The 72089-nt window shown below is 32.9% G+C and overlaps 1 protein-coding gene across 1 annotated transcript; it reads left to right on the top strand.

The window, feature by feature from the left end:
* The first annotated feature begins 19300 nt into the window (after positions 1-19300).
* Positions 19301-67387, top strand: LOC120766308 (elongation of very long chain fatty acids protein 7). Its single transcript, XM_040091724.1, has 6 exons — positions 19301-19445; positions 29573-29763; positions 31385-31465; positions 42160-42322; positions 44220-44356; positions 66991-67387. Exons 1-6 carry the CDS (start codon positions 19301-19303, stop codon positions 67294-67296), a joined length of 1023 nt encoding a protein of 340 aa, XP_039947658.1. The 3' UTR covers positions 67297-67387.
* Positions 67388-72089: the final 4702 nt, after the last annotated feature.

Raw genomic sequence — 72089 nt, 5'->3', positions numbered from 1 at the left:
AAAATATGTCGCGTTTTCTTGTAGAAAAGGAGATTTTTAGAGTCCATTGTAAAAAGTATAGTGTAAGAATAAGTAAAGAAAAGAAATTGAATCTGAAATAAAAGATGGCTATTTTTTTAATAAAATATTTATATGTAACATTTGTATGTATTTTTATTGAATTGTAATTTTCAATATTTTATACACAAACTCAAATCCAGAACTTTTTTTCATTATTATTTTTATTTTGCGGTATAAGGACACCAAAAATAAGATATGTATAACCCGTACACAAAATGCTCTTGACTGGTGTAATAATTGTGTGACCTTAGGAGTGTTGCAGAGTTACTCGACTGAAGCACTATCGACCTCTGATGCCGCCAGCTTTGGCTCTCAAATTGCCAAGACACATATATACTAAGCAGTCAGTATAAATAGACTTTCAAAAACAGTCTCTAAGGGTTATCTTTAACCTTCTTAGGAAGAACTCCTTTGAAGTCAAGTCTAGAGAATACAGTTGATGGGACAACAGTTCGCAGTTTATACGTAGTTTCACAAATTTTTATACCCAAGAGATTAAGAATATTAAGTTTGCCACGAAATTTATAAAACCCAGGAGTTACGGATGTCCTATAAAAAATATGCATAAGTGACCAGCGTGACAAGCTGAGTTGGTTAAGCCATGTCTTTCGCACCATCCGTCTGTATATACGCAAACTAGAAGTTTCCTGGGGGAGAAAAATACGTGTGCAAAATTTCAGATTGATATGTCAAAAACTGAGAGACTAGTTCACGTGGATATAGACGGACAAACGATTACGCAGATGGATAGACAGGAATATAAGGCTATTTTGACGAACTATGCTGATCTTTTATATGCTATAAATACATACTTATCATGATCTCCGAAGAAAAGTAATCTACAATCAAAATCTATATTGAATGAGAGATCTGTTTGCGAATCGGTTTTGTTTCTCAAGCTTTTTAAGACCACGTTTTTTAGTGTTTTTTTCTAGTTAGCTGAAATAAAATTTCTAAATCATCCGAGTTAGAACCATATAGAACGTACAAACGCTTAAATTCAAAAGAGTTAGAATGACACAGGCTCAACGTCATACCGACATATACATACAATATAAATATAGATTTGGTAATTTAAGCAAGTTTAAACATTATTGCTATTAAAAAGCGCTAATTTTTATTTCGAAAGCAAGCCGGTTTGCTTGCAAAAAAATGGCAACTGTTGTTGCAGTCATATTAGAATTTATGGAGGGAATGTGATTTTTTCAAAAGTCATCATGATGATATAGAACAAAACGTGCTTGCACATGTTATTAAATTGTTTGCCGAAAAAAAAACAAGTTTTAAATATTTACAAAAACCAGTATGTATTATCGATATGAACTTTTAATGTTTTTGGTTCGTCCGAGCACTTTTTTCGATAATTTATGTAATTAGCTAGTTTAAATTAGATTGGAAAGTGAGCTATGCGCCGCGACCTAAGGTCTATTGTACCCTTAGCTATGTCTTATATCTTTCTCATATACGGAGATAGATTTTTGCATTTGTCTGTTTACAATAATGAATAAATAAGAGTGTCTATTTACAATACTGATTGTTATCTTATCGCGGTTCTTATCCAACAATAATGTCAACACAAGCTCGTTAATCAAAGCTAGTAGTGTTTGATACCGTTGTACAAATGCGCTCCTTAACATAACATACCACAGTTCGTAACTGTCTTTCAACATTGAAGCTATGTTCTTGCTGTTATTCAACTTGTTTTTTATCCCCTCGCGCGCATATATTTATTTTTTTTACTTCCGGAATTAGCGAATTTTATGCAAAATAGTATCACAAGCAACTTAACATTTCTGACGTGCCGTATAGTTGCAAAAAGTCAAAAATTATTTTACTCTAACATTGGACACACACTAACATAGACCTACATAGATCATGACTTAAGGAATTTCATATTGAGAATACTGCATATTTAATGCCTAAAGGTTAATCGAAAATATACTTCTCAAGAGACAAATAAGCTTGCAGTTTATCGGAGCCGCACCACAATGCTCGTGTCGCTAATAACAGAGCGACAATTCGCACAGCGGAGTTTGGTAATGAGTAAGACTTTAGACGAAAACTTGCTTTTTATATAACTTTGAAACAAATACATATTATTAACTAAAAAAGAATTGACAAAAGCTTGGGTTAAACGTGCCACTCGCAAATACTCGGTGTTTCTTCTTATAAAAAATAATTTGCGTGCTTTTTGGTTGAATGCAAGAGAATGACACAAAAGACTTAAGTAACAAACTCGTTTTTGTGTATCGGATGTTTCATCAATACACATGCTAGATAGAATCTATAAATATATATATGAGGTTCAGAAACTAATACTTGAATATTTGCTTAAAGGTACATAACATAAAAGCAAAAAATGTATTAATTTACCCTTCTTTCAAAATTAGCAATATTTTCTTTTATTTTTTTTAAGAAACTCGAAGAGGTTAAATTTTAGTTATTTTGATTTCGAATCATATATTATATGCAATTAGCAGCTACTGTGTATACTTATTACTGATTAACCATTGAGTTCAAGGGGTTAAAAAGTGTGTTTTAAATACTTTTTTTTTGTTTGAAGGAAAAAGATGCCTCGATGGTGCGGGGATATACTGACCAGTGTTATGCAGCCTGCAGTATACTTCAAGCCGAGGTCTTTGCTATTGCGAAAGCCGCGAAACTGGCCTTTAATGCACCTGCAGGCAATTCCGAAGTCAACATCTACGCCAGCCAAGCAGGAATCAAGGCAGTAACCTCGTATCATATATCGGCCAGAAGAGACTTGGGAAGCAGGGTAGCAGGGTAGCAGGGTAGCAGAGGAAAGTGTCTCCAGAAGTAAGCAACTCCACTTATACTGGGAGCCATGTTACAAAAGCATCGAGGGCAATGAAATAGTGGACGAGGTTGCCAAGAATGGTGTACGACTAACAACCCAAAACATGATCAACATTGAGAAACCCATGCATTGTCTGTACGACGATCTTGAAAGAAGGATGGTAAAGAAATTCGAAATCCGATGGAACGAGCTATCTGGGGGTAAGACTGCAAAAGTCATGTGCAAAACTGTAGATCGGAAGTACACAAAATACGTATTGGCATCCTAAATGAGAGACTGTGGAAATATGATCGGAATACTAACTGATCACTGGTGGGGCTGACAGATCGTAAGACTGCAGTAAATGTCTAGAGCACGACATCAAAGCAACAATGGAGCATCTATTGTGTATTTTTGCCGCATTGGCAAGACTAAGCTGTAAGCATCTGCGATATCTACGGTATGATACACTGGAAGCGGTTTCGACAGTGAGGTCATAGAGTCTGAAAAAAATCTTGTCAAGCTCAGACACTCTAGAGAATGACTACTCCTCATAGAGTAACCCAACCTAACTTAACGTAACCTAACTTTAAATGTTGCTAGTTGATATATCGATTTAAAATTCAGTCAAATAGAATAAGAAATATTTATAATTATTTTGTCGGCATAATTCTCTATTGTATTGAGCTTCGTGTACACTAAGAAAATAATATCAAAACAGTATTTTTTTACATTAAAACTTTTTCATAAAAATATTTAAATTACATCAACAAACGTAATCAGAAAAAGCTCCTTTAATAATTTGAAAATAATATTTATTATTCAATAAATTTTGATGTATAATTTTTTTCACGTAATATTTACAAATTCTATATGTCAGCAATTATTGGATACCATTTACATCATTTGAAAAGCTTTTATTACTACAAAAACTTCGAATTGCCTACTTGAGAGCTACCAAGAAAAAATATAAATATCGCAAAAAAAATTACAGATTTTTCAAGCGATCGTATTGCCAAAATTTGCATATTCTTCAATCTCTCATCTCATCACGTGCGTAAAATACTTCCGATAGCCATTTATTTCATTAGCAGCAACTATGATACTCAATGAATAATTAATTCAAATTGGCGATGTTAAGATACTAATGATATGCAAAAGACACCATTAAAGCAGAAAAAGAATGGAACCAATAAGATGAAGTGTTAGCGAGAAGTATTTGTTGTGCAGGGCAGTGATGGCAGAGACCTTGAATTACGGTCAAATATTGGGTATTTCCCTTTGGTAAAAAAATCGATGATATGACGAGAAGGCAATATGATTCTTGAAGTTGCGAAAAAAACAATATAAAGCATAACTGTGACGCGTAAATGAAATATTTCATATTAGTTAAATAAATTATTAATCTACGCTTTTAATTCTATATGAATAAAATGCTATTCAAAAACATTAGGCATGCTATCTTAGATAATATTTACTTAAAATGTTTTTTGAACATTTAATATAATTTTTTATTATTGAAACAAGAAAAAGCGTAAACTTTGGTTATACCTAACCTATAATACCCTTAACAAATAACGAAGTTTCAAAACAATAACTTTATTTTGATTGTTCAGTTTGGATAGTACTTATGTACTTATGCGCCATAGTGGTCCGATAGCGGCGGTTCCGACTAGTGAGCTGCTCTTTTTGGAGAAAAGGACGTGTAAAAATGATCATGCTGATCCTTTATATAAACATTTTATGGTAGTCCTCGACGTTTCCTCTTGGTTGTTACGTACATCGTGACACATTTGATGGATCCGTGCGATTTTCGAAAATCGTTAATGAATTACGGTACGATATAATGCCCTTCTAAGTATTTTCAGGTATCAAGTATCTATAATAGAGATCCAAAAAATAATAAGCTTCCAATAACTCGCCAATTGCTTTAAAATTTTGATGTAAAATCGCAAAATATATACTTTCAAACTACATTATGCCTGTAGAACACAGTTTGACTTTCTAATAAGGTATTGAACTATATTTAATTCACCAATCTCATTTAGCAGTTAATATGCAGTTAATATATGCTTGCGCTTCGACATCGATTTTTATTGGAATATAAACATTATCAGGTTGTTTTAAGTGACTCCGTTTGAAATAAGTAGGGTAACAGAAAACTTTTAAAATGTAACTACATATTATTAACTGCACCAGATATCTTTGCACATATATGACAAGCCCGGAGAATTTTAGATTTATTTTTTAAATTTTTTAGCAAATTTGAAATAAATAAAGATTTTTTACTTATTAAGTTTTGGTCTTCTTTCCACAATTTTTTCCCGCCCAGCATTTTTTTCAGGTCTGAGGATAAGAAATAGTCATTGGGGGCCAGGTCAGGATAATATGGTGGAAGTGAAAGCAATTCGATGCCCACTTAATCGATTTTTTCCATCTGGATTTATTTGTAATAGCGCCATCTATGTGTCAGGCCGGTGACTTTTCAACTGGCCTATTATATCCCCGCACCAACTTTATCCTCCAGTTTCGAACCATCCGTATAAAACGCGAACCTAGCACACATTTATGTCAACCATTCTTTTCTAGGTTTACTCTAAGCTTTATTACTATTATTGAACAGTGGAAGCATGTAATTTGGGCTTTGCCAAACTGCCACTACCAACAGAGCTATACCCGAAGATTCCGAAAATTCTCCAATAATCTCCCGCCGATTTTGCCGCGCAGTTTTCAGCGAAGAGTTTTGTAGGTGGTAGGCTTAGCATTACTTCAAGAGTCACCGTTAAAGTGGTTCTTAGAGCTTCCATTATTTGCAGTGCAGCCAGCCATTCATCGGCTACCGGTAGATAGATTTTCGTAATTCTATGTTCCACACTACTAGCGCGTAGAGCATAATTGGTCTTTCAGTGGCCGATCTGCTTACACGCATGTAATTCTTTGCTTGATTTTCTTACTCTTTCATCTATATTGTGCTTTCACTGCAGTTTGCTGTCGGATATAGCACTTTCTGTTGCTGAATGCCTCTACAGCCTTTCCTGACAATTTTAATGACTACTCTTTCCAGAGGCCCAGACCCAACCTTGGATAGCGGATACAACGGTCTTGACTCAAACCTATTGAAAATAAATTTCGTAGAAACGGGAGCCCCAGAAATACAGGAACACCTAAAAAAAGCGTATTCTTTATATTATAGAGCCTTTTCGAATAATATTGTATGGGGTCAGGTTTTCCTAATGTTTTCAGTGGAAAAGCAGTAGGCTTAAGTTCTTTAGAATAGTTTGGGTTTTTTCCTTTATTTTAGCCTTTCTGTATGAGTGTGCCTGAACATCGGGAATCTCTGAAAAATCAGTTTGCAATATGGAATGATTCTCTTATACCGAAAGATTTGAACGAGCGGATTGCCTATTCTCTCTTATTTTCCGTGTTGATGTATTCGGGAATGTTGGCAGCACTAGTCTGTTCATAGGTGTGACTAATCACTCACCACATCTCTTACGAAGTAGAATAGGTTCCTTGCCATTGCATCTCTACTGATATACATATGTAGAGAGAGCTTTTTGTCTAGGACGTTGCTTGAAATGTGTTTCCATTTGGTACCGCTAATTTCTAAGATAAAATTAAATGAAGGCGAGAGCATCTCTGTTCATTGCCGGAGCTGCCCCAAATCATATGTGGGCGTTGGTATCAGCCCGGCCACCGCAATAAATAGGTTTCCAATACATTGAGAGAAATCGAGAGCTAAGAGGTCATTGATGATTTACTATGAACCAAAAACCCACAAATTATAATTTTCAGTAATATAATTACGAATACTTAAGAGTTTTTAAAAAATTATACATACATACCGTTATATTAATACTATTATTATTATATCACTTGTTTAGCTTGCATTTTGTCATCACCATTCTTCTAAAACAAAGTAGCTTTAATGAATATTCATTGCTAAATGTAGATAAAATGCGATAATATTTATTGACGTCGGCGCGGTCAAAGCAATTTTCACGTAACAGATGCAAAATTAAAAAAAATAAGGAAACATTCATAACACCTTAATTTCGGAGCATGGTTCTTCCTTTAATTTTGCATAGAATATTTAGTATTATTAATAACTTTTAGTAAAATCGCGGAATTTAGTTTCCGTTATGAAAATGATGTAATTACATGCAAAAAGAGATGTTTTAATGTCGTAATAGTCTGCCTCTTCTTCTACTTCCCGCGGCGGGTACTGCGTCATCTATTCGGACCACACTCTTAATTCGCTGAACTATGTCAATGTCGTGGTATATTTCATACAGCTCATCATTCCATCGATTACGGTATTCGCCGTTGCCAATGCGCAAAGGACAGCAAATCCTCCACAGAACCTTTGTCTCGAAAACTCGATGTTGCCATCATTCACGCTTCTGCACCATATAGTAGGACGGGGATGAAGAATAACTTGTAGAAATTGGCTTTTGTTCATCGAGAGAAGACTTTACTTCCCTTGTTATCCCTCTAGTTCAATTTAATAGTTAATTTATTCAATATTGATCCAAAGGTTTAAAGTTATTTGTTTCAACAATTTATTTAATATAAGAAAACTTTAATGTTTTAAGTAATTTCCTTAAGTTGCTAATAGTTCATACACTTGCTAACGTGAACATCATATTTACCGTTTTTATATATGTATTTATGTATATGAGTAGTATATAAATGAAGTTTTTTCATGTGTTAATGAGTAACCATTAATTAATGACCCGTTGAAAAGTTTCTTATATTTATTTTCAACAAAGACCTTATCATTTCATATTTCATGTTGCCCCCCACCAATGTCAAAATAATTAAAATTAAGGTTAATAGAATACAACCGAACAAACCGATGTGTATCACTTGAGTATTCTTTTAGTCAATATGCACGGTCATTTGCACTTATACACACATATCTAACTACTTGCTGCACTACTTCTTCTGTTGCCCTGCGTATATGTGTGTGTATATCTATTTTTTAGCAGAAATAATGTTAACGGTCCAACAGAAGCCGAAAAATTATAACAATTACGCATTAAATGCTGTATGATTACTCACGATGCCTTGTAATCGTACAGGCAAACAAAAACAATGCAGCAGCAAGCCCAGACAAGGTAAATAGAAGAGGCATTAAGCAATTTCGCGGTCAAGATGCACATATTAAATGCTCACATAAATGTTCTTTGCTGCAAAGAAACTATTATGTCACGAATTCCAGTTAACATGAGCATACTAGTTACGACACAACCTGGTTTTAATTGAATGTGTTGACATAATGTGAGCATTGCTTGTTAATTGTTGAACAGGTACACGCTTATAGTGTTGTGCAGAATTTAAGAAGTTTAATTCAACATGAAAAATATGCAGCATTATAATGCTCAAGATTTCTAAACTATGTATTTTCCAAATAATTACTTTTTTCTTAATGGGGGAAGTAAAAGTCATCATACAGATCTCTGGTTGAAAATTCAAAACGCAGCAAGTAATGACCGAAAATCCAAAACATAGAAAACATTAATATGGAAACTAACACGCATACACCCTGCAACTTAAATTTATACGTGGAAATGTGATGAGTAATGGTAAGGTAATTTTGCCAAGTCAACTATCAAAAATTTATAGAAATTTTAACAAAAGTCTCTGGTAGCGCTCTGTGTTATGTCAGGTTGGCTGTCACGCCATACATAGAACTACAGGTCCTTTGTAATGCCAGATGGAGGTTTATTACTACGAGATAAAGCTTACGTCCTGCAGAACGCCGGCGCTTTTAGCGAAGTTTAAGAGGCAATTTATATCGTATGCTGATACTTTATGCAATCCCTTTGAATTGCGAAGCTCCTAATCTAAACATAAATAAATCAATTTAATAAAATATCAAAAAAAAACTGATTTTTACATACGGCCGCACAGAATCAGAGCGCCTACTCCTGCCTACTTCCCTGCTTTTTCTACCTTTGTCAATGCTCATGCGGCTGGCAAGCAAGTTGTGACCTGTGACTAGGCCAACAACCGTCTGCAATCTTTTCGAGACCGTTCGAGTAGAAAGCTTACGTGTTTTTCTTCCGCTCACTTGCACATGATTATAGCAATCCTGCATGCTCTTAAAGCATTCAAGCTCATCCTGATCCGTCTGTTAGCGCTTTCGGAAATTTCGTTGTGCATTATTTTTGACGATTTGCATATTTCTTGAACTGGCTCGGCAGTCAAGCTGAACGAACTTGCGTTATGAATCCCAGTGTATATACAGCTGCATTCCGGCAGTCACTATATCTACCGCCTCCTTGCTCCTAAGGACATTCCCTGATGCAATTCGATGTGAGATTATTGCTCTGTGGTAATTAACGTATAATTTAACCTATAGCTGACTTCCAGAGAAAACTCTCATGTTATTAAAAATATTTACTTTCAAATTATGCCCATCTCTTTTCAAACTTGGAATAGTAGAATACACTCATCAACTGGCTCATTGATCGTTCACTTAGTTTTCTTTTCGGCGATATTTTGAGGATTATTTGACAGCAGCTTTTTTTATATGGAAAATTTTTGGAGCCGAAACCGGGTCTAATTATTTACAGGGTTTATTAAGTCTGCGAAAAGTTTTGTAAGATACGGAAGAAAGGAAAGAAAATATATATATATATTATATATATTTCGTCAGCATGACGAAATGAGTCGATTTAGCCATGTCCGTCTGTCGGTCCTTCTCTCTGTATATTCGCGAAGTAGTCCCGCAGTTTTGAGATATCGATCTGAAAATTTTCCAAGAAATGGCTCCTTATCGAAACCGCTGATATCAGACGACTGTAACATATAGCTGCCACATAAACTGAACGATCAAACCCTAGTCCATGTATGGACAACTTTTTTATTTGACAAGATATCTTTACACGATTTGAGAGAGTTAATTGCCCAAGGCAATTGTGTAATTTCCAAAAAATATATATTGCTGAGCTGCTATACAAGCTTTTCGATTCAAATCCAGTAATTGCATGGAAAAGTTTTATAACTAACAAGATGTCTTCTAAAAAATGAAAAAAAAAAAATTTCCTTTACTACAATATCCACAGAAATTATTCAGATCGGACTACTAGAACAACTTGCTGTCGTACAAACAGCGCAATCAAAATCAAGATGAAGGTCTTTTTATACCCTTTTATGGTTTAAGGTGTTACGTGGGTTTTCTCGGGTAAAAAACAGTATTTTACAACAATTTTTTCTCAGAAAATTAAATTTTTTTAGAACTTTTTACTGTTACAAACATACAATATTACCAAAGAAGTTCTGAAATTTTCGGAAAAAAAAATTTTAAACTCGAACATTGCGACGCCATTTCCGGTGGCCCTCGTAAAAAAGATGCGCCAGAGCTGGCAGAATAAATACTTGCAGGATCGTCTAACGTGAAAAAATACGTATTTTAGTTAAATGCTTAACTTAGAACTTGGACGAAGGAAAAAAACTCAAAATTGGATTTTTGGCAGACATTTTCACAAAAAAATTAAAAATTCAGTGAAAATTTCGCGAGTTTTTTTCATATAGTTGTAAACAAAAAAATCCTTCCTACAAGTCTTTAAAAGTTGTATCTCAGAGACCTGTTCAAAATTTCATGGAGATTGGTAGAGTAGTTCTTGAGAAATCTTGCCAACCGACTTCAAAACACAGTTTCGAGAAAAACGAGTTTAAAGACGGCGCATTTAACGTAGCAGGCCTTTAGCGCACAACTCGGATCACCTTGAAAATTTAGGACAATATTGTACAAGAGCTGTAGTATTTAATAAGTAAATAAAAAAAATCGATTTTTTGCAAGCCCGTAAACCCCTGTAACCCCTTAAAGAAATATTGAATTGAAATTTCTCACTTCTATCTTATTATCTTTTCAATGCCGTTATTATAGAAGTAGAGAATTAAATTCAGTTCATTTTACAAGTAATGAGGCAGATTTTCGCCATAAACTAAAAAACGAAACATAAGCTATGCCAACACATCGTTCAATACTGTGCACAATAAGTACGTGAAGTAAATGAACAGAACTTGCTGCAAATGGATAAACAACGTCAAAACAATTATGACAACAATGAACAAGTTGCTAGCCAAAGTACGCTGACACAACGCATCGGCAATGATATTAATAAATTTAATAGCAATAAAGAAAAGACGTTGCTGATAATAGTAATTGAACTAAGCAGCGAAACGTTGACGGCTAACCGACTCGAGCGGTGCTGCTCACTTACATTAAGCCATTATATCTTAGTCTTAACTAAACTGAATGTAAGCAAATATGATTGTGAATATGTGCATATGTGTGCGCTAATTTGTTGTTCTTTTGTTATTTACGACTAAACAATGGCATTGATATGAAATTATTATACTTAATATACATTCATTTGGCTCAAACAACATTTGCAGTTACATATTTGTAAGAAACTCAGACTCAGCATAAGTACGCACATATTTACGATAGTAAGTATGTATATGCTCTGTCATTGGCCATTTAATGTCATTATGTGTCGTCGATGAATTCTTCTCTGTCACATGAAACTGATTTTTATCTCGAAGCAATTTATGAAAATACTAGGGTAAAAAAAATCATACAAGAGTTCATATAAGAAGTAGCACGTGATGATATCAAATAAGTTGTTAATAACGCAAGAGAGGTTGATTAATTAAAATAATTAAAACGTATAAATATTTTATAGATCATCTCAAGCATCAAAAATTATATGTTTGATGATCACAACAGTTAAAAAATTACTAATTATTAATTGCTAACATCTGAAATTACGCTGAAAATAAATCTTTATATGTGACCTGGTCTACGAAAAGGGAAAAGGTAGCTAACGTGCGAAAAATAGTTTTCTGGGAAACAGCTGTTAAAAATCTCATCTTCCATCAGAATCAACTAAAAAGTGAAAATTGATTTTTTGACACCTAAGCCCCCTTTCCGTAGACCAGGTCACATATATAAAAAATACCTGTCACGTTGTTTCTCCACGATGGACTCCTAAACTACTGAACCGATTTTAGATATCGTTTTGTTCCGCTGTACATCAGTTTGTCCATGGAAGGGACAACTAGTAATAATTGAGATATTTTGGTACATATACCATATACTTTGGCGCTCTGAGGATGTAAGAGCAAAATCGGACCTTTGCTAAGACCATAAAATGGCGGTAAGCTACATATTTCAGTAAATGTTGTCACAGGGGAATAAAATATGTAGTAAACAAGTTTTAGAAAAGTGAACATGGTTTGAGATTATACATACCTCAGAGTCTACTAAATGCAAGAACAAATTCGTTACGGAGTGTTCTGCAACTCCCCCCCCCAAAAGTTCAAAGTTATACATTATTTCCATCATAAGTGGCACTCTGCGAAGAATAAGACTTTGAGTTGCAAGTAAAAAATTATATAGTTTCCCCCCAAAATTCCACCCTGGATCCGGCCCTGTCTACAGTTAATATATTGTTATATGCGATTTGGTCAAAGATGGCATAATTTGTTTATTATTACATTGTTCCGACATTCCGAACATGCGTTGGAAAAATACTGCACATGTGCTTCCTTTCCAGTATACACTAGAAATATTCTACAAATCATTCTATGGATCATTCTGAACAGCTTTAGGAAACTTTAGTTCTGGACGAATTTGGTAGGTCATATTCTCCTCACATTCCTTTATAATAGTGCGAAAATTAACGAAAGGGGCTGCAACCATGTTTACTTCCCATATAACACTATTTTAAATTCCATCTGATTCTTTCCTTTCCATACATCCAGAGGCAATCAATAGAACGGGATAAAATTTTTCACAAATAATGCCTTTAGTGTATGCCGAAAGTCCTCTATTTTGATGAATATTTCTTGTGAGCATGCTCTAGCTGAGCGTACGTGCCACTTTAGTGTTGAGTTGTTTAGTCGAAGAGACCGAAACCCATGTCGTCGTCAAAAAACTTTGAAGATGAGAAACTATATTTATTACCTCATGAAGATTGTTGCCAAACATCGTTGAGAGTTATTCAACCAGCCATCTCAAAACGTTTCAAAGCAGATATATTAAAAAGCAAGGAAATTGGGAGCCATATCAATTGAAATGAAGAGGCGTTGAAAGACGATTCTGCATTTCAGACATACTGTTCAAACATTACACAAACAAGCGTTTTCTCATCGGTTTGTGGCTAGTTATGAATAATGATTCCATTACGCCAACCCTAAGCGCAAAACGGTATATGTGAGACCTGGCCAACTAGCCAAATCAATCAAAACCCAATATTCTTGACGACAACGTCATGCTAAAAAAGTTGAAATTTTGAAAAACAACCGCATGGATAAGTTATGGATCCAGTAACAATGGTCCATATGTGAGATATCCTATTAAGGGTGTATTCTTGTCTAGGATTCTGAAAAAATCGATTTTTTTGCATATATTGAAAGTTTAGACTTTCAAAAATATGGGCTTGGAAGGATTTTTCAAAATTCGACTTATTTTCGGAGATACGGCCGATTTTGTGACGTGGCGTCCGTGTTCACTAGAATTGTCTCCTAAACTTTAAACGCGTTTTTCTCAAAACTGACTTTTTCGGAACGATACCCACGATTTCTCAAGTTCTACTGGACCGATTTACTTGAAATTTTTATGAAGTCTTCTTTATAGGCTTGTCAATCCCCAAATTTTTATTTTTATTATTTTTTAAAAATTCGAAATAGTCAGAAAAAGTGATCCAAAAAAACTTTTTTTTTCAGGCAGTCGCCATTTTGTGATACAAATTTTTTCCCACTTTTCCGTAGTTCCGACCATTGCGACATTATTCTAGATTAACAATCTGTTTTCTTTTTGGTTTCAGATAACTAGGAGGGTTGAAATCATGGGTATGGTCTCGTGGAAATTTTTAGAGACCCCCCATTTCGTCAGCTCATAATTTTTGAAACCTTTTAGTTTTTTTAGTTGTTAATTTTTGTGTACTCTTCTAAATCTAACAAATAACTAATAAAAAAATGGATGGTGAAAATATTAATTGCCTTTTTTTATGACACTTTAAAAATTACCTGAAATTCATGCTTCTAGACCAGAATATCCCCTTAAATTGCAGTGCGGTTCAGAGTCAAGAATAAAACCGATCACGACTATCCAAAACTATTTTCGCTCTACTGTTTTACTTTATGTCTCGATATTTTAATATACAATAACTAGAAATTTTTTTGTGCAACTACATTTTGCTAAGACAAAACATCGCTCCTAAAACTTCTCCCGTATACCACTATAAAGATAGACTGCTCCTTGTTTGACTTTGTAGTGTATATGCATATAGTTTATCTCGGAAGATATGCCAATAAAAACAAGTTTGCAACATCCTACATTGATATTTATTACATTATATAATGGCTTAACTATTAAAGTGCAAATCTTCCGATGATTATGCAATTACTTGACTTAATATGTGTCCCCTTAACAGTGGCTTTAAAGTAAGCAATAAAATGAAAGCTTGTACTACTTTGTAAGATCCGCTGCGTAACAAAGTAATACTATTCGTTAATACTACGCTTGCTAAATTATAGCGAAATTGTTACCTAGCCTGAACTTTCACATCATTGACTCAATTTCCAATATGGATATATGTACATATGTTTACCTCTATAATCCACTTTACTTAACGGTATTTAAGTAATAGTTATTGCACATAATAGCTCGAAGTATTTTTAATTGCTGTTAGACTGGAAACTGAAAAATATTACGATATCAAATTATATCCAAGTATATAATTCAAAAGTTATTAAATTGAGGGGTCAGTAGGGTTATCTGGCCTGTTTTGACATTTTTTGTCATAGAAATTTTTATTCTATAATAGAACTTTTTTCACATATCATGAGGTATATCGTGGAGTATATAAACAAATTTTTTCGGAATTTTTTGATGACATCTGTCGGAGAAATGGCTGGGTGAATGAGATGTGTAAATCGGTTGAGTAATTCGAACAGAATCATGTCCGCCAGCTCAAAAAAGTGTGTTTTGAGAAAAAGCGTTTAAAGATTGAGGTGTGCCCTCCGAGCGCTCCGAACGTCGAGCGGTATTATTATTTTTGCGCTTTTTTCGAAAACTTCCAATGGTAAGGTTGGTTTCTACATTAATTCTAAGGGTATAAGGGACATAAAAAGGCAAAAAAAATAAAATTTAAATATATTAATAGTTTGCACGCGCGCTTTTGCTTGCTAAAGAACCATAAGTAAAGGTGGTGACTTCATAATTAGTCTTTATTAGTTTCAGAACGATACAAAGGTATGTCTGCTTTTCCAAGAGGGTTGTCATAATGTATTGGAGAATACTCTCAGCTTAGTGCTACTGGAGATTTATGACCGTGCAGCTGTACAAGCAACAATTTTTCCTATTTCCTGAAGAGTTCTTGAATAATTTTTTCCAGAATTTTGCTGATATAAATTTGCGCAAAGTAACAAGAGCAAATCCATTAAGGTTGACCATGCCGAACCTTGTTTTTTCAGCCCTTAATTTTAACCCATATCTATTATCTAAGTCATATCAGTAACTTTTCTACGAAGGAATGCTAAAATACAACAACCAAAGGCAGCGCATAGTTTGCTTTTACTTACAAAAAAATTTCAAAGAGTTAATCGGAAATATCGTTGCCTCGCCTGTAAATGGGCAAATGAAAATGAAAACATTTGCTCGATAACAACAATATATATCTATATATATAGTATGTGCCCAAATATACACTAATTGGCCAAACAAATACCAAGTCAAATAACAACAGTAAACATATAAATTCGAAGTGTAAATAATGTAATCAGTGTGTGAATTGGTGAGGTCTAACCACGACTTCGTTCAAAGCTGTTGGCACATTAACCTCAACATGCCGGGGTATATATATTTAGCATTGAACAAAAAGAAGAAAAACAGAAACTTATTAAAATCTAAAAATACTACAATTGGATATGTGATATAGTTATTAAAAGGAAAATTGAAAGGGCGAACTCTTGCAGTTTCTGGCCATTTAAGTTTATTGGCATTTTTGTAATATTTTTTCTTTGATCTGTACACCGAAATTTGTTTGCACCAATTAAGGGCAGCAACTGAAGTGGTTTTTACAAATTAGAGCTTCAACAAAGTATTATTTGCTTTTCATTAAAAACTTTATAAAGACCGATACCAATTTTTTTTATGGAACGCATATTTATAAGCATTTTTGTTGTTTACTCGATAAAAGAAATTCAAGTTTGAAGCTCGCTTAAACCATTTCTGTTGATCAATTTAGTAAGTTTACCTAAATCAATGTTCAAATATCTATTAATTGTAAGTAATTTTAGTATGCGACTAATTAAGTTTTTTCTACTATATAGTAGGGGGAGCCTTACAAGTTGACCGCATCTACAAAGCTCTTAATTGATTGGCTAAGCTTATGCACTGAAGAAGACAGAATGCTGAGAATACCCAACGAGCTCAGTGATGCAACTTTACCATTGATAGCTTATGTAGATACGTTCTAGGAGGTAAACGTCCTGTAATGACCCCTACAATGATACTAAGCTCATACTTATTAAAAAGAAGAAAAAACGTCAACTTCGCCTGCACCGAAGCTATAATACCCTATACATTTACAGAATGTTCCTTAAAATAACTTGATTCCTATAGTTCAGTTGTATGGCAGCTATATGGTATAGTGTTCTGATCTGAACAACGCCTTCGGACATTACAATATTGAAACAAATTCAGATCAAACATCCATAACATATAGCTGACACACAAACTGAACGATCGGAATCAAGTGCTTATATTGAAATTTTTTTCTTTTGACTAGATATATTCAAGATTTGATTAGATTATTAGTTCGGATTACTATACTGTCATACAACTGACCGATCCAACTAACGTCCTTCTACGAAAAGTCTTTTATTTGTGGAGCTATCTGCATGAAATTTGGCTCTGTTCAAATCAGATTAATTAGCTTATACATCTCTTAATCGTATTTAGAGGCTTAGGACTAGTAAAAATATTTATTTGGAAATGAACTACAGTTGAGATCCGGGAGCTCATCTCAAAAAAGTCCTTCGTTTCAAGCGTAAACAACAATACCTTTTTTCCTACAATTAGTCTAGTTAGTTCTGATGCATTACTTTAATATGAAGCAAACCAGCTCTAACTGTGCGAATGTGCCAATTATTTTATGAAGATTGTTGCCAAACACTTTTGATCGTTTAAAAGTAGTGGATATATTGAAGAGCAAGGAAATTGGGTGTCATATAAATTGAAGCCAATAGACGTTGAAAGACTGTTGCACGTCAGAAATGCTGCTAGAGAAGTGTTATATCTACAGATGGCCAAGATTTTGAATAACATTACTGTACAAATTTTCTTGAAATAAACTCTCAAATTTTGATAAAAAAAAGGCCAAACGAATATACTTAGTTTTATAGCAGATATTATTTTTTAAATGAAAATTATACAATTTCTTTACATTTTTACTATGTCAACATCGCTTTCACCAATGAATAAAGGAAAAGAAGAACTTTCATGACTAGACTGACTGAAATACAAAAGCTTCAGACATTTGTTAAGAGTTGACTTACCAAAAGCGAAGAAGAAGTAAAAATATATTAAACAGGCTTGAGGACAATTACTTACTATATCCTCCTTATTTTCAGGCATTAACAAGAAATGTGAGAAAATACATATATGTATATTAGAAATAACTTTCGTAGTTAGCTTGAATATTTGATCAAAAGAATGTTTTGCTTAAGACATATTTTAATAAAATACTACAACTAGGTAGCTAAAAAATTTTATGAAATTTGTCTCCATTTTCCAATTACAACTCGTGTTTCGTTGTGAAAAATAGTTATTTGGTGAATTCGTGAATAGTTCATACATTTTAAGTTATAAAAACATTTTTATTTATTACCAGACATTTTTTCACTCCACCTGTCACCCTATTCTCTGCTTCTGTATTGTCGAAGAAACGATTTTTAATTTTTGTTATTTTTTGCAGTAACAAACAAATATGACCAAACAACAGCAATAATAAATTAATGTGTACAAATTCACTTGCTTCTACACACACATATACACAGAAGTGGAAGTATGTTTTCGGCACAACAACAGCAAAAGCAAAAGCAAAAGCTGGCTGCTCAAGAACAACGCTGGAAGTGGACAAACAGCGAACAGCGTTCACTTCCAAACGATCGGACACGAACTCAATTAAAGTTATAACAGTGTTTTCGCCTAAGTATGAGTGTATTGGTGAAGCCTGACACCTCGGCAACCAAAGATCGCAAAAGCAAATACAAACACAAACACAAACAAAAGCAGCAACACAAACACCCTTAACTTTGCTTACAAAAACAAAACCGACTGCGCCGCTTATTGCGCTGCCGGCATCGCTGCGCCTGCAGAGCTGCTTGACTGCTTCGTCGCTTTGATTATCTTTCGCATTGAAGGCGATCGCCTACCGACTACCGGTGCTGATTTTGCCGCCACAGCTGCTTTGGCAACAACTACATTTGACTTTTGACTTTGCCTGCTTTGCTTTGGCTTTGATTTTTCGACTATTGTGATATTTTGGTGTCGTTGTGTGCGACTGCGCTCCCTTTCCGTATTAAGTTAATTCGTTTTTTGTTTTCCGACAGCCAACCGCAAAGTTTTGCGAATTATTGCCGACTTTGTTGTTGTATTGGCTCGTATAAGCGATCGTTAAGCTATGCGTCTGCTCCTAGCGCTGCGTTCTCTGCGTTGCCGCGTCGCTGGCTTCTAGTCGCTGTGCGCGTTTTGTGCTTTTGTATTGCAATTCGACGGCGTCTTTGCGCGTTTGGCAAAAAACATTTATTTTATCTTGTGATTGTCGAGAAGTTTTGCAGTCAGTTGAGCATAAACATTCATACGGTGCGGTTTGGTGAAACAATATTAACAAAAGCGACTACAAGCGACTACATATTATACAATACAAAGTAATACTCGTTGGATTCTAGAACTTAGTGAATTGAACGCGGTGGCGTATACGCAACATTTAGTATTTAGAATATGCTAAATAGAATGTGCTTTCTAGCCATGCAGACAAAGCGCTAAAGAAGTTTATAATAATTAAGTAACAAAATAATAACAATTTTCCAATGCTAGTGCTCACCAGTAACGATTTCAGTTAAATTTTGTGCTATTTTGTTCTCAAAAAAAATAAATAAATTCTCAAAAAAATATTTTTTGAATTAATAGCCGTGAAAAGTGCATAGAATGGACTATTTCATAGCATTGCTAGTGTGCGTGTGAGTGTGCAGAACCAAAAATACAATTAAATATCGCTTAAAAGTGCATATATATCCTTATATAGTGAGCAGTTTTAACGTGGAATTCCGTCTCAAATTATTTACAACAAAAAAATAAATAAACTAAGTTACAGTATATTTGCGTGTGTTAAGTAATTCACCAAAAACAGAGTCAAAATGAACAGCAACATAACTTCGCGCTTCGATATGGCCGCTGAGATTGCGTCCATAGCATTGGACGAATTCAAATCGCACCATGTTGATTGGAATTATACGGGACTGATACAGCGCTATTACCATTTGGTCGAGCGAGACTTCGGCGGTATGTATTGGTGACATTCAAATATGCGAATGCAAAATATTTTAATATATTATGCGTGTTATTTCCAAATAATTAGGCGCGTAAAGGCAAAGGGTTAATAAATATTGTGCTTAGAAAAAGTGTGAATAAAATGTTATAGGTAAAGAGAGGAAATTTATACAGACGTACAAAGAGAAAAAGTTAAAGATATACAAATTTTAGCCTTGGTGACAAATAAAATGCAAATTATGAAACTTATTAATGTAAATAATATATATTTGTCCAGATAAATGCCAAAAAATTGTAATAAGTTGTTTTGGATGTTATGTATACCAAAAAAAAATTTTTTTTTTTTTTAATAAAATACAAATTTTTCTTCAACATATTGTTTTATGAGAAATATGAAAAATAAGAAAAAAACATACTCTTGTAACAAATTCAGGAAACAAAAATGTTTAAAGAATTTGTAAGTTACTGGCAAATCAAAATAGACTTATAAAATGCATTGTCTTAAATATATAAGAGTAATAACCTGCAGTATTAAATTGCACATTAATAGCATCTATGAAATTCATGTTGTCATATAATTGAAAAAAGTTTTGGTTATTTCATTTATAACTTTCATCTTCAAAATATAACGATATTTTGAAAAATTTGTCGATTAATATTTATTTGGATTTTAAAAGATTTATCGATTACTATTTATTGGGATTTTGAAAGATTTATCGATTACTAATTCGAAATAATTTTTTTTGAATTAATTTTCTTCATATATATAAAGTACAGCAATAACAATCGAGTAATACCGTCACACTCACACTAAAGCTTTTGTTGTTTACCAACAGTAGAAAAATTATTAAAAATTGTTCCAGAAATTCGTAGAAAATAATTATATAAGTTAGAACCTTAGACCGTTAATTTTCGAACAATTATTTCGTTCTACATGAACTTAGCTTCTAAACATTCCATGCAAAATAAATCAATTAAACGTACGCTCCCTAATATATGCTCGTTTATACTAAATAATTGGACTTATAGTGTACATGTGCAACAACAAATCGCGCAATTAATTGTTAAGAAGTGCGAAAAATCCCCTCTAAACTAGTCCGTAGGCTACGCGAAATGCAGATAATTTCCACAAAGCGTAAAATTGTGCATTGCTAATTTAGTTGTAGTGGAAAGCTTAAACACCACAACACAGGCAAAAAAGTCTTACCAGCCGATACGAGTAATGAGTTGAGTAACGCGTACACATAAACAAATGTGTGGCGATTGAAAGGCGCAACTAATGCATGAGTGGCCGCAACAAAAAATCGCTTGACTAAAACGCATATTTTTGCAAGATGTCACAAGTTATTTAGCTGTGTAAGTTTATCTCTATGCAAATTGTGTTGTAAACGTCAATTACAAGTATGCTATACTACACTATGCCGGCTAAAAAGAGAATTTACTGTGAAAATGGCAACAACACAAAGCATTTGTGACGGTAAAACAAAGTTCATAAATGAGTTGCGTTGACATAGAACTGCAATTAAGAAGCATTACGGCGCACTTAAATGCTCGCGCGTCTAACTAAGCTTGCCCATGTGCGAGGGTCAGTGACGCGCGCAAAGGGTTAAGAAGGCAACTAAAATGTTTGAGTGTAGTTAAACTAATATTTCACAGGCTAATGGTGATGTATTGCAAATATGGTTGTTGCTTCTATTTCAAACAATTTTTTTGAGAGTGCAAAGCTATTTTGTATTTTTGTGCTGTAAATATAAAAGTAAACTTTTTAGTTTTGATTTCGTACTGTGCAAGAGGTGATTTTTTTTTTTATTTTTGTAAATAATTGTATTTATCTCTACAACTCTGTATATAATGTTGGCTATTTCAAAGAGATTTACCTCAAAAAATGCACTTAAGTGAACTCCTCAAAGCTACGAATACTCATTTATACAAAGATAATACAAACTTACATATTTAACAAGAACAGTGTCAATGACTCTAATGATACCAGCTCAAGTCAAAATCTTAGAAAGGGCTTATTTAATAAGCATTACATGGACTTTTTAAATTCGCTACCAAAGCACTATCTGTCGACTGTGGACTTTCACCAGCTAACAACCATTCAGCACACAGCCGGCAGGTCTCAGGTGTATATCTATGCTCCATCCATTGTCAAAAATTGGCAGCAAAAAACTTCGTATCTATTCTCAGTGTCAGATTTTCCTTTGAATCGCTATATATTTGAACGATGTTCAGAAAACGCGGCAGCCTTTGCTCGCAAAGCTTTCTCAATCAAATTTTATGAATTGTCGCGATGTTTTCTGAGATCATTGCTTCTTATAGCTTTCCTGACTAGAAATTATACACATTTGGTTACGATTCGCCGCAGCACAAATCCAAAACTGCAGAGGTAATATGTATTACTTGAAACATAATTTTTTATTAATTAATTTTTAGTAATAAATTTTAACGAAAATTTTGAATTAGTTGTAGTTTTAATTTAACTAATTTTACTAATAATGAAGTAATTATAATAATTACTTTTATTAATTAATTTTAATAATTAATTATTAATTAATTGGCTAATTATTTGGTTGTTAATTATTTTAAAGTTAATAATTAATTTTTAATTTGCAATTATTAGTTTTATAACTATTAATCACTAATTAATTACTAAATAATTATTTTTCAATCACAAAAATTTTAATTTTAATTTTAATTAATTATTAATTTTTTTTAATTAAATTTTTAATTCAGTTTTTGGGTTTTGATTATATTTTCAGTTTTGAATCTGAATTTTTGCAAATAACAAATAAAATGTTATGTTATATATTGTATTTCACTGTAATTGAAAGTAATTAAACGTAAATATACAATAAATAAGCTTTCTTTTCCAAAAGATAATCAAATTACTAGAAAAGAAAATAAGCAAACACGAAAAAGTTAAAACTATTAAACAATTTATGTTTCTAATTTTTAGCTATATACTAGAGATTCTTATTTTTGTATTTTTGTATTTTTCAGAACATTATTTATGATTAAAAGTTTTATTTTTAATTTTAAAACTGATTTTTGGAATTCACTTTATTCAATTTTTAATCTGGAATTTGTGAAATTTTTTACTAATTTTAATTTTTATTAAATTTGATTTTTGTTTTTTTAATTAATTATTAAAAATTAATTACAAATTAAAAAGCTGACTTTAAATGTAAATTAGATTATTTTTAATGCGTTTTTTAAACTCTGGTTAACACAAAAATTATCAGTTGCTGCTGGCCTAGATTTCATCTAACTCTTGAGATATTACACAAATTGAAAAATTTTCGTTGCAATTCTAATTGTGCTTGAACAAAAGTGCGAGCAATTTTGACATATTCCAATTTTTATGAAAAAATTAGCTAGTAGTGATTTAGAAAATTATGCTACTCATTCATTTATGCCTGTGCTGTTTTCAACAGTATCTGATTTGGTGCTCTCTCGCATAGCATACATCATTGAGAACAAGTATTTTCAAAATTTAAAATAGCATTTCTACCATTTTCCAACATTCTCTTAAAAAACATAATTCAACTTCAATTTTCAAATGGCCAAACTCCAACAGTAACCTGCTATCATGCAACACAAAAAAATAAACAAAAACGTCATTGAAGCGGCGTTGAACTTGAAAACTCAACTTTATAACCACTCATAGTATGCATCATGCCCTTTGCCTCGCCTAAAGGTGTGCGCGTATGTACTTACCAATGTAATGCCGGCATACATAAGCGCGTAAGAAACCTAAATACATTTACATGAGCACACAATCATCGGCGGCCTTGACAATGCCGAACATTTGCTGCGGACACTTGCTTCTTTTATCTGCGACAATTATTACCGCAATTAAATGCCAGTTAAACTATCTAAAAAAAGAGGCTAATAATTGTCAATTTCCTTCTACGCTGCTTTTATTGCTTTGTTATGATATAGGAATATGCATATACAGACATAAATACACCTTCAAGTATGCGTAGTTTTAAATTTTATTTCTTTTAAACTTATTTCCCCCCTTCGCTTACTTATTTGCCTCCCACTACTGCTAGCTACTCAATGTTTGTGGGCATCTGAGCATGCAGCCACCTTGTATACTTGTATGTACGCGCATGTTTATAACTTTTACTGCTATTTAACCTTTTATTTCGGCTTGTAATGTTTTTGTATATACACATTCCTTGTCCCTTTATGCACTGTTGCTGAAAAGGTTAACGGCGTTTGATAAATATGGCAAAAAACACAAATTATTTTTAAAATATAAATTTGCAAAATTAAACGCAAAATTACAAAAAAAAACAAGAAAAAGTTGCCAAAATTTTTACATTTTACATTGCTCTGGCTGCATGCTCACTAACGCAAAAGACTTAAGACACAAACCTTGCGCTGTTAACGCATATTAGCATTGAAATGTATACAAGAGAGACGCTGCGTGCATGAATGTGGCGTTAATAGTGTAAACAATTTATAATGTCTATAATAAAATTTGATATTCATACTAAATTATTTACTCAGGAGCTCATCGTAAACGCTGGTATAATCAAGCAATTGCTGTTCACCCTCTACTTTGAAAATGTCCCTCAATGCAATGAGCGTTAACATAATGTTATGCACGTACTTAAACTATGGCCTGTGACCCTGTCGGTACTGAAGACATTAAAAATATGCTTAACAGCTAATAGTGTTAGTTTAGTTGCAGCTGTAGTCGCAACGCACAAATTTACTTACACGTACAACAATAATAGCATTGTCAAGTCGCTTTTATTCTTGCTACTTTTAAACATCAGTATATTTATGTATACATATGTATAGGTATGCAGGCTCAAAGATGTCACGAAATATACAAGCGGCTCCTCCAAAGGCAGCTGCCCACGTTAGTATATACAAATACAAATACGTATAAAACATAAATTAATAACTTTGTTTGTTTGCATTTGGCGTATTCGTGAAAAAATGCTGAACTACACAATCGTTTAATCAAGCAAAACAGTTCGTTTAAATGATTCTGAGTATATGTGGCTACTGTGGTGTGCTAACTCTTAGATCTTATTAAATGCTTTGTAACTATTTACATGTAGCACGTCTAAGCAATTAATTGTTCAAATGTCGAGTAGCAAGCAATATCTTAATAAAATAGCGATATCTTAATAAAAAAAGCAATTGTTAAAGACATTAATTTATGGAAATAATAGTGTTGGTAGCTATTGAGATTTGTATCTAAAGAAGTGTGAACATTTTTTGCATTCATTATGCATTTGAAGAGAATAGAAACAAATTCCATGCATAGAATAGTGTGACAAATATATATGTATATTGCATAAATATTAAAAAAACAAGAAAAAACGTTAACTTCAGCTGCACCGAAGCTGATATACCCTTCACAGGTGCATTTCTTTTAATAACTATGTGTTCAGTTTATATGGAAGCTATATGCTATAGTAATCCGATCTGAACAATTTCTTCGGAGATTTCATTGTTGCTTTAGAAAATAGTCTATACCAAATTTCGTGAATATATCTTGTCAAATGCGAAAGTTTTCCATACAAGCCCTTAATTCCAATCGTTCGGTTTGTATGGCAGCTATATGCTATAGTAATCCGATCTGAACAATTTCTTCGGATATTACATTGTTACATTAGAAAATAATTTTTACCAACTTTCGTGAATATATCTTGTCAAATGCGAAAGTTTTCCATACAAGAACTTGTTTCCGATCGTTCAGTTTGTATTGCAGCTATATGTTATAGCTTCTTGAAGAGAAAATGACGTTTGCAAAATTTCGAAACGATATCTTAAAAACTGAGGGACTAGTTCAAATATATACAGACGGACGGACGGACGGACGGACGGACAGACAGACAGACGGACATGGCTAAATCGACTCAGCTCAACATATTGATCATTTATATATACACTTTATAGGGTCTTCGACGATTCCTTCTGTGTGTTACAAACTTCGTGACAAACTTAATATATCCTGTTCAGGGTATAAAAATTAATATGCGCACAGCTGTACAACGAGAAGATTCCAATTGTACAATAAAAAAATTATAAACAATTACAATAAATACAGAAAAACTTAGGCCTCTAACAAGTGTTTACTATTAACGCATTAATCTATGTAATTAGTTAACAGCCAACGACATTTAAATATATTGATTATTTATATTAATAATAGTAATCAATTATTGCTCAATAATCATAATATTATAATAAGTAATAAAAAAAAATTCAAAAGAAATCTTTTATGAAAATATGTATCTTGATTTTGATCGATCTGTTTGTATAGCAGGTATATGCTGTAGCCTGGGTCAACTATCCACTGAAAATTGTTTAAAGATAAACAAGTTTACCATACAAGAACATGATTTTGATCGTTCAGTTTGTATGACATCTACATCTTCATACCATTCGGCTGCCTCCCTACATAATCGTTCCTCGGACGCACTTTTCGCTATAGCGTTTACCAGTTTTTCTCCTTACGTACGACATCTCGTCGCTACATAACATGTTGAACTTCGACTCGTCAGAGAAGATTACTTTCTGCGAATCGACTTCATCCAGCTTTGGTGCTTTATAGCCCACCGGAACCGTTGTTGAAGCATTTTCCTAGTCCAAAATGGCTCTTTTGGCGGGTTGTCAAGCATTCAAACCAGCATTACGGAGTCTATTTCGTTTACTTCTAGCAGCGATTTCGGTTCCAATATCTTTTATGATCTCTATCCTGATGTCCTCAGCTGAATCGATCTTTTAGGCTAATGCGTTCTATTTGTCGATCCTCCCTAGAAGATGTTTTCCATACTGCTCCTGAGCTTGGTTTTCTCGCCGCTTTGAAAAAAACCTTTTTCAACCAAACCTTGTACCAATCGCTATAATTGCTACTTGGCGACTTGTGTCCGGCTTGCCAAATAAGTAGTTTATTGGGCAGAAAAAATTGTATACAAAAGTTAAGATCAATATCTCTAAAACTTTCGGGAGTAGTTCACGTACATATATACAGACAGACGGACATGTCGTCACGCTGATCATTCACATACACTCAAGATTATATTTGATCCGGACTGGCCAATTTAAACTGGACGCGCATAACGAATCTATAAATATTTCTTTCTTTATAACCATCTCCACGCGTTAATTAGTGAATGTTTGATAATTGTTTCTTGATGACGCGAAAAGTTAGTCAGGCGATTTTTATTAATTGAACCAATGGACTGGGGCGTTTCTCTAAGAGAAAACAGAAAAAGGTTACAGTTCTCCAGTTTTACCTCTAATCTTTCCACTAGTTTACAAAACTTGATCGAAATCGTATGAGCAAGCAAAACTGTCCATAGGGTTCAAACAAAAACCTTTTTAGATACTTAATTGAAAAGTTTTAGTATTTTTCTTTTGTGGATATTTGACTCATTTGATCACATGGGTAGTTACACTGCCACTCCAGCTTACCCACAACGGACTATAAATTAATTATATTCAATTAAAATAAGTTTTTTTATGTCTATTTACTTTTTAATTTGCATTACGCAAACAAGTTAACGGCTAACTAGTTAAGGGTCATGACTTCTGGCTTATATAATAAATGGCTGTTTATATTATTAAGTAAACGTCAGTTGTCATTTGGCTGAACAAAACAAGAAAGGCATGTGTTTATTAGAGCGGAACTAAAAATATGGGAAGTCTCATTGAATTATTATTGTCCAGGAACTTGTTCAAACTTGCATGTCGTCAGCTGAAATGCAAAACAATATATCATCAAAAAAATCGGATTTGGGTTTTTTATTGCTTACGATTCAGTACAACATATTATATATGTGATATCGTAAAATTTCAAGCTTCCGCTTTCAGATATAACCAATATATAATCATTTTATAACCAAAATCCAAAATTTTGTTTCAATATGAGTGGTTTCTATTATATTGTTTTCCCTTCACCTGTAAACTTATGAAAAGTGATGTTACGTTATTTTACATTATATGTGACTGTATGCTACATGAGCTATTTTTCAATACGTATTAAATTTACTGTACAAATCAAAATTAATTTTCAATTAAATTTTTCCAGAATTTTAGATATTCTATAATAAACTAAATCTTCAATTATTTGTTTAATTAAAAGAAAATTTTTCAGAAAGAAAATCTCAATTTTGACAGGACTTCCAAACTTTATTTTATAGGCTGAGATAAATAATATTGAACAACTTAGTTTTGCAAACTAACTAAAAGCGATTTCCAAAAGACATATAATCCACCCTAATATATATGCATAGATTTATTCATGTGAGTGTTAAAGTGAGTAATCGTGTGAATTATATTCTTAATTAAATATACGCTTCCACAAACGATTACAGAATCACATTGGCAATTACGTATATAAAACAGATAATAAATTATTAGATGCTATTTAATTCTGATTGCATGCGCTGTAAGATCAGCTTTTCTGAAGCCATTTCAAAACTATTATTACACTTAATTTAAATACACAATATTTTCAATTTAAAGTTATTAAGTAAAAAATTTTAAATGTGTAAGCAGAGCAACACTAAGGGGTCACAACAGTTTATTTAATAAATATTTTTAAACGAAAATTTAGTCCAGTGTCAATGGCCACATATTTCGCCTTATTTCAGCTGTTAAGTCCGAATTTGGCGTAAAAAAGTAAGAAGCCTTTTGAAGACTAAATTAATTTTCCATTTTTTTTTTTTCAATTGATAATTACTTATGTATATTAGGGTGAGCCAAAATCGATTTTTTTTGGCTTGATACTCAGCGCAATACAATAGGTTCTTACACACCTCGGAGAAAATCTCTTCAAGTATGAGCACTTAATTGTAACCAGTTAGTTAGTTTTCTATTTTTTTCTTACTATCAAAGGAAAAATTCAGATCGCCCTTCCATTTATTAGATAAAATACTTCGTTTCATAGATTTTGTAAGAAATTGTATGCTTTTAATGAAAAAAATAATAATAAAACAAAAAAAATTAAATAAAATAATATCTCCTACCAAACAGCAGTTTTAAACTTATATATCTGTTTAATTTGGTACAAAATTAAAAAGGTGGCAACCTCTGTTCAAATATACATATGTTTCTCTGTAAATATTCTTAAACTGCTCTTATTTTAAAAATTTTCATTTACCTAAAAATTTTAAATAGGTGGCAACTCCATATAATTTTTTTTACCTTTTTAACATTTTTTTCATTGCAATTTTAAATGACTTTTTTCATTGAGTTATAAAAAATTTATAAGAAAAAAATTACTTAAAATAATCAAATTTCAACCGTTAACCTCATCTTTAACGGTTGGATTTACGAAAAATTCGTAAGAGAAGATACTCGAATAATGATGTTCAAAATGAGCAAAAACAAGCTACTAACATCAAAGGGTGCTTCTCTGGCTATTAACGAAATAGTTAGCGAATTTGTTGCTAGGAGAGCGCTGCGATCGGATAAATTGCAAGTGTGATTAAAAACATTGCCCGATGATAATATTAAAGCACGTTTGTCGAAGGGAGCATTAAAATTGAATCGTTGATGATTGGAAATGTGTTGTCTGTACCGATGAGTCCAAATTTAACCGTTTTCAGTTAGCTAGAAAGCAATAATTGCTGGGTTACACCTAGACATCGTACACAACGACACCATGTAAAGCAAACTGTTAAACATATCGATGGAAATATAATAGTTTGTGGATGCATTATATGGTGGCATGTTGGCCCTCTGCATTTAGTATCATACGAAAAGAGGGAGAAAAATTCTGCAAGCCAATCTTCACCATTTTATTGGCAAATGATAGTGAAACGACGGCTTGAAAGAAGTAATTTTTAATAAGGCTCTATGAACAAAATATTGAAACTATTTGAATATATCTCATTCACCACTTACTAGATATTATTTTCTATTTATTCTTAGCTAGAATTTTTTATTATAAAAAATAACAAAAACAAAATGAAAACATATATGGGTTCGCCTCTGTGGTTGTGTTTTTATGGGTGACAAAAGTCAGAGTTCATGCATTAAACACTGCTTGCCACTGTATTTATTCTCCTACTTCTTAATTGCCGTAGTCAACGCTTACGCGGTTATAGCTATACTATGTAAACTTGTATTCATTGTAAATTTATATTTCACTCTTTCAGATCCCCGCGCCACACGTTTCCCCCTAATGGAGCATCCCCTTTACACATTCGGTTTGGTTGGCATATACCTGTCTTGGGTCCTCTTGATCGGACCAACATTCATGCGCGACAGAAAACCCTTCCAACTGCGGCGTACATTAGTCATCTACAATGCCTTTCAGGTGGCGTTAAGCGCGTACATGTTCTACGAGGTGAGTGTGATCCATTAAGCGAACGAAAAGAATTGATTTAATGATATTTCTGCCTATTTCATATGCTACACTATGGAGGCATATAAAATTGTATATTAAATATAGAAATTAAATATATGTAGATAAGCGTTGTAAATAAATAGTTAATTTACTAAGTAAATATTGCTGGTGATATGTAAAACTGGAGAATATTTTGAATGAGTGTGCTGTTTAAAATTATATACAACTTCTAATTGAGATAAGTCTACCCTAATTCTAATATTGGTAATAGTTTTTCACTCAATTTATGAAATGACAATGAATCAGAAAACGGAGTATAACTACAACATTGTTTGCGAGTAAAATTCTCTTACCGAATAGTAAAGTAAATTCGGTTAACGAATTTTACAGCACTAGTGCACTTCAGAAAACTATAAATGAAAGTAAATTCAGATCAATAGAAAAATATATGTTGACATTAACTAGCAATACAATTTGTGTTACACTGAACCTCACAATGAACTTAAGGTAGTAGTCTGGTAACTTGGGTTCAAAAAATCGAATTTGTTTTTTGCTTAATTTGAAAGTAGTCTTGAGAATATACTGTGAAAATTTCAGACGGAAACTCGAAATATTTCGGGAGTTATGACGAGTTTCCTAGAGCGCCTCGGAGTCCTCTCTCTCGGAGTTGTTGAACTTTAAACGCGTTTTTTTCAAAACATTGTTTTTCTGGTCGGCCCGGGTCCTAACTTTTTTTTTTACTTGTCCGATTGTTTGCAAATTTTAACAGGCTATTCTACACACTTATAGTTCTCGTCGGAACTAACGAGAATTTTTTTCACCCATAACTTTTTATTTTACAACCCTTTCTTTGCTAAAATAAAAGGACTTTTTTTTCAAAGTCCGCCATTTTATTATTTACCCTTGCAATTTAACTTCAGTAATTCCGACCAGAATGACATGTGTATAGATTAAGAATAAATAAGAATATTTAATTTCAGATAACATCAAGAGTTTAAATCACCCGGGCCACCTACGTGCATTTTTTTTGAGGTTCCAACTTCGAGTGCCAATAATAATAGTAACAAAGTATTACATTTTTTCAAATATGTTTTTTTTATATTTTCAATATGTAAATAAAGACACTAAATATTCAAGATAATTCATTTATATTTTCCTATAAAAAACCGCCCTCTAAAGAAGTCATTAATATAGGCATAGGTTACCAGACTACTACCTTAAGCCAGCAGGGTTGCAAACAATAAATAAAAAATAATTGAAATAACAAATGAAATTAAAATTATTTTTTGTTTCATTTTAAAACATTTTTCAAATTTCTAATCCCAAATACCGCATGGACAATTCCAAATTACATTTTTTATCCCAAACCCTAATTGGTTTGAAAAATACAAAAAAAAAGTGTTTATATTTAAAAATTAAAACAAAAAATAAAAAATTTGAAAATTAATTTTAAGTAGCAATATTTTGAATTGAAAATTAAATTTTCATTTTCCAAAATTGGAAGTTAAATTGAAAATTTAATGTCTAAGCCATATATTGTTTGACTTCTGTACAATAAAAATTAAAAAAAATTATACCTACTGAAAAATAAAATTTCTAAAAAATATTTATATTTTTATAGCATCTGATGGCTGGTTGGCTGAATAACTACAATTTGAAATGTGAACCCGTGGATTACTCAGATGGGCCAATGTCAAAACGGGTAAGTGATGCATGTATACTGATATGAATATTAGAACGTTATATTAATGTTATTAAAACATAGGTTGATATATATTGATAGATTATTATATAACAAATCATAAATATTTGTATTTTTCAAAAATAACGTGTTACTGTCTTGAGTTATATTAAAAAAAAAATATTTCGCGCTTTATTTGGTTAATGCATAAAAGTACGACATATTGCTATTTTTATCTGTTGTTCAGCTTCCAATAATGCATAAAAAAGTATCATAGTGCGAGAGAGAAGAGCAAAAATATTTGTCATAAAGTTTCAATGAAGCTTATGAAAACTACAAATCTCGAAATACAATTTGAGCGTCAGTAATAAAAAAAAACCGAACTGAAAATATATTTTGAGGTTGCCTTCATATTAATTCTGAAAGTTGTGCTAAAATCTGCCATTAGAGGAGAAGATAGTACGGAGATATATTTGGATAAATTTTCTTTAGGAGTAAAGAAAATATAATGCACTACGTCGACTTAAACTTTGGTATACTTTACCACAAGCCATGAACAGAATATTTCTATTGTTTGTAAAGTACCGAACAAAGTAGAGTGGTGAGAATTAACTCTTTAATATTATAAAAATTCTAATTTAACCTGTATTTTGATATTAAAGAGTTTAAACTCACTACATTTCGATAGTTTTGCATTCCGTAAGGAGATAAAAATACCAACTTGCACGCGCAACAGCTAAAAGCAGGATCACATAAAAAAATCAATTTCCATATTTTAAAGTTTTTAGTTTTAAACCGCTTTATGATACAAAAAAAAAAAACGCCGACTGCAATGCGATTAGCTCATGTTTGTTTTCGTCGCCAACTTTCAAGGTTAATACGTATATATGGCGAAAATGTGGTTTAAAACATGCAACCAAACAAACGTGGACTTAAACCCAAGCTCATAGAAAGCGATCAGCGTAGAAAAGGGAGAGTGCGACGCGCGCTCAAAATAAGAGATTAATATGAATTTCTGTTTAACATAACGCGACTAACAGCATTTCAAGCGTTGAATTTGTATTTTTCAATTTCTTTTGTTGTCTTTATCGTCCATTGCCGCCTTTTCTGCACTTAAGCAGTCAATTTGGCTTTTGTACGATCATCTCGCATTTCACTCATCTCTTGTGTTCTCTTTTTGTCGAAATAAACGGGTATTTTCAAATGCTTCACGCAAGTTCAAGCAAATATTAATTTAATATATACTATTTGGTTAATTTAAATACGAATGCATTCGTGCGCTGTGTAAACTGTTGTAGAGCTTTGTATGAAGCTCAGTATCATAATACTTCTATAAACAAAAAAAAGTGAAACAATCAAAGCAAACGCTAAAACAATTTGCATTTCATTATACTTGTATTATATTTAATTTTTTGTAATGTCACTAAGCCCAATCTCTCGATTCGATGTCATTGATTTTAGAGAGAGAAGTACGTACATGTTTTTTAGAGAGTTTAACGATTCTGCGCTTTTATCAGTGTGTAAAGTAAACATAAAAATAAATTATATATACATAAATACTTAATATATAGAATATTTGTCAAAAAAACAGTACAATTTAAAAACAATTTCAATAAATTTGTAATTCTGTAGTGTCCGCTCTCTTAAAAAATTATTAACGTCTATACATCTATAGGATAAGTTACAAATTTAAATAAAGTTAAATGACTTACTCTCGAAATATTGCTGTATATGGAGTATTATTTTATTATATTTAATTAAGTAAAAAAATTAAAAAGGTGGCAACACCCTTGCAAATAAATCTTTTACTGTAAATATTCTTAAACTGCGCTTATTTTAAAATTTTGATTGACTTGAAATTTTGAAACAGGTGGCAACTCTTTCTAAAATGTTTCTGTTTTTTCCTTTTTAACAATTTTTTTAAAGATAGTAACTTTTAAAACAATTTATAGAGCTAAAAGTTGTAAACAGTTGGCAACTCTTCCTAAAATTATTTAACTAAAAAACATGACAAATCCTTTCAAAAATATGTTTCTATGTGAATAATTAATTAAACTGCGCTTAATTTAAAATTTTTATTAATATTAAATTTTTAAACAGGTGGTAACTCTTTCTAAAGTGTTTTTTTTTTTTTGCCCTTTTAACGATATTATTATAGATGGTAACTTTCAAAACAATTTTGTTTTTGTCCACCATAATATCAAATAATATCTAAAACACTAGAGAAAACTGAACATAAGCAAGGAACTCTTCCAAAACAGTTTTTTTGAAACCCCGCAGAAATAATATGAACTCTCTTTTAATTAGACCAGAAACGGGAACATGTTTCCCGGATAGGATCGCATACACTTTCAATTCCATGCATTGCAGGCTTAGTCAGAAAATCAATCAAATTGGACCACAACCGTGACCACTTCACATGTAACAAATCAAGAAAAAATAATAGAATAATCCAGAAGAACTGAAACATTAGAAAAATTATTGAAAGTAAACTCGTCAAAAATTTTATCACTTATATATGACAACAATATTCGAAATCTTTCCTTAGCTCTCATATACCGAATATTATAACATTAATTTCCCGAATTAACCTTCCTTCACTGAGTATAGTGATAAAATCATCCTTTATCTCACATTTAAAAAATTGATTGAATTTGGTTAATTTCAATGTGGGTACTGCGGATAATAAGTATCCTAAAAGTATTGCCTTTCGCATTCAGAATTTTCATTATGAATTCTTACAGATTTATTAAGATATTTCACACTTCTAAAGTTCTTACGATTTATTAGAATATACTTATATAATATTCGTTACAATCCAAACTGATTACATGAATAATTAGTAAACATTAAGGACAGATGACGGATCAAATGTCATTCATTGACATCATTGAATCAACATCAGTCAAATGTCCAAAGATTTATTTATAGCCAATATAGAACATATATACAGTTGTTATGAAAACTCAGAGGGTTCTAAATAATAATGTGATTACTTAAATTGTGACTAACTACTAAATATGTATGAATGTATTTTGACAATGACACAATCAACGAAAAGTCATGACAAAATAATTATGCAGTATTTACAGTACCCGGCCAATGCATACCGGCATTGCCACCATAATAGCCGTATTTTCGGAAGAAGTGTTTGTTCTTTTTGCAATAAATTTTAAGTGGTTCTATATACGTTTATACTTTATACTGTATACAAACATACATACATAAGGTTGTTTTGCAATGCATGGCTGAGCGCGCGCCAAAATCTCATTGGAGCATTAAATGAACCCGACAATTTACTTATACAGACAAACATATGTACATATATAGTACATACGTTTCAAATAGCGAAAATGTTCTGCGTTTATTTCTGATTGCGATTATTTTTATATTTTTGCAAGCGTACTATGTATGTATGTACATATGTACATTGTTCAGCGCTGGATTTGACTCTTGTTGTTCATGCAGCAATATTGGTCTCCAATTATTATGTTGGCGGTTATTGCGACTTCTTGCAGAATTGCCGACTGCAATCGGTGCCACCGAGTTACTCGTTGCAGCAAGAAGTAGTTACTTATAAAATTGGGTTCCTATTAAGTTGGTCTCTTCCATTTTATTTAATGTTTTTCATAATATCTTTTTTGCTTGGTTACAAATACTTACAATTCAAGTTCTACCATCAGATTTACTTGGCTTTGTCTATATTTGGCTGTAGAGCGAAACTAGTATTATTTTCATGCGAACCCATTCACATGCATCGGGTTAACTGAACCTCAAAATAGTATACCATTGAAGGCAGAAATCCGAACATTAGGATAATTTCCAAAATAGCCGATTCTACAATACTGGAATTGACACTGAGTTCATCGGGCGATATCACCCAGTTTGGATAGGTACGTTATAAGTTAACACCGAATACTATAAAACCTTTCAATATGAATAATTCGACGAATATTGTTGAAGGTATCCCTTACCGTTCTTCTTATATGCTTCATGCCTGTTTGCTCGAAAATTTCATTGTAAAATCTATAAAACGGTCGAAAATTAATATAATGGGCTTATAATGTATTTTGACAGCTAACTGAAGCTCTGATTTTTCTCTCAGAAAGCCAATAAGAATCAATTTGGTCTTTTGAGGGAAGTATCGGATATTGAAGCCCGATTTTAATACTGCATTTTAAGCGTTATATCAAAATAATATGCACTAATATTTTTGTTAATCTAACAAACGGCTTATAAGATAAAATAATTCACTTTAAGTATTTACGAAGTGAGAAAGAAATCACTCAAATTATTTTAATATACATATGATACAAAGTCTTATTTTTGCTTTCTTTTTTCTATCTTTATCTCTCTCTTTTTCTCTGTCCCTCTCACTACATTTTTGGCCCTCTATTTTCTCTTTTTTGAGTTTTTTGGCATGTCAAAGAAAATTAAGTAAAATATCTAAATAAAAGTCGCCTTAACATTTAAATTGAAAGTTGTAGGCTAAGTTAAGATATAGTCTAATTATTATTGTTCTCGAAGGCAGTTTTCGCACTAGTGAATATATTCTAATTCCGAACGAGGTGTGTGTCTTGGCTAAATTTACTTGCGAAGATATTATGCGGAATCCATAAGAGGTATGTGTCTCCGCTAAATCTTCTGAGTTTCGTGAAAACCTCCGTACTTTAGTACCAAAATCTTGAAGCGGTTAGTCAACAAGCCCAAGAAAATATACACTTTTTGACCGAAAAATATTATAAACTATCGAAACAAGAGAAAAAGATAGGTGATGTCGATATTCTTTTTTTGTAACTACTTACTATTATTAATTACATTTTCCTATAAGCCAAATTTCAAACTTCGAAGACGAATATTTCGGTTTGGAGGCTAACTTCGAAACACGGAGAAATTACCTTTTGCACTTATGACTCACTCGAAAAAAAATTGTGTTCGTCCAAAACCCAGAAAAACACGTTTTCACCCTTAGGTTATAATATAATGGAAGCACAGAATGGATGAAAAAATATTGCACAAATTTTCAAAGCCTCAAAATATAGCCAATATCTAAACTAGTTTATAAAATTAAAGCAATTTCCACATCCCTCATCTAGATTGCAACTTCATAATAATTCCAAGCGCTTGCTTACTTGTCTAGCACGTTTCCTTCATGCTTCACGCCGTCAAATGCGGTAATAATAACTAACGGGCACATGCTACTCATACCCGCCACATGACTATTACATATTTGTGTTTTTTTTTGTGCTTACATAGAGCTACTGTTTACATTATTGTTGTTGTACTTCGTTCTCACTTTTGTGTTGTAAACTTAACTGCAATTGCTGGCAAAAAAAAAGAAAAACCTTAAAAAGCCGAAAGAGAAACACTGAAAACCTACAACTATAATAATCGAAGCATTTATTTTTACTAAGAAAAAAAACAACAGCAACAACAAATTTAAAAGGTAATAACAAATAAACAGCAAATACATGCAGCTTATCAAGGTCACCGCTATTACCTTCCAGCGCTACCTTCTTATTTCTTGCGCCAATGCACTCGCCTTGCTTCTAATACATACTATACTGTACAATTATGTAAGTGTATATGTAGATATATATGCTATATATGTATATATATAGTATGCCACTTTGTACAAAATTAGTTACATACGAGCATGTATTGATGTTATTGACATCGCACATACGCCGGGTAGGCAATGTAAGCCGCTACAGAAATCACTTGAAGAACAAGTACTACTTACCTATATACATACATGTATACGTTAGTGTATGCACTTGTATGTTCATGAGTACAAGTACTTGTTTTTTGTTGTTGTACTCTTGTTGGATTACGTTGATTTATGGCATTGTATGCTCGTTTCATTTGATAGTTTTATGTTTTTAATTAATTTAAAGTGTCTTCGCAAACACAATCATTTGTAATTTCATATACCGTTATTTATGTTGAACTTTTGATCGTAATTACTTTTTTTAGTAAACTGCACTAAAATATTTGTAGTTTTTGTAAAAACATTGTGATAGGTGCAATTCATTTACAAAATAAAAAAATACAAGAAAATGCGATAACTTCGCCTGCTCCGAAGCTATAGTAACCGTCACAAATAAAAAAGATTCCATACAAGACTTCATTTCGATCTGTCACTTTGTAAAGCAGCTATATTCTATATTGTGCTGACCTCAAGAATTTCTTCGGAGATTGAACGGTTGCTTTGGTCAATAATCCACGCCAAATTTAGTGAAGATATCTTGTTTGCCATACAATTGGATTCTTGTCGATTAGTGTGATTAATGATATAGGTGTCCGATTTGAACAATTTTTCATAAATTATACTGTTTCTTTGGATAATAATATACGCTAAATTCCATGCAAATATCGCGTGATATAAATTAGTTTGTCCATACAAGGTTCATTTAGTTTGTTCCGACATCGGCGGTTTTAACAAATGAGCGGGATTTAAGATGAAATGGACTGGCGTAGAATTTCAGATCGATGTCTCAAAAACTGATAAATAAATTCGCGTCACAGACAGTCAGGTAGATAGAGAGCCGGATATGACAATCGCGCTGATCTCCGACTTTTCCTTCTGGGTGTAACAAACTTCAGGAAAACTTAATATACCTTGTTCAGGGCTTTAATTTTTTTTTTGCTGCGCTGCTAGTATAATGTACTGTGTTACGATAATATCGATCAAAATGATATATCAACGGAGAAATTGAAAATAAAATGAGCTCTCCTTTCGAAATGCTCACTGACCTCTAAGTAATAGCTGTCTTCTATACGCAGTTTCTATACTCGCTTTAATTGCCCGCGTTCTTCAATCAAATTTTCATATGAAAATAAGGAAAAATATTATAAAAGTAAAGAAATCTACCTGTGACATAAAAGTAAGGTTATGTAATTATCGTGGTATAGTGCACTATGAGCTCCTTCAAGCTATTCGGCCAGAATTATGGACAAATCACTCTTGGTTCTTCACAACATTTTTCGGTATAATATACTTGATTACCACGTACGACATACCATATATCTCAAAATTCAATTTCAAATATGTTTCCCTCTCTAAATTGAGTTTACCAAAAACCCGCCTAAATGATGTAAGTTCTGCTTATTCATGCGTAAATGAAACAATAAAACCATTGCCGGGGAAATCCAATATGCAACGCACAGAACTTACGCACTGTAGTAAAAAGAAAAAAACAAAAAAGGAATGGAAAAATATACAGTAAACACATAATTATATACACATATAACTATTGATATCATTTTATTTGACTGCAACAAGGACACCAAGTTGTAGGTAATGATAGTATCGTGAATTCACAATCGTTTAAAATGAAAACCAGCTGAGTAAATATGGAATTTCCGGTGTTGGTGTTTCCACACATCCAATTACAGAGCTGTTAAATGTAACATTGACGTTGAAGTGCTGTAAAGCTCCAATAATAATTAAAAAAAAATACTTTGCTTAACTAGCCGCTTAGCGCTATAAGTATGTAGTTAGTATGAAAAAAACTATAGAAAAAAATAGAAATAAAAAATTGGAAAGACCGGGTACAAATATTTCACAATATTTACTATAACTTAATTTAGTCTTAAATATGACTTGACAGATTTCTATTATAGCTAATTGAGAAAATCGTAATTGATATCCTAAGTTACTGTGTAATTGATGTGTTCTGAATATATTAAATTAGATTTGATGAAAGCTAAATTACAAATTAACTAATAGTAGCGTCATTATATAAAACTGGCGCAGGTTTTTTTGTGATGAAAAAATAAGATCTTTAATGAAAAGGAGATAAAACTGTTGTTTATATGAATGATTTAGATATGGACCCTCTCAGTAATTAAAATTTTAGAGAATTTTCTCTCTTCCTTTGTGATCTCCAATATACAAAATTATAGACTTCTTTCTCACTGTGTTTGACTTTATACCGTATATCTCTATTGGCATGTGAGATAACTTAATCATTTGTAGTATGTTGTGCATATTTAGAAACCGATTTTCCAATGAGCGAACGAATTCAACGAAAAAAAGCTACAGACAGCCAAATCTGATCAACGGTGTCTCCGTTTTTATGTCTAGGGAAAATTTAATGGTTTTAATTCTCTTTCCACAAATCCGGTCGTGTACAACGAATTGCTTCACATAGATGAACGGAAAGTAGTAATTCTTATTGACCGTTTGTTCCTGTTGAACGAATTTATGTTAAATCACTCCACGGTAATCAAATAAACCAAAGAGCATAAACTTTTATTTTTGACCGACTTCAACGAGGTTTTTTAGCTTGTTTTTAGAACCCCATTCGCTAAATTATTTTACAATTTTGAATTCATTAGATCATTTCTCGTCTTTTTGAAAAAAATCAACTGTATCGGGACGAGTCCACCAAATTCATTCGAATGAACTTGCGAGAGATGTCGAACACTCTTGTCATCTCTCTAACACTTGCCTGACGATTTTCAAGCATCATATTCTTCACTTGTGTTTAGTATTTTCAGTTGATGAGAAGGTCGTTCAGAACGAGGCATGTCTTCAACGATTTCTCGACCGTCTGTGAAGACTTTGTACCACTCGTAGGCTTCTGTTTTTGACCGTAAGGTTTTTTCAACATTCGCAACGATTCCCTACACGAAATTTGGTTAGAAATACAAAATTTGAGACAAATTCGATATTTTTATCCAATCTCACTACCGAGGTGTACCGACTTAAGCAGCTGCTGTAAACAAACTGGTTGAATGTTCCAGCGCATATTTGGCATAATAATTAAGAACAGTCCTACCAACTTAGCAAAATATATTTTTTTGAAATATAATTTACCCGTGGAATTTAAGTTACAATTTCGGGTACTTTTTGGTCCCAATGTCTATTCAGTCAAAGTTCAGAATATGTGTGCAGCTGCTATTATCAATTTACATCATTCTTAATAGAACTAAATTTATATTAAGGGGTTAGGGGTAGTCAGAGGCACGACAAAATGAGAGTTTTCAGTATTTTTTTTTAGCTATTAAATCATGTTATTTTACAAAAGTAGTAATATGACATTATTATAGGATGTGTTGACGTGAAGTCACGAAAATTTCAAAAAAAAAAACTTAATTTCCAAAGTTATAGTTGTTTGTGTTGACCCTGTTCCAAAAAAAGGTACTTGCGGTGACAAGCATAAGTCCTTGGAGACTCATCTAAAATCAATCGGACAGAAAAAATTAATTTTATAAATAGATAAACTCGGGCCTATTCAAAGAATTTTTTATTATTTTCAAAATTAACAAAATGGCGGCCTCAGGAAATTTTTTTCTAAATTTTTGCGAAAAAATCAGTTAATTGGTCTTAAAAAATCGAAATTTTCGAAAAAATAAAAATCCTTCGATCAGGCCCGAGTTTATTATGTATTCTAAAAGCTGCATAAATTTCATTAAAATCTACTGAACGGTTTACGAGTTAAAGTTGTCACCGGTTAAAAAAACATTGTTTTGAGAAAAACGCGTTTAAAGTTTCACACTAGCGCTTTGAAGTGCCGAGCTCTCTTTGTTATTTGTGGAATAACTCAAAAACTATTTATCGGATAAACGTGAAATTTGCAGGTAATATTTTTAAGATATTACACTTAACAAAAAAAAAAAAAATTAATTTTTTGAAAATTCTAACTACCCCTAACCCCTTAATTTATATTATAATATAATACAAAATATACGTTATTATTAAATAAAACTATATTCCTTTGCATTTGCAAAAAAGTTTAAATATCATACATTTCACTGCATTTAAGAATCTGTACACATACATATGTACGTACCATCATAATTTTGACAAAACTTCTTCCTTCATAATTTATTATCACCTTCCTGCTCCGAACGATATTTTAGAACTCAAATTTACACCTCATCATTGGACTTAATACTTCGCGGTTTGACCTACAAGTAGAGCCATTGATAATTGCCGCGAAAACACACGCGAATACAAACTAAAATAATAAATATGGCATGCAAACAAAAACCTGCTATGTTACTAACTATGTAAATATGTATTTATGTGAGTTTATGATATTTTTGCTACAATATATTTATGCCAAATACCAAACCAACTAAGTCTTTTATGCCTTCTCCTTCGTAACATTGCAAAAACCGTGTAAAATACCAACCGTGCGACGTTTATAGTATTTACTAAATAAAAATATGCACACATATACAAACATACATACATACATTTGAGCGTAAATCTTTATTCAATCATTGATGCCCATAGTGCCAACGACGCTTACGGTTTACGCTATTCACCGCTTGTGAGTTTTCTTGTGCTTACTAATTCTTTGCAAAAACAATTTCCAAACCTTTGATTTTTATGGTTTTTAATTTTTTTATTTTCAAGCAAAAAAGTGCGAATATCTGTTATGACGGAATAAATATGTAAATATGTATGTATGTGGTTGTGCATATATTATTTGGACGCGTGTCTAAGATGTAAGGTCACTTAGCAAATTAATATGAAAAAAAAAACGAAATTGTTTTTGTATTTGACTCATACAGTTTTATTCATAAACTTTCAGACTAAAAGTAGTTAATATCAATAGTTTGTTGCCCAAAAATATATTGACATGTAAACAAACTTTAAGTGTAAACATTTCATCATTAAGGAAATTATATTTATCGACTTTTAATATACTTCGAATCAACTTTAATTTACTGAAATTATTCGTTTTTTGTTTTTGCAGATGCTGAATCTCTGTTACGTCTACTACCTCTCGAAATTGACTGAATTTGCTGACACATTCTTCTTTGTGCTGCGGAAAAAATCGTCACAAATAACATGGCTGCATGTGTACCATCACTCGGTAACGCCATTGGAAACCTGGGTGCTCGTAAAGTTTTTGGCTGGTGCGTATTTGAGACTTAAGAAATTTAAAATACTTATATGATTGGTGATTTTGAATATACAAATTTTAGAAAATTTTGAAAATTTTTTTTTCATAAAAGCAATGTTACCAGATTAAAATTCTGCAAATTAGATTTTATTCAAATAGTCTAAGAAATACAATCTGTGAAAATTTTTGACAGACTATATTATCTAAGGCTATGCTTCAGAAGCCGAACAATCTGGTGACAAGTTTGCAAATAACTTGATACATGTTAAGTGCACGCTCCCTTAAAATATATATTTGTTAAATCTTTCTAGTTGTAGAGCAAGATTACAATTATTCGTTTAACAACTAAAATTGCAATTTAAATTTTTGGCAACCTTCAACATATATTTACAATTTTTCAAATGTAAACATTCAGTTAGTATATTGTTAATGCTCTGAATACAACGACGATCCGCACCATGATTTCGTTGCATTCCATTCCATTGTGGGTCCAGAAATAGGCTGAAGCGAACGCTTCAATATCTCAGCAGTTTGGTTAGAAAATTTTCACTATTCTATTTGAAAGTATAAGGCTTCTGTTCATGAGCTCTTGTACTTAAAATTTCCATTTAGCAGTTTTTTGGTAGAAATGCTCAGTGGCTTACGGTTACAATATCCAGTCAATATCGCTCAACCAGTAATTTGCTGGTAGGTACGAGTGCATCTTAGCTCAAAACATATGCATAGTACGTCGACAGCATCTTCCGGAGCATATAGCGCTGCGTCAATATTTTCAAATTTTTTTGTCTTGTAAGGTTAGGTTAAATGGCTGAGCACGCGGACTGCAATATGTAACTAGAATAACACCTGTATTCGAACTTGTATCCAATAAAAATTTGCACAGGCGGAATATGGAATCACCGACTCGCCAAAATCTACCGATAGCCGTTCTCGGGTGCCTTTTCTTACCAGCTCCTCCATCAGTTTTACAATTTCCTGCGATTCTGCTGTGGCCTAGCACCCATACCAGTCTAATCACAAAGACACTCGATGCTATTGATAGTGAGGTAAGACACTGCTTGATCAGCCCTGAATGCACTGTTAATTAGTTTAAGGCTAGTATCGCGCTCTGCTCACTGAATGGATGGTCACTTCTCTGAAGGAGGCTGCACTAAGGAGCAGTAAATCTACTGCTACCTTAGTGGCTGCAACCTCGGCCTGAAAAACAATGCAATAGTCAATAAGTAGGAACCTGGAGTTGATAGAGAGCTTCTGACAGTAAACCCCGCCACCAACCTTCACCCCAAGCTTTGACCCATCCGTAAAGAGGCTCATTGTCCCTTTCCTCTAATAGCTTTTTCCCACCCATAACTACCTCGGCGGTATATGAGCAGAGAAGGAGCCGCCAGAGTTCGGTTTGGCGGCTATATGATCCAATTGATGAAGCCAAATTGAGTGAGGATTTTCGAGTGTTTAGACACGTATTATTTTAGGAACGGAGATTCTCTAGGTCTGATAGCAACTTTCGCAGCCATACACCTCCCGACGACGTCTACAGGCAATAGGTGCCAGATGGCGTTAAGTGGTTGGAGTGGACCTTAGCGCAACACACATGGCTTGTCTAGTAAAGTTTAGCAAATTTTCTTCGGATTTAACTCTTATATCAATTGAATCAGTTTTGATAGATATAGATAGAAAATCATTGAGAGTGTGCACTGAGTCCTATGGTCTATTGTGCCCCCTCCTAAATCACATATGGTCACAAAGGTCCACTCTGAACAAATCCAGCGATTTGACCCTTAATTATCTATTTGTTTAACGAAATGATGATGGTTTATAATAATATACATATATCAGATATGTAATAAGATTTTATTATTTTAAACTTTTTTAAAGTTATTTATATTATTTTTTTTTCGAAATCTTCACAGGTGGCAATGCAACATTCCCCAATCTGCTGAACAATTTCGTGCACGTCTGCATGTATTTCTACTATATGATGTCTGCCATGGGACCAGAATACGCCAAGTTTCTGTGGTGGAAGAAGTATATGACTGAATTGCAAATCGTAAGTATTTTACCTATACACACATACATATGTATATAATAAATATATAAAAGCAAACAACAAACATTTAAGCATACAATTAATGCGTCCTCGTCTTTAGACAAGAAAAAAAATATAAAAAGTACAAAATTGTATGCCGAAAACTAGAAAAGTTACTAACGAAAATAACAAATACAAAAGCTGGTTACAGCTGCAGAGCCACAGCATGTGCAGCTAACTAGAATTATTGCCAAATTTCGGCCAAGTGACCACATGCAAAGGCAACTGAAAACGAGCTACACGTACTAAGTATTGCCTGAATATAAATAACATGCAGAGAATATTATTTTGAATAAATAAGCTTAATTTGTAATTGAAAAAACCTGTTGGAAAATTCTGCATGCCGCAACGTAGACTCGCATTGGTTCGTGGTAATAAGTTAATGTTAAATGCAAAGAAATAAAGTCAGCCGGAAAGGCTTGGGTAATTCTTGTTTACTAACGAGTAAATATTTGCGCACAAAATGTGAGCAAAAGACCAAAAGTGGCAACACGTTTCATTTAAATAACAAGCAGTACGTGTGCTCATTAGGTCAGGTCAGTTTGACTAAGAAAAAAAGATTCCATTGGAGGTTTTACCTCCGCTTGGGCAGAAATATGAAAAAAATAATTAATTGCCTGAAAATTGTACAGTGTTACAAAACAATGGCTCTTTTTTAGACACTGCTTCTGATTAAACCAATTATTGTAATGCGCAAAAGAATTGACCCTCCAATTTATTATATGCTGTAATATAGTTTAAAATTATTTAATTAAGCTGAGTTGTGGATGCTGTTAAAGAAAATATTGATTTCTGTAATCTACTTTCCTTATTTTACCGAAAACTCATACCAAACAAAAGTTTCTCGTTGTTCTAATGGATCACGACGAACGATTTTATCTCAGTCAAAGATGTGATAACATATAGTGTGTTAGATTAGGTTAGGTTACCAGGTATCTCACATGGGCAGCTTCTAACACCGGTCCGTCGTGGTACCTAGAACTCCAATGAAGTGAAACATACAAGAACATATGATTGACTAGGTTAGCTTATCAGGTAGATAATAAATCATAAAATCCTTAGAAATCGTCAGACCGCTTTGAGAACCAAAAGTTACTCAAAACCAAAACATAAGCCACTCATCCTAGTATATATGCAACGCAACTAAGCGCTGCGATAATGGCATTTTAGCATGCCAGTTATTGGCTAATATTCTTGTGTTTGCTGCAAGCAAAGTTTACTGAGCAAAGCGCATCGTTCTTTAGCCGCATTCTCGCAGTTCAACTTGTTGACTCCGCTGTCGCCAATTTGCATATAAAATAAACACACACACATGCAAATGTGTTACATGTATTGTATTTGCTGTTGTTGACTTTATTTGGTTGCCTAAATTTTGGCAAATAATTAAGTGCGGCTTGTAAGCCGCCGCAAGAGTGTCATTGACAGCGTATCAACCCTCTTAGCGCGATCTCTGTACACTTTATGGCGATCGGCGATCTGTTGGCGTATTCGACGCTGTGTGGCGAGGTCGTGTAGGCAACAGAACCTGTTGAGGCACTTATACAAACAAGTACACAGACTGTAAACAAATTTTGAACTGTTCGGAGTGTTCATTACAAAAAAAAAACAAAAAAAAAAAAGTCTTAGTCAGCAACAAATCAAGTTAAATGGTATTGACTTTATTTCGTTTAATAATTTTTACACTTTTTGGTAAATTTTGTTTCAGAAATTTGATGACTTAATGATCAGCTAATAATAAATAATTTATAAAATTTCCAATATTTGTGTATCTTACTTTTGTACTTTCACCACAAATTTTTTAAAACGAATTGATATAATTTCTTAATGTTGTTTATGAACATATTTTGCAGTGAACAAATACAAAAAAAGAATATTTTAATAAGTATTGTAAAAGTTGATATTTCATCGGCTGTTCACCTAAACAAGTATATATAGAAATAAGGTTAGTTTGTTGTTTTTGTGCTTTGGTATTTTTTTTTTCAAAGGATACTTTTTTTCTTACAACAAACCAGATTTCCGATGGACATTTTATGACTACAGTTTACTTTGACTCCCATTTAGTATCGAAATCATATGGAAACTGATTTTACAGAAACACTCAATTAGTGATGAAATATTTTTATATAATAGATTTTATTTTTATAATATCTAAAAGCATTTTGATGAGCATAAAAAGTATGAATGTTTTAAAATAAGTAACTTCACTATTTTTGATGGTAGTAAGTTTGTGTAGCCGTGATCATTTCTTACAACAAAATACGTATTCATCAAATATTTTTTAAACTCTCGCAACATGTTGGTAAAGAGTATGAGAGTTTTGTTTTTGATCCCAAGATATATTATAATATACATATATAAGATTACATAGATACATAGCGAAACAAAAAAAAACGTATCAAATGTTGTTAAAAATTCTTTATACACGCTATTGGGTATTGCCAGAATACCATATGCCCATATAGCGGGCATATGACCACGCATGGCACTTTTTAGACATTTTGATTTAAAAGCTTTCACTTATGTGATTTTTATTATATTAGGCTGATCACTAGGAGGAAGAAAACTTACAGAATAAAAAGAAGCTAAAGTTTAAAAGAGGTCTGTGTTAACTTAAGAACAAGACATTGTCGAGATAAAAGCCGAGTTGCAGAACTCATTTAGTAATGATATTTTAACTCGAATAATTCAAAATCGGCTCAACGAAATGAGAATTTTAAGAAGAAAATCTGTAAAAAAGCCACTAGTGACCATAAAAATTAAATAAAAGTTATCCTTATCCTTATATGGTTGTTAAGCAGTTCATCGCAGGCGTGGTGAACGATTCGCAGAAAATTGCATTATGCCTACTGTGAAGCATTACCCCTATAGAATGGTATGCCTTTTCAAGTACAAATCGGAATCAGTTTTAATATAGCAGAGCTCTAACTCTAACTCTGAGAAATAAAAAAAATATTATAACGGCAGGGTTGGTGCCCCTAACCGAAAATGATCCAAGCCCTATATTTTCGCGCACGCACTGGACAAATAATAATCTTCCCGTCATTATTTTTAATTAATTCGCTAATTTTGGCATTCACGATTGGAAAATTAAAGAAAAATTTGGGTATTATTTCATTGGATTGGCTAGTAAGCGTCCGAATCTCAATTCAATAGGGAACGTAAGGATCTATCCCGAAAATTACAAATTTTTAAAAAGCAGGCGGTTCCGGTTCTAATAGGTTTAATGTATATATCCCCCAAACCTTTCAAGCTATATCACTCAAATTTGCACATAACAAATAACTCCTCCTCTTGCTACAATTATGTGAAATTGGATGGTAACCATGCTCACTGCACACTGCTTTTATAACTGTTTTGTTAAAAACTACTAAAAATCGAACAAATATTTCTCTGAGCCTTCATATACCTAATTAAAAATTTTTAAACTGCCGCCTGACTTAATACCGCATTTTTCCTCCTAACGGGGCATCTTTGTGCCTAAAATGAATAAAATGGAGTGAAAGCTAATATCAGGATTTTCAGCATCCTCAATATATTAAATTTAGTCTCTTCAGTTACATATATGTTAATTTCATTTTTGAAGCGTATGGTGACTAGCGATGATAAAAGGATCGCATATGACAATATCAAGCGAAAACGGTCGTGGTCGGAGGCCGGTGAATTGTTCCAAACAGTGGGCAAGCCGAGATTGACAGCCAGGAAGGTTTTGCTGTGTGTTTGGTGGGATTGGAAAGGAATCATGCACTATGAGCTGCTCCCATATGGCCAGAGACTTAATTCTATCATCTACTGCGAACAACTGGAGAGCTTAAATCAGGCGATCGACCAGAAGCGTCCATAATTGCCCAACAAAAAGGGAGTAGTGTTCCACTAGGATAACGCCAAACCACACATTTCGTTGATGACTCGTCAGAAGCTACAGGAGCTCTGATGGGAGGTTTTATCGCATCCACCATATAGCCGGATATAGCGCCAAGTGATTACCATCCCTTCCTTTCCATGGCGAACGCCCTTGTTGGTGAAAAGTTGAACTCAAAAGAGGCTTGTGAAAGGTCCGATTACTATAACACTTTTTATAAAGCGTTGAATAAACAGCAAAAAGGCAGAAGGGAGATATTTGACGACCTAATATGAAGTTTTGCCTGAAGTTATTTAGACGGCTTTGATCCTTGAAAGTTGCAAGTTCCGTTACACCCGAAATTAACCCTTCCTTTCGTGTTTTTTATTAACAAATCACATTTTTATTAATTAAGCAAGAGACCACTGAAGCCGGTTGTTATGTTACTGTTAAGTTACACCACGTATCTACTTACGAATTACTTACAACATGCATTATGCAATGAAATAAAATAAATTCCTGCATTTTATGTTACCCATGCTGTTACAATGTTTGAATCCATAATATTTAGTAACAACTAAGAAAGTATACAGGAGACATGAACGAAATGAACTGTCAAACTTGCATAGTAACCGCAGTCTATCTTCCGCTTTCGTTCATGATGTCATATACTAACGTAATTTTCTGTCAAAGAAAGAAAATAACGGGTTGGTACTTTGTAGTCATCATTATGTATATCTTGCTTGGATTTGCAAATTTTTATACCTCAGAGCATGGGGAATTTTAATATTTAGTACTATCTTTCTCGGCCTTTAAACTCTATAGTAATTTTTCAAAAAATTCCATACAATTTCTTTCATTATTGTCTATTATCCATACATACATATGTATGTAAATTAGAATATTCGAAAACAATATTTTATTTAAACAAAATAATTCACTCACCTTAATGTTAGAAACAGTAAAACCGACTCGTCAAACCAGCAATAATAAAAGTATTTGAGGAAAGCATTAATTCTTGAAAAATAATCAGACAATACTTTGAATTGAAACATTAATACTAATTTATATACTTTTTTGTGAATTCCAATCGAAAAATTCCATTAATTTAATTAAAAATTATTTCATTGGTTAAGCAGCATTAAGATGCCTACAAGTATATGCGTATTTGATCATGAATTATAACTTAATTTTTTATTATTGTGAATCATATAAATATCAGCCAAAATAACATTTGAAAAGTGAATGTTTGAACTCGTCTTGCTTTGCCGCAGCACATGTAATTAAAATTTCGAAATAATAAAGTAAACAAGTATTTAATCAATTTGACAAATAAATTGTTTTCAATAAGAATATTACTATATTTGTATGCAAATATGCAAATGCAAATAAAATAATATGAATTCGACAAATACAGAGAGATCAATGACAGTTTCATGTCATCAAAGCGAAGTTATCTTTTTATTGTATTTCTGCAGGCATGGCGAAGCTCGCTCAAGGTTAAGTGTATCCGTTTTTTATATGTATGTATATTTCATATTCATTGTTACTGTTAAGAACGTTCTGCAGGTGGTACGAAATATGTACCGTAATTTTTATTAAACACCACAACTTTCTCACTGCTCGAGAAGTGAAAGAAATTTTCAATTTATTTGTGCATTGTAGGCGAATAGAATATTGCGATTACAAGTTCAATCAACCTTTTCGCAAAATTTTTAGCACAAAGTATGTAAGACCCAAAACTAAATGTTGGAGAATCTATAAAATGAATGATGAGCGGAACAAGCTGAGTCGAATCAATCATTTATATGCAAACTAGCCACTGAGTTTTGGATATATCACCCAGAAACTTTTCAAATGTCATTTTCTCCGTAAGAAGTAGGGTATTTCTTGGAACCGCCGCATATCGAAGCACTATAACATAGAGCTACCATAAAGTCTAATCGATCAAAATTATGTATTTTTGAGGAACACTTTTTTATTTGAAAAAATATCTGCAGATAATTTGTAATGGATTATTGTTTAAGAGAATGCTATACTCTCCGAATATATTGTTCAGATGAGACTATATGTATTAGATATATTTCTTATAGCATAAAAAGGGTTAAAAATACTTTTCCGGTACAAACTGGTGAATCAAAATTAAGAAAAAGGAAATTTTTGAACCTTTTTATGCTATCAGAAATGCACGTGTGAAGGGTATTATAGCTAAGGAACGAAGTTAATGTTCGGTTCTTATTTTTAAATTAAATTATTTAAACGCTCCTTAAAAATGCCAATTACTTTTACTTTTCAATATCATAACAAGTCATAAGATTTCTTTATTACTTCTTTTGGCAGAAATTTTTATTAAAATAAATTCGTAAACTAACTGTGGTCTAGACTTCTTAAGCTATCGGTAGAATTGAGTGTCTTTAAAATAAAATACTTTCATTTTTTGGTCTTATAATTTGAATAACTTTGAATTTGTTTTCTAGCATCTCACATTATCCGTCTTCTTTGTAAAAAGTTAACTAGACCATGCAGATTGCATTATTTAAATAATTGATCCCAAAAACTAACTTGAAGTTGAAAATAACGTTCAAGATCCAAACAAAGAATTTTGGACTTGTTCAACAGGGTCATGATTAAATTATAAATGCACTTCTTAACTTGATTATTTTTCACCTAAAGAAGGCAATGATGAAAAAAGTGTATCTGATTATTGCATAATATTTTCCTTTTGTCACACGTCCATATGTAAACCACAAATATGAAAAGTAAATTTTTGAAAGCATAACTCAATTCAATTGTATTGCTTGCCGGCATTGTTTGGCGTGACGGCAATAACTCTTGGCAGCCTGGCTCCACACATACGGGCATTCTATGTCTGATGCATTTGGCAGTGCTCATTATTACTGCCTACATTTGCTATTTATCGCTGGCAAAATACTTTCAAATATCATATGAGCGCACACCTATGTAATACTGCATACTTTTTGTTGAGTACTTTGGCGCGCTTTTTGCTTGTAGCCGCACTCACTTCTGTGGCAAAAACTGCTAACCAAGTGGAAGCAGGCGTATTAGTGGAAGTCACCATTAAATGTGGAAGTGGCAGCACGCTAACTGATTCCAAGCGAACTTTTCGCTTTTGCTTTTTAGCGGTTTTCCGTTCGGCTTCCCCTTACAACTCGCGTTGTTGGCAGACAATTTCAGTTTTATTGTTTTTGTTTATATATTTCGCTTAATTATTGATTTGTTGCTGTTATTATTTTTATTATTTTTTTTTTGCTATTTGACTATTGGTTTCAGTCGACCGATTACAACATTCTTGATTATATACGTTTATGTATTCACATATATGTTGTCAATATATATGTATATTAAAGAAAAGGGTGATTCATTTCGGGGTTTCCTACCTTTTTGAAGAAAAAACATATAGACTTCAAATTCAATACTTTGGCATTTTTTTGAAGATTAAGTATCTCTTTCGAATGTTGGCCGCGGCTACGTCTCAGATGGTTCATCCGTTGAGTCCAATTTTCGATGACTCTTTCGAGCTGTTCGACTTGTAACTGGCGAATGACACGCGTGACGTTTTGTTCCAGGACTTGAATCGAAGCGGGATTGTTCGCAGAGAGTTTAGACTTTACATATCTCCAGAGGAAAAAGTCTAACGGTGTGATATCAGACGATCTGGGTGGCCAATAGACAAAAACGTGAAATTATCTGCTCACCGAAGTGTTTTTTTTAATAAATCCTTTGTTTGATGTGGGAAATGGTGCCGTCTCGTTAAAACCAAATATCGCCGGAAAAGTTCACCATAGGTCACCATAACCGGTTACGTTCTCACCTGCATCATTTTTGAGAAAATATGGACCGATGATTTGACGGGCCCACAAACCATACTAAAACGTTTTTTTTCCTCGATGAAATGGCAGCTCTTAAGTCTCTTTACGTTGCTCTTCATCCCAAATGCGACAATTTTGCTTTTTACATACCCATTGAACTAGAAATGGCCTTCATCGCTGAACAACATAAAACGTCGGATCTTCATGGAACTTTTCAAAATCCCATAGATTGAAGCGATGTCGCTTAGGAAGGTCGAATGGCTAAAGTTCTCAACGTAAAATTCGTTCCATACGTCAGTCCGAGTTGCTGCGAACAGTGCCGAGTCGACGCTCCACGATCTTCGTAAAGACTCTAAACTAAGGCTATATTTTCTTCTGTACTTGTTGAGCGTAGTCTATTCGGCCGAATTTTATCCAGTAATGAATGTTAGATCTCATTCTTTACAGAACTTAAATTTTCGTAATAAAGTTGAACGATTTGTAAACGTTGTTCAGGCGTATAGTAAGTCTTTCCTTGATGAAATGCCAAACAATACTGAACAAAAATAACATGACAGCTTGACACGACTCACGCGTGATCTTTTAAAAAAAGTTTCTCCACTTGAATCACCCATTATATAGAGACACATTGCTGCATGCCCCATTACTTGCCGCTAATTTATACCAGTTTTATCTATCTTTTTCTCGATTCTCGCAACGTTTAACCCCCATGTCCGCCGCCAGAAAGTCATCCGTTGTCAACGCAACTGCGCGCATAGCTTCTGCGCACAAGCAACTCTTGCGCACGGCAAGCATTAAGCACATAGCAAATAGTATTTACAAATCGTGTCCACATTTTTCATTTGATTTACTACGTTAGTATTTACCGCTTGATTCTCGAATCTTGTTTACTTCTACTCAAAAGCCACTGACCGATATTCTTAGAAGTATTTTGTTGTTGGTGTGTGACAAAGAGGGAAATGACTTGGAAAAATTACAACAATATTGCAGCTTTGCACAATAATGACAACAATATAAGATATACATATATATATATATAAATATCTACGTATCTATGTGTGTAGATATGCTTAAATATATATTCAAAGACTCATTTGTATTAACGCATGGGGTACAATGCACAATCGTCTGAGTTTTGAGTTAATTCAGCAATTTCTCTCAACATAGTCTCCTCATAGCTTGATGGACTAAGCTCAGAAATGCTTTAACTTCTTTAAATCGTCAGAAAAATACATTATCTGGAAGTCTTCAAAGTAGTGGCGGCGATAATCTCCCTCTCAGCCAAAACTTCTGCTCGCAACTGATTTTCCAAGACTGGAAACAAGAAGGTTTGAAGGTACCTTGTCGAATAAAAAAATATCCATACGAGGACATACCTTTGAACGTTCTGTTCGTATGACAGCTATACGGTCCGATATTGGTAATAGATATTGGCTATAGTGATCCGAAATCGGTAATTCCGACATATGAGCAGCTCTTAGGGAAAACAGAATGTGAGCAAAATTTCAGACTGATAACTCAAAAACTGAGGGACGATGGACTGATAGTCACACATCGGTCTAAATCGATTCAAAAAAATATCCCATATTATCAAAAAAACTACGCAAATACCTTCAAATCTTCCAAAAATAGAAAATAAACTATTTATATACGCCAATGCCAATTGGCTTTGAACAGCTGACATACAACTTCTTATCTTCCTTCAAAATCCCAAAACTCCCAAAATTTATGCAAATAATACCAACAACAAGCCATGCCAAATACCACTTCGTTGGCAAATATTTCCTTTTCTGGTTTTTGCCTTGCACGCCATTTCCTTTATTTTCGTGTGAGCATGGCTGTCATGTTGCAAGTGCACTCCAGCCACTGTGCAGCACATAACGCAGCCATAATAACTGCGCTCGCGTGTTGTACTGTTAGAGTGAACCCCACGAAGTGAACAAATCAGAAAATAAATATTTTTACTTTTTATTTAGTTATTGTTTTTTTTTTTTTACAACAGCAAATTGTCTCAAATCGCAATGCCAACGAGCAGTGCAACACATGGCATGTAGCAACTGTTTGCGGCTGCTTCGAATGCCGTTAGACGATTTGCAATAACTTGGTCATTCTATTCCAGTTTGGCAGTCAAGTGCTTTCGTCCAACACAAATTCGCTTTCAGTTGCACGCCTACCGAGCCCCAGGCACGAGCGCTTGCAACAACACCAATTGTAATAGAGCAACAACAACAACACTAGAACTGAGCTACCGCAAATGGCAACACTCAGCTGCAAATGTTGCTGAATTGCTATTAAGTTGTTGCTGTTTCATTTTTTTTTACTTTTTTACATTGTTGTTGTTTATATTGTCTTTCCTTTTTGGCTTGCAATTTATCGGTAGCGTGCAATCGTCGTACCATTGGCGATTGTAGCACATTGTTGCTGTTTGGGGGCACAATCGTCGTTGCTACCACTATTGCATTGCCTGAGAATTTTGCAGTTGTTGCCATAGTGGTTGCAGTTGCTACAGTAGTGGTTGCTGCCGTTGCGTGCTAATCGATATTTGTTGTTACTGCTTTTTTTATGCAACAAAAACGGGTATATTTCGGTTTTACTTGTCGTTGCTGCTGCTGCAGTTGCCGCCGTCTTGCATGGCTGGTCAGCGATTGCTTTGTAGGTCACACTCAGACACACATACACACAAACAAAGATACACGCTTACGAAGGCGCTCTCGCTTTCAGTGGCAACACAGCTTAAATGCACCGCTAGCCAAGTGGCATGAAGGTTCATTACAAGCAAACTCAAACGCTGCTGCAACTCTACAGATTTATATACCGGAACATATATATGTGTGTATGTGTATGTGAGTGTGCGTTGCTTGCAATTTGCGTTACAAGCAATTACTATTTTATTGCGCTCATGTTGTTTATATTGCCATTTAACACTTGCACGCGAAACTTAATTATATAAATATATGTGTATATATGTCTGTATATAGAAGTGACTAATAAGTATGTACTTGTTCTAAATTGCTTTGCACTAGAAGAGAAAAGCGCGCTAATTGCTCTCAAAAATGCATTTAAATGTTACCAATTTTGCAATAGAATAACAATAAAATTGTTGTTGTCTTGTATTCTAACCATAATTTTTATGATTAATTTATTTGTAAAAATAATTCTAAAACATTTACACAAAATATTATTTAATGCACGCTTTGTGTATATAACACATAATACCAAATGCCTGCACACAAATAAAAGACTTAAGAAACGAACTCGATTGTGAGACAAGCGACGATTGATGTGTTCTTATTGAAGAACAAATAGTAAAGTATATTATTAGATTATTAAAAATTACTTATTTGTATTGGATATTGTAGAAAATAGTTTGTGAATATACATAGGTATTAGATAAACGTTTGGCTGTAAGAAGAATCATTTTATGAGTTAAACTCGAATGTGTATGTTGGATAAAATAGCGAGTAAATAGTTATTCAAAATACAGAGCCGATTAATAGTAATTTCAAATACTTCAGATATATACATCGGACCCAAAAACAAGAAAAAATGTTAAATACGCTTGCACCGAAGCTATAATACCCTTCACAAATACAAAAAACTCATTACAAGAACTTTGTTTGGTAAGTTTGTATGCCATCTATATGCAGAAGCGACTCGATCAGTACAATTTCTGCAAAAATTGTACTATTATCTTAGGCAATAGCTGATGCCAAATTTCATGAAGATATCTTGTCAAATGAAAAGTTTTCCACACAAGCACTTGATTCCGATATTTCAGTTTAAATGGCAACTATATGCAAAAGGGCCTCGATCTGAGCAATTTCTTAGGAGATTATACCTTTGCTTTGGACAATAATCCATGACAAATTGCGTGATGATATCTTGTCAAATGAAAAAGTTTTCCATACAAGCATTTCATTATGTACGTTCAGTTTGTTTGGTAGCAACACGCTACAGTGGTTCTAAACCGGCCGTTCCGACGAATGAGAATGTTTCTGACAGAAATAGTTACCAACTTTGTTTAGCTCAATATCCATATTGTAATACGAGTATTGTATATATTAGACAAACTTTATATTGTACAAAAACTTTTAAGAAGGTGGCAACTCTGTGTGAAAATGTTTTATATACGTCAGATATAACTTTTAAACCTTTTTGGATTGTCAGCCGAATTGTAATATTTTTCAATTTAATACAGTGCAAAAACTATTACAAAGTGGCAACTCCGCCAAAAACTAGTATTTGGAATAAACTTTCATGTAACACATTATTCAACTATTAAAAATTTAAAAGATAATTTTAAATTTTGTAACAAAAATTATTTTCAACGATAAGCTTTTTTCAACTAAGTCCATGTGTACTTCTCTATCTTAAAATTTATTTATTTGGGACGAAGGCCTAAGCAGCCAGTTTTCCTTTGTTTTTCTATTAAGTCTGAAAATTTATTTACAGATCATATTAAAATGAAATAGAAAATAAATTAGCAAATTAATAAATAAATTTTATATACATATATACATATATGATTGTCTATCATTTTTTCTTTAAAAATGTGATCATCATTAAAATAATTTTTTATAAAGCTATAAAGCAGCACAGCAGAAACTCCTTAAATTTCTCATTTATAAAATTTTTTGGCTTTATATATAACCTTGTGTACCGCATTGAGAAATCGTTAGAGATTTTGTTTCTTTCGTGCCTTATTTAATAAGGAAAATGAACAGATATAAAATATTGACAGTACATATTTTCCATGTCTTAAAGTTTTCTCGCTGAGGAAACTCGAAACCTAAATTAAATGCCATAAATTCTGATGTTTAACTCAATGTGTATGGCAGGCATTTCTGTAGAGGGATATTTCGTAGTAGAAAGCATTATATCAAAACGAATGTAGAATTTCAAAGGTTACAGCTCACTTATCTTGCTCTTTGAGGTTTCTTAAAAATTTAGGTGAATTCATAAAAAGGAGTTAAGAAGTGGTTCGCTAAAAAAGTATAAAGTCCCGGAGAATGACATATGTTGGCGGACAGTGATTACAGACACTTATTAGCATTTTATTCTTTTTCTGAAATTCTCAGTATTTACGAAAAAAGGATCTAATAAGTGTATGATGACTACTTCATTTGCTTTATTGTCTTTTCCTAAAACTTTTGAAATAGTTCTATTGTTACATATAAAGTTGCAGCTTCTTCAAAAAAAACCGTTGGCTTGATTTTATGTTCCATTATCACACCCTCCAAATCCTTTCTGTTCTCACTTTATTTTAAGGTTTCCAAAAATGGTTTATATTGACTTAAGTGATCATAAATAGTTTCACAATTGAAGTATTGATATACTTTCAAGCAGATTAATTTATGCTCATATTGTTTTCTACTTAAATGCTTTTGGAAGTCCCCGTTTGTCTTTAACTATTTGTACTTTTAACATATTTTGCATTATCCTCAGAATTTTCAAAATTTTTATACAAATTTTAAATGAACTAAAAAATGCATAAAAATGTTACTTTTCTCTGAAAACATAGCTCCATAACATTAATATGTCTAAAATAAATATATTTAGTAAAAGTTCATTCAAAAATAGGACCGCTTCAAAGTTAGTAAATTTGCTTTAAAAAATGTTTACATGATTAAATATATAACTTGATCGTTAAATGTGGCTACATTCCAAAGTATATTATATAGTGATTCTAAAAAAAAGTATTAAACTTACGTATGCTTCCAATAAGTTAACTGAGTAGAAGCTCAGCCGAAAATTATACCCCTTCGAAGTTAGTAAACTTGTTATTTTGTTAGCTGAAATATAAAAGATTGCTTATATGAATATTTGTAAAACAAACTTAAATTAAATTTCCTTGTTAAATGTGTCTAGGCTTAAATTTTTCCCGAGAATTTTAAAATAATTAATTTAAATAATTAAACTGCAGCAGGTGCACTGTAGAAAAAACACATAAAAATGCTGCTGAAACTATTTTTGTTTTCAAATAACTCAAGCTGCTGACTGGCATAAATATTTCGGCTAATTAAAACAAGTCCATAAAAAATTATAGCATATGAACGCTAAGGAGCAAGTCATTGACTTGTGGCACTCGAATGGACTTTGGCATATTTCAACCAAACAATAACAATAGCACTACGCACATAGTTTAGTTCAAGAAAAAAATTGTAATAATAATAAAACTAACCTTTAAACAGACTCATGATATGTGAAAAAATTCCAGCCGCGCAATAAAAAAATATTTTGATATTACTTTTGTCAAAATTGTTGTTAAAAATGCTACGTATATTACATATAGTATACTTGTATGTAAAAGCAAAACTATCAAATAATGGCAATTCTATCAAGCGCTTAATCAAGATATCTGTCGGTATTTTTCTTACAGTAATTACTCAAAACAATTTGAACGCATTACACCACGCACACATGCACATACACCAACATATATTTGTATATACGTATCATACACTAATATACATATATATATAGACTGTTGATCACCCACATGAATGAGTGCTCACAGCGGCATCAAAGTCATGCGAATGACGCGGCACAGCGTTTCAATGGCGTCGCTGCACGCCTTCGTATACGTCACGCTCTTGTAGTTGTTGCCAGCGTATCTGTACTCGCTTTTGGCGTATCATTGATTTTACGGCTGTCATTGGTACTTGCCACACGCCGCGCTGCCACCAGCTGTCAGCATAATTTCTATGTTGACAAGCTTAATAATCATTCAATTTGGTGGCACTAAAAATGATTTTGCATAGACAAAACGTGTTGAGTGAGTCAAGTGGTTTTTCGTAACTCAGGGCTTAATTGTTTTTTGTTTGTACGAGAACTCTTTAGTGACAAAAAAGTGAGCAAAATCACTCTTAGAGGTTATATTGCCTGATTGTTGGACTTTGGGAAAATATTTTCAGTGACTAGAATTATAGACTTATAAAAAGAACGCCAAAAGCACAGATAAATTCAAGTTTATCCAGATGGTTAAGAGGTATGAAATTGCGAGAACTAATTTTGCCCACCATATACTCGTATATGGAGCATGTGGCCACAGTTAAAAAGCTTTCGTAGTTAAGAGTTTTACGAAATTTTAATTTTAAATTATTTATTTTAATTTAAGTGTTAACATATAATATGTATTCAAAAGATTTCATGATGACTTCTATACTACTAAATTTTATAAAAATATCTTTTCATAAGGGTCCAGAGTCCAAAGTCCCAAATTGCAGAAAATTCAGTTTCAGCACTCTCTGGCATTCTTAGCGGCCACTTTTCAAAAAATATGGCCTAATAACGCTACAATATTAATATCTGTGCAAATGCCGTATTATATGAGTATACCTGTATGTATAGTGAAACCAGGGCCAAAGGGATGACCAATTTACTCCAGTGTGAGAGCGCTCCAAATTTTCGTTTTTTCTAACATTTTGCGTTGTAGCCAGGTCCCTCCGTTCACATTTATTTTTGGTAGAATTTAAATCAGGCCATTTCAAGCGTTCCAATTGTGAAACCTCATAATCTACTTCATTCAATCAACTGTCAAAGTCGGGTAGGTGAGTTGCTCTCTCTGACAGAAGAGTTGAGCATCTATTTATCTCTGGTGAAACTAACTGGGTTCTACGGCGATTTTGCTAATGATTCGAAAATTGGCAACCAACTAAAAAAAAATATTAACTTTCGCTACATCGAAACTATAATACCGTCCCAGGTTCATTTCTTATAGCATAAAATGGTATAAGAAGCTATTTGTCTTGATATTGATCGGTCAGTTTGTATGTCAGCTATATGCTATAGTGGTCCGATATCGAATATTTCGATATTTGCGCAACTTCTTGGGGAGAAAAGGACGTTTGCAATATTTTAGATCGATATCTCACAAAAAAAGACTAGTTAGCCTACATACAGATAGAAGGACATAGTTAAGCCGATGCAGCTCATCACGCTGTATAACCCATCAGCAACATATACATATGTACTTTATTGGGTGTTTTTGATACTCCTTCTGGATGTTTAAAACTTTCTGACCAACCATAAACGAAAAGTACTCTCACCACGAAAATCATTTAAAAGATATATTCTCATCCAAAGCTTGAATTTATTCAATTTTGTAATGGCATAAACCTTAATCTGAAGAATGCGCTAGTTGAAATCAGCAAAAGATTTTTTAGTGTTTTTTACTTTTCACATTTTTCTGTCTTTGCTGGTTGAAATTCAAATATTTGCGAGCGGAACTCAAATATCACCCGACTTGGACATCGCTCCCTTCATTTTATTTTTGTATTAGGCTGATACATACATATATGCAAACACTATTACAAGTTTTTTAGGAAATATTGTAATTTGTGATTGAGTAGTTGATCTCTCATTTCATATACAACCAAGTTAGCTAGAATTGTCGTTGGACTAAATGTTCAATTTATTGAAGAAAGTTATGTAACTCTGGAAAATGGAAAATCCACAATTAGATAATAACTGTAATATTAAGTATATTCACTGAACTAGTTTTCTATGTATGAGTATTTCTTAAAGAAAAAATGTATATGTAAATACGTAATAATAGTAAATATTGACAATTAGGAGAGTAATAACTCAATCAAATAATTACTCCCTCATTAGCACATATTCATATTCATTTTTTATATATATAGAGGTATATCAATTAAGTTGTAATGGAAAGTATATAAAATAATTTCGCAATTAGAATATTTTATAAATGATAATTGGCTAGCGACACACAGCGTCATCATGCTATCCGGCTTAACAATCATTAGAGGCAAACACAGTTGGCGCCAAGCAAGCTGCGATACACTCCCGGCAACCACTGTGGCGGCAACAACAGTGCCTTCAGCGCAACTGCAAGAATTTTTTGCAACTCACTTTTGCTTTTTGTTTTTGTGCTTGTATGTATGACTTAGCAAAAAGCTGCTGCGAAGTTCTTTGAACATTTTCTCAACAAACTGGTTAAAGTGCCGTGAATAAGTACAAATGTAGGTACATGTTTATGAGTAAGTAGTGGAGTGCTTGATAACGTCCTTCGCAAGAATGCCGTTAGATTGGTTGCTGTGCATATTGAGATTTCTTTCTAAAGCCCTTATTTTTACTTGAGCGCAAAGATATTAATGAAAATTTAGCTACGTCATTTTAGTATTACAAGCCAAACTGTTTTTCGTTTTTGTTGTTTTGACTACAAATGTTCGTATTCGTATTGTATTGTTGTATTTATTACAGACTTTTAATTTTTTGCTTAGATATACAATGATGCTGTACTTTTTTGTGTAAAATTATTACATAGACATTCGTTCATTAACAAAAATTTGGTATAACCTCGTAGTTTAATGTACTTATTGTGGTTCAATGGATTCCCATGGTGTTAATTTGAAAACAAAGTGAATAATTTCATATTTTTGTTAGGTTTTAAGGCCTCAGTATTGTAAAATATCATATCAGTACAAATGTGGATCCACTCATTACTTCTTAACCAAGCACATTAATGAACCTTTTGTTATCTAACTTTCCGACTCTCATCTGTACTGTCCATAGCAAATCCGGCTTCATAACACAAATGTCTAGAAAAAAACTTCGACTGGTAAATGGCGCATGACACACGTAATGTTTCGCTCCAAGGCTTGAATCGAAGTGCGATTCTCCGCATAGACTTTAGACTTTACATATCTTCACCGCAAAAAGTCTAACGGTGTGATATTACACGATCTTGGTGGTCAATCGACCGGCCCGAAACGTGAAATTATCTGCTCATCAAAGTGTTCTCTCAATCAATTTGTAAGACTATATTTTGAACAAAATAGCGTCTTCGCAAAAAAATTATATTTTTGCGAAAAATGTACACTTCAGAGGGGCTTAAAAATTTGCCATTAATGAAAATCCCATTTTCTATCATTACCTGACAAGTACCAGTTATGTTCCAGAAATAACGGGTATTTTAGTTGAAAAAATATTTATGCATCCACAGTCAATATTATTCATAGAGGAAAGCGCATTTTTCCAATCGTCGAAACACTTCACAAACTCGATTTTTGCGATAGCCTTTAGCTCTCTCTTTATTTTTGAAAATGGGAAAAAGTTACACGGAGCCATGTCTGAAGAATTTTGAGGCTGAGGCAACTTTGCAGTATTATGTTTAGCCAAGAATTCATAAAATAACAACGAAGCGTGAGCTTTTTACAAACGAAACGAAAATCGCCCAGCGCATAAAACCATGTCTCTCTTAAGCGGCTGTTACAGTAAGCAATGAATACAGCTGAAAATTTTACCAGTGCAGCTGCTTTGAAAAAATTATCACCAATTTTTAAATCAGCGTATACATGTATATTCTATATATACATTGTGACAAAAAAGTACCCGGAAATTAAAAAAAAAAATAAAAATTATTTAATTATTCATCAATATTTAATTTGTTGCCATCAAAGTGATCCCCGCCAGCTATAATACAGCGATACCAATGATTTTTTCAGTCCTTGAAATACTTTTCATATAAGCACTTTTTGGGATGGGCTTCAGCTCGTTCAGCGAATTTTGTGATATCTCTTCGATCTACGGAGCGGCAATTTCAGTTTGGCGAACAAGAAAAAATCACACGGAGCCAAATCTGGTGAATACGGTGGTGGATCGATGGTATTCATTGCGTTTCTGGCTTTAAATTCAGTCACATACGTACTCTTTTTAAAAAAAATTCAGCTTTATTGGGAAGAGTCCATCAAGAACGCGTTTCATACCCAAAATATCCACCAATCATTCGAACGGACTCGCGAGAGATGTCGAGTTCTCTTGCCATCTCTCTACCAATTGCCTGACGATTTTCAAGCACCAGATTCTTCACTTTTTGAATATTTTCATCAGTTGAAGAGGTCGCAGCTCGTCCAGAACGAGGCATGCCTTCAACGGTCTAAAGTTTATAACAGCTTATAATTTATATTTATGTATATATATATACTTATAGAGTATCTGAGTTTCACTTTGGGTATTACTAATATCTTGTCAAACTTAATATATGTACCTTGTTCAGGTTAAAAAAAAAACACAAACTAATATTTTTTTAAAATTATCAATAAAATTAATCTCTACGTAAGAAAACTGTATCATTCATTGTAGTAAAGCAAACAAATAATTTTAAAACATTTCTATGATAAAATAACTATATATCACTTTAAAGCTATCAATCTTACTTTACTACACATTCTACTACTAGTCACTCTAAATTGCTTCCGGTCAGCACAGATATGAAATCACTCTTCATTGCATTTGTCCCAAAATTATTTATTTTATATCAATACTATTATTATATCTCAACACTTTTATGTTTTAAAGATAACCGAACAGTATCGGCCCAAACGTTTCATAATTGTATGCGTCACGTTATAACTGCTATAAATATTGCTGTTATTAATTGCTTGTTTGCTTTAACCAGCAAAACCTTGACCGCGCACTCGGAAGTGCAAAACTTATACTCCAAGCTATGTAGTTTATTATTCAATAACATTTCCTAAACTATGCCAAAGGCAGTCTACAAACTAGTTTCAGCCACAGATCTCGTAATAAGCTAATCACGCGCCATCGTGTTTAATTTCACTTAATAGTTTCGTTTCATTTTCAGGCGACTGTTATGTATAGAATATTAGTTAGTAAAAACACAGTTAATCGATAAGCAAGCAACTTTACAGAAACTAGCTTTTACAGTGGGTAGCATAGAACGTTGAAAGGTTTTAAATAAATATTTAGATTTAGAGTGAGTTTGCTTTATAATTACTCAGAGTATGTTTTGGTGGAAAGTTTTTTTTGTTTAAGTATATTTTTTGAAATTTTTTCAAAATTTTATTTAATTTTTGATTTATCACACATTTATGAGTATATGGAAAATATTTAACTTCCCTCATAGCAGCATGTTTGAGACTACAAGCATCATTTCACTGACTAAAGCAGCAATATGAATTGCGGTAGAGAAATTATTATTCAAATTTAACTAATATTTTTGAAAATAATTAGTTATTCCTCATTAGACACTTAACTACGTTCTTAAAAGCCTTTGCAAATAAGCTAAAAATCGATATGATATCAAAAGACTTAAGACACAAACTTGACGCACAGTGAGTAATTCCTTATTGGATTGTCTTACATATTTGTATACTTTTGCAACATGTTGCTATGCAATATAATAGTCTTGTTCGCCTAACGGTTGTTTGTATCACCTAAAAATAATATATAACACCTAAAAATAATATATAACACTATTATTTTTAGGTGATAGGGTTATATCCACTATATATAAGTGATCAGGACGATGAGACGAGTTGAAATACGAGTGATTGTCTGTCTGTACAAGCGTTAGTTTCAGTAAAAATTAAGATATCTTATTGAAAATTGGTACACTATTCCATGACAAACAAGTGAGAACGATTTCGGAGTTGACCACGCCCAAAAAACGCCATTAAACGAAATCTTATAAAGTGCCATAATAAAACCCACAGGGGATCGCATTAGCAAGGGGCACATGAATGCTAAATTTTTCGAAAAAGTGGCCATGTCCCCGCTTATAAATTTTAAGATAAAACAGTACTTTAAATTTTACCTCCGATAAAGTATGTAAACGATACAAGGTTCCAATTGTACAATGGGCGTAGCAGCGACCTCCTTTAAATGAAATTCTCGTGGCTTCCTCGACTGATTTCAACTAAATTCGGTACATTAAAATTTACATTTTTACATTCCTCTTTTACAGTTTTAAAATGCGCGAAATCGGGCTACAACCACACCTACTCCCCAAATAACCCAATTTGTATACCCTGAACAGGGTATTTTAAGTTTGTCACGAAGTTTGTAACAGCCAGAAGGAAGCGTCGGAGACCTTATAAAGTATATATATAAATGATCAGTATGTTGAGCTGAGTCGATTTAGCCATGTTTGTCTGGCCGTCTGTCCGTCTGTCTGTATATATACGAACTAGTCCGTCAGTTTTTAAGATATCGTTTTGAAATTTTGCAAACGTTTTCATTTTCTCTTCAAGAAGCTGCTCATTTATCGGAACTGCCGATATCGGACCACTATAACATATAGCTGCCATACAAACTGAACGATCGTAATCGAGTTCTTGTATGGAAAACTTTCACATTTGACAATGTATTTTCACAAAACTTGGCGCAGGTTATTTTCTAAGACAAGAATGTAATCTCCGAAAAAATTGTTCAGATCGGATTACTATAGCATATAGCTTCCATACAAAGTGAACACATAGTTACTAAAAGAAATGCACCTGTGAAGGGTATATCAGCTTCGGTGCAGCCGAAGTTAACGTTTTTTCTTGTTTTAAATTTCGTTTGAAATTTTCATTTTCCAATATACAAATCAAGAAGCAATTAATATAATGGGATAAAACTTTGCAAGAATAATACCTTTAAAGTATGTGCAAGCCCCTAGGTATCGAATATTTTGATCCAGTACCTATAGTTGACTTTCGGGTCGATACTACCCCCAACTGCTATATATTACATACATACAATGATTTTCGTTTCTCTAACAAACCTTATACTAAATTTATCGGTCCGTGTATGAGTTATTTATAGTATATGTATGTAAGTATGCATAAAGTTGCTTGGATTCCGATACTCTGATTGACGTTTTACACTTTAAGATATTTCTCTGGCTTCTATTAGTGCAAGTTGCAAGAGTATAAATCGGTTTCACCCAAACTTTGTCCTTCCTTACTTGTTTACTATGCTTTCATTACATTTTTGAATATCGCTGGGGACACTTTCACATAACTCCAGAAAAAGGAGCCAGAGGGAATCAAATCTAGAGACATGGGTGACCATTCTGGCTTTGTTGCATGTACTGTGCTAGCGCATAATGACACATAATATTCACAGATATCGATCCATATCGAATGTTGGTTTTGTTTGCAGAAATATCGCAGAAGCTTTATATGTATTGTCTTTTTCGTCACGAATATTGAAGCAAATTTTTTCAATTTTATATAACGATATCATACAAATATTTTATATATTTCTTCCAATAATAAACAATAAAGTTGCAGTTATTGTTGAAAAATTACAATAAAAAATACAGGCAAATCTACTCACTTACTGGTCAAACGGAAAAAATAACCCTAAAGTATTTGTTAAATAATGACATAATATAGTTTTCATCCTACCTAAAAAAGTTGTCTTAATTGGAAGCTTTGTAGATCCACACAAAACCGCCCACAGTTATTAAAATAAATATATAAAAATATTAAATAACAATAAATAACTGGGAATTTTTCGAACCCCAACAGTCATTGGAAAAACACGTCGAGTGTTGAACCCAGCTAAATGCTAACTTCCTCGACTGATAATCGCATGATTGTTTAAGCTGCTTAAGCTTTTAACAAACAAATTTCACATAATTAAAACAACATTTAGTTGAACACGCAAATATGGACACGCCATGGACTATACTAATTTAAATTGCAATTTAATTGTTCTAAGCTTTTATTATAAATATAAATATGCTGCTCAGTTTTTGCATGAAAATATTTGTACAGATTAAATGTCAAATGAGTACTGAAAAAAAATTAATAAAAGTGTTAGATAAATCTACTTCCCAGCAGAGAAAAACTTGCGTGCAATTAGTTTCGGTAGGAATTTTTATGATGTCACGACAACAAAATTGTAAATGTGGAAAAATAAATTGTAGATATATAAATGAAGCTATAGCGCTCAAACCAGCTCAGCTGTATAGTAAGTATATCTTTTGATATTTCTGCCCAGCAAAGTTTGACCAATACAAATTTCTACAAAGGCTTGTAGTTGAATAAAGTTCAAAAAAAGTAATGAAGATATTCGCTACTCTTATTTTTATTTCAAAAGAGTCATTTTACAGTTTTTAATAAATTAAATTTAAATCTTAACCGAATCTCATTCCTTCCCTACCCTTTCAGGCCCAATTTGTGCTCTGCATCGTGCACACCACCCGCGCTCTCATCAGTTCCCAATGCCAATTCTCGAAATTCATCTCTTCGCTGCTGCTGTTGAACGCCTCCATCTTCTTCTGTCTCTTCATGAACTTCTACATGGCCAGCTACAAGAAATCGCAGAATCAGAAAATGACCATTGCCGCCAAAATGAACGGTGCGCCGCCTGCGCAGAATGGTTGCGCAACGAAAAAGATTATGGAAATGAACAACAACACTATGGACACGATGGATGCTATTGGCTTGTTGACGCTGAAGGAAAAACTGAATTAAGTATGTGAAAACCAAGTGGAGCCAGACTTTCCATGAACCGCTTATTGGCCATAAGTAGCAGACAAATTATGTGTTTTGACAATTTTTTTTTTTTAAAAGGGGAAATGATAATCGCAAGTACGTAAGATTGACAAGGAATAAGTTTGGAAAGGCTTTAGTTGCTTTAACGAATTAATTTTATTTTTTTATTATTATTTTTTATTTAAAATTTTAAAAAATGAAGTTCTTACTTGCAGTTAAAAAAAGTTTTCCTCACCAACTGCACTGAAAAAAATTAAAAAGACAACTTATAAAAGAATTAATAGGGAAGCTAAATTGTTTGTAAAATCTCGATGTTCAATTTTGAAACTAAAAAAAATTAATTATACAAAACTTTGTTAAATAAAGCTGTCAATAATAGAAGGAAATATTTCCAAAAACACAGAAAGAAGAACAACTAAGTTCAATACACTTTTAGTAGCGAGCGCAGAAGTTAATTAGTTCATCTGATAATTTCAAAAATAGTATATATTTTTATCTTGCCTGAAAAATTATTAGAGCTTAAAGAAAAGGACTAATATTAGACTTCCTTTCTTTGTGAGCATAGATTATTGCCGTTATTAAGAAACCACGAACTTTATTAAGAAGCATCACCTTTTACTGTCATTGAGCTAGTATCTCATTTAGACAGTATAACTATAAGCAGACCTCTTTGATTGAGCACAACATAGAAAGTGGCGAATCGAACAAACAACTGGCCTAAATATAATAGAGTAGAACAGAAACTATTTACATCAATACTATTAACCGTGCCTCTACTTCTATTGAATTAAACTAATAGCTATATTTAATTTTTTTTAACAAAAGTGAAACGTTCAGGTGATAGAAAGTGTCGAATTGAAGTCCTTTAGTCGAGAAAATGGTTAAACATTATGCTATGTTCACATTAATGTTCAAAACTAATTTTAATTGCTACGAAATAGTTTTGAAAGCAATGTAAAGTGTTTAAAATTTAATAAAATAAAATAATTTACGAAATTAAGATAAAAGGAAATAAGTTCAAGTTTTGATATTGCTGAATAACTGGACGTGTCTACCTATTAGATGTTCACGCTGCGCAACCGAGCTAGAAATTTATTGACTGGACATTTAAAAATTGCAATTTTCTTTGTAGCACGTCAAAAAAAAATTGAGCTTTACATGCTCTTCAAAACATAAAAGAAAAATCAAAAAAAAACTCAATAAAGAAGCGATAAAAATCAATTAAAAGTGATTTTGAGTGATTCCCTAATTGAAAAAATAATCCGGGAAATCACTAGCTTTCCTAAAGAGTGCTGAGTAATTGATATTGTAACTATACCACATAACTAACAGTTAAAAGCACGTGAAAGCTCATATGAATGCCAGCCGAGTACAGCACGTTTCGTATTGTATCGGCTTACGTTTGCGAGATCCCGTAAGGGTAACGAGAAACTTCTATAGGCGGCGTGAGAATGGGTACTTGAACGTCAATGCCCCTTTTCTGTTCCAATTATTTCAAATTCAAAAATTAAATTTATTTTCTTCAAAAGCAATAAATTGGGCGTTTAAAATAAGAAATCTTCTTGAAGAAAAGACAAAGCTATCAAATTTCATAATCTGAAAATATTAATGTGAACGTAACATAAGCGAAAAGCACAAATTTGAATTATTTTTCATGGCAACGCTTTATTGAATGGAAGTAGATCTGAACTTTACGTGTAAAAAGACTTAATTTGGGCGATTCTAGCAACGTTCGCGACTAATTGATTTTCGAAAATAAACTGAATTCTAAATTAGCAAGCCTTTTCTGGTATAAATATTTTCGAAACCGCAGTAGCAGCAGAAATTAATTAATTAAAAAATTAAAGACAACAACTTAAGCAACTAAATTGTTTTTATTATTATTCCTTTTTTTCTTTTTCATTTATGATTTTTTTTTTATTATTTTTTATTTTTCTGTGAAATTACTTTTTTTGTTATATTTTTTTTATTTTTTTTTTATTTTTTGAAATTACATTGTATACACACTTTAAGTTAAGTTCAATTATCGTAAATAGTACAACAATTTACTAATATTTGAATTAATTAGGAGTTAAACACAAACGATTACCCTAGAACATATGAAGTGCAAGAAATGAGTATGCATAAAAAATAAAACTAAAATTTATTTATAAATATAAAACAATACATTTATTAACTTAAATGCAATTACAACAAATGTCGCTTTTTTAATACGAAAATCAATAAAACGAGCAATATTCACGCCGAAAAGCAAAGCTACGTTCACAAATCTCTCGCATGCGAGCTAACAGTTGCTCACATAGAGTTCGCATGAGTTATGGGAAACAGTTAAAATTGCTTGCGGCTGAATATTGCATGTAATATATTTTTAAAATAATTTATATCGCTTTGCCTTAAACCAAAAACCGCAAACATACAAATACAAATGCAAACACACACATACTCGTAGACACTTTTATAGATTTTCGCCGTGTAGGTGGAAATTTTGCAAACATTTGCATAGAGTTTGTGAAAATCACAAAATGGGTCAATTTTTGCGATCTGCCTTAGCCTTAGCCTTAGCCATTCTATAATATAGTATGTACATACATATGTATATATTAATTATTGTAGTGATTATGTTTGTATGTGAACTACCAATGTAATGAGTAATAAATATTTTAGTAATTAAGAGAAAATATATATTAAGCAGATTTTATGAATGGAAATAATATGTGTAAGCGCTATTGATTATAATGAAATTTATGCAAAAATAAAAAAAGTAAAAAAAATAAAATAAAATTATAATATATGTAATTAATGATATAAAAAACGATTACTTACATCTATTTGAATTACAAAATGTGTAATAAAAATTTGTATGCATGTTTTTTTTAATATGTAATTTTGTTTATTGTACTTTTAATGAATCTGCGTTTAACTGTTAGCGCAAATCAAAACTGTTTTAATACTTATATATGCATACAATTTAAATAAGTGATATTGATTGTGTTTACTTATTTGCAAATTATTATTTTTATATATTTACTTAGATTATTTTATAAAACTAGTCTTAGATGAAATTCCATTTCGTACTGTACTTTTTATGGAATAGCGAGAATAAAATATCTGAAATATTTTTTATTAATAATAAAATTTGTTTGCTTTATTGTGTAAAATTAATTTTGTTTACAACTCAAAGGGCGGCCAAGGTAATAATAACCATAATCTTTTTCCTCTTTATTGGCGTAGACACCGCATCCGCGGTTATGGCCGAGTTTACAACAACGCACTGCGCCTGCAGACAAAAGTTATTCTGCGTTGGATTTGCAGGCTGACGTTGTTTTTGGTTTTAATGCTGGTTTCAAGATAGACGAAACAGAACAGCAGAACTAACGGCACGATTGTTGAGGCCATTAATATCAATATCATCGGCGTACGTCAGCACTCTGTACACTCTTATAGAAGATTGCACCTCAAATTATTTTCTCCATGATTAGATTGAATAAGTCGCGCGATTGGGAGTCGCCTTGGCTGAAGCCACCTTTGAGGGTCGGAGAGGTCCATCCCGATCCCGACGGAGCTTTTGGTATTGCTCAACGTCAGTTTACACAGCCGTATTAGTTTTGCGGGGATACCAACATCGCGGCAAAAAGTCAGTTCCTTTTCGTGCTGTCAAAAGCAGCTTTGAAATCGACGAAAACATGGTGTGTGTTGATTCTCCTTTCACGGGTCTTTTCCAAGAATTGGCGCATGGTTAATATCTGGTCTGTTGTTGATTTTCCAGGCCGAAAGCCACACTGATAAGGTACAATCAGTTTGTTGACGGTGGGCTTTAATCTTTCACACAATACGCTCGATAGGACCTTATATGCAATGTCAAGCAGGCTTATCCCACGGTAGTCGGCGCAGATTGTGGGGTCTCCCTTTTTGTGGTTTGGACAGAGCACACCAATAACCTGAATAATCTTCGAAAAATAATGTCAATAAAATAACTTGATTTTAATCTTACAGCTTGTACGACACCTATACGCCTAGTGATCCTATATGAATAGTTTATTCGAATATAGTGGCATTGCCTTGGAGACTAATCCATGCCAAATTTTGAGAAGATATCTTGTCAAATAAATTAACTTGATTTTGATCGTTCTATATGAGAGATTAATACTGTAGTGATCCGATATCGGCTGTTTCGGCAAATGAGCAGCTTGTTTCTTGTTTTTGGAAAGGAAATCACGCAGTACAATCAAATAGTAGCTGGGTGCTGTATAAGGTCAAACAACCGTACAAATTAATTGAAACCTCGCTCCGGTTACCGAAAGACGGATTCCACGAAAGATGACGTGATAAAATCTCTAAATCTTATGTGCCAGATTGTTGGTGCTCGAGAAACATGAGGTCTAGAGACCGCTAGAGGTGGACCTAAGCCCGTTCCCACGACAGTCGGGCTGTCAACTCGGCGTCATTCCTCGTAATATCCTTGGTTTTCTGTGATACACAAGGTGAGATCTATATAAACTAACTAGCGAACATAAGGTTCACAGGGTCCACTATGCTTAATTATTCCGTCGTCGCATCGTCACTAACAAATAGGTCGAATTAAGCTCGTAATCTCCATAATTGGTTCCGTCCATAGTTTTTAAGACGGTCATACCTTTCCGTTTCATAGTTATCGGAGTTTATTAGTAGTAACGTCTGTACTTGTTTCGGTGAATTTTCCTTCAATGTTTCGAAGCTTCGGGTAGTGGTGACTGGCTGAGTCTAGAAAAGTCGTGACATTGTTGTTGTAACGG

This window comes from Bactrocera tryoni, chromosome 1 (assembly GCF_016617805.1).
Source record: "Bactrocera tryoni isolate S06 chromosome 1, CSIRO_BtryS06_freeze2, whole genome shotgun sequence".
In the NCBI taxonomy this organism is placed as follows: domain Eukaryota; kingdom Metazoa; phylum Arthropoda; class Insecta; order Diptera; family Tephritidae; genus Bactrocera; species Bactrocera tryoni.
Note: the sequence above shows the minus strand (reverse complement) of the source record. Positions and strands in the feature narration are given on the sequence as shown.

Coding starts and splice junctions, on each gene's coding strand:
- LOC120766308 (XM_040091724.1), top strand. CDS start 19,301: ATGAACAGCAACATAACTTCGCGCTTCGATATGGCCGCTGAGATTGCG. Junction 31,466..42,159: donor ATGGGCCAATGTCAAAACGG/GTAAGTGATGCA, acceptor TTGTTTTTGCAG/ATGCTGAATCTCTGTTACGT. Junction 42,323..44,219: donor GCTCGTAAAGTTTTTGGCTG/GTGCGTATTTGA, acceptor AAATCTTCACAG/GTGGCAATGCAACATTCCCC.